Source organism: Phaethon aethereus, assembly GCF_964289735.1.
Source record: "Phaethon aethereus genome assembly, chromosome: 5".
In the NCBI taxonomy this organism is placed as follows: domain Eukaryota; kingdom Metazoa; phylum Chordata; class Aves; order Phaethontiformes; family Phaethontidae; genus Phaethon; species Phaethon aethereus.
This window is the reverse complement of record NC_138579.1, coordinates 5,881,106-5,948,091: the sequence shown is the minus strand read 5'-3', so window position 1 is coordinate 5,948,091 and position 66,986 is coordinate 5,881,106. Positions and strand designations below refer to the sequence as shown.

The window sequence follows — 66,986 nt, the reverse complement described above, 5'->3', positions numbered from 1 at the left end:
TTTTCCCCCACAATAAAATGCTTGTTTCTGCTAGTCTTCCCTCAGAACGGTGCAGTCCATCCAGAGCAGTTGAAGATGAGACTAACCTACCTCCAACACTTCAATAAATAAAATGTAAATGTTTGTCATAATAATGCCTCCATTGTCAGCACCAACCCGGGATTTTTCAACCTCTGACTCCCAGCAATGACTGGCTCAGTAGCAACAGCCGAGTGCTGAAAGAATTTTTCAACAGCAATTTGCTTGTTCCAATTTGCTTTTCAGGGCTGCTGATCAGGATTGCTGGCCAGCCTGTAAAAGGATCTCATCGTATTAAGTTGGCCCAGCCTCTCCTCTTGTTCTCGTCATATTTAGTTTCTCCGGTAGTTCCAGTGAGTAAGTTAATTGAATTAGAAGTGCCACCAGGAGCTTGCCTGCGGATCTACGGTTTCATGTAGAAAAGCAGCTCCCTTCGGCTGCAGAAAGAGATATGTGCACAGATATGTGCACCTGTTGAGAAGGTGAAGAAATATCTAGAGATGACTTATTCCCCCAGTGATAGCCCCTGATTCTCTTCTCAAATTGGTCGGACAATAAAACTCCCTTCATCTGGCACTGGTTATTCTCCAGCCTGGACAAACAGAAGTGAGATTGAGAAGCATAATTGATGCATTAGAGCAAGGATTGGGAGTGCAGAAATTCGAAAAGTGATGTTGTGGCAATGGATTCATGTCATTTCATGCTGCTTGTTCTCTCTGCAGCTTGAGGCCAAGTGTGTCTGTTTTAGCAACGCGAAGCATTATTTTTCTAATTGCTTAGTCTGCAATCTCAGCTCACCCACTGGTATCAATAAATACAATGGTACCAGCTGGAGTCTGACCTTGTTTCTACTGGCTTTCAGTTAAGCTCAGGGTTAAGGATGGACACGCTTTTTCTGCCAGTAAGTAGATAAATGGAAACAAAATCATAGTTCATGGTTGCTGTTGTATTTTTAATGAGGTTTAGGGGTGAAAGGTGCCTAATATTGTGCTCCCAAGTCTTGCAGGTGTGGCACCTGAAAATTGGAAGAAACCTTGGAGAAGTCCTGCAAGTGGCAAAGTGATTTCATAGTCATTTGTGAATATAATCCCGAGTCCATTTCAGAGCTTTGCACAGATTGTCGTAGTCATCAGAGTTTTTCCCAGCATGATGTACGTCTGCTCGCCTGGACCATCCCGGAGAGCTGCGGTGGCCCGGGCTGAAGATGTGTCTGCTCTGCGCTCAGAGGGGTGGGGAGCTACTGCAGCATTAAGCTGAGAATGAGCCAAAATACTTGCAAAGGCCAAGCTTTGGTAACAAAGTCATTCCTGACTTTCTTCAAGCCTCAAAATTAAGCTACCCCTACCCAGACTCTGAGGAAACATCTACCTAGAGGAGCAACAAATGAAAGGATAAAATAAAAAGGGTGAAGACTGGGATGGCTGAATCCAAGGCAGCAGCACAAAGGAGTTGGCAATGCTCACACGATATAAAGAGTGCAGCAAACCAGTTGCACCAGTGAACCGGCGACCTGCTGCATAAACCCACATGATGTATATAAGCAACATAAATAAACGAGTAAGAAGTCATCCCTTCCTTCAAGGCTGGTTTTTGCAGCTGAAGCGCTGGTTTAGTGTCACCACCGGAGGGCAGAAAAGGCCTTTGAAGAATATCAGCCTTGCCCGTGAAAACTTCAGCGTTGCTGAAGTAAATAAAGTTCTTCCTTTATTAATATATCCCTGCCCTTTACTGAAGTTGGGTGCTTGACCTATTGTACATTACATTTGAAACGGAGCTCTGTGCAGTGGTTTAAGGTGTTTGTCCTTTAGAAACACTGCTGAGGGCTGAAAAGAGAAATTATCTGCACACTAGGGATGTTGAAGATGCCTTCTGTTTTGTGGACAAATGCTTATTTATTAAGAAATTAAGCAACAGATTACTATGATTAATTAGGAAATAGCTTCTAATTTAATTAGAATAGAATATCGTCCTATATTATATATTTGATGAAAGGTTATTAGCACTCAATTTGGGAAAGACAGCCAATGAAACTGATAAATGCCATTCAGATATTTTGTCTTAAGATATTCCTCATCTTATTTATACTCTATATATACATATATGTTGTATATAGATGAACACAGACTCACACAACCACTTCAAAGGAGGAACACCCCCTCCACGTTTTCCTTTGTGCTTAAAACGCAAGTGATGCGGTTGAGACATTTTCTATCTCTCTCATAAATACAACCCAATCTTCCTCAATAATTGAATGTAGTCATTAGCTAAATCGAGTCATCAATTATCTATCACCAATGAGGCAGTACAGAGATCAGCATGGGGCTTTGCTTTGATTGCTTGTGGTCACTGTGTCGCATTTGTTATGCTATAACGTTAGGCAGAGAACAGTTTTGGCTTATTTTCAAAGCTTCATTTCTTTCCTTCGCTGGCTCGTTGTGGAATTCGTATAGTCAATATAGTAAATATAGATAATATTTTAAAATCCTCCCTTTTTATTTTTACCGAATCATGAATCCATGTAACATTATATTTACCATAAAGACCCTAAAGCTTTACAGACTATCACCTTACTCCAGATTTTGGCATTTCTTAAAAGGGATTTCTTTCTCTAAACCCACTACACTGTAATGGCTCTTAAGAAGCTGTTACTGTCTCGAGTGCAAATCCTTCTTAGTTTGTGTATTATTGACCTGATCAAGTGTGATGGGGGCCTTCGATGAGCCCTTGGGGGGATTTTACGGCTGTTGCAGGCAAGGAGTCCCTCAAGAAAATGCTTCAGAAATTTTCATTGAAAATGGGAGTAAATGAGGAGGGGACGCAGCCAGGGTGGGGGGACAGGCTACAGCCCCTTCACATGCAAGTACTCACCCTGCGGAGCAGCTGTTTAAAAACTCAAGGTATTTAATATAAGGGAATAAACCCACCAACAATGTGTCTGAAGGATGGTTTAAAGGTTGCCTGTGGAAAACAGAAATGCCCAAATAGCCCTGATTCTGCAAAGACCTATGTACACGGTTTAGCTTTAGGAGGTTGATTTTAACAGATCCTACGGACAAGGAATTTGTTTAAGCAACTGCCTAATATCTCAGGATGGGTAAAGCCCTAAAAGTGGAATGAAATAATTTTTCTCCCCTCTCTCAGGCATATTTAAATACAAACAACCCCCCTAAAATCAGAGCGTTTAGAGTGAAAATCCTGGAGGCTACTTTAACCAAAATAAAAATAAAAAATCCCGCAGATGATATTGTTCCGCCTTTCTACTTGCAATAAGAAAATACAGCTTTACGCCCAATCCGGTAATCAGCTTCTCACGGGTTGACCCAGCTAAGCCCCGGATCAGGACCGTGCTCCCATGGTGCTGTCTGGGTCGCTGCAGCGTTTTTGCAGTTTACACTTCTACAAAATGATGTCATAATTCAGTAAAAAGACAACATCTTGTCGAATGAATAAGCAAAGAAAAAAACACATTACTTCAGATGTCAGGCGGCCACAGGTCAGTTGCCTTAAGTCTTTTAGTTTAGTGAACGACCTCTGTAATCTGTCGTGATGTATTTTCCTTCGTAAACAGGTTTTGGCACAAAATATTGCACCACGCCTGTACTCGCTGGAGAAGTAGAAAAGGGATTTTTTAGCAAAAAGCAAGGTGAATCCCAAGGAATAATATTGCACAGACTAAGACTGGAAAATGTTGTGCCTTATCTGCTTTTTCAAAAGCAGAGATCTTCTACACGGGGCAGGTGCTAATCTGAAATAAAGCAGCAGCTTTGTAAGAGCGAGGGAAAATCTGGCTGCAAAACAAGGTCTGGGGGTAGATCGTAGCAAAAATCACAGTTAGCGGGAATATCTTTGTTTTGAAGATGATGTCTCAGCCGTTCGTCCCATTCCGTCAAGACCAAACACCATTTGGTATTCAATTGACTTTCTAACTTAGGAGACAGGACTTTCCATCTTCAAATACTGAAAATAGATTGCATTCTTGGCCCTTCGCTTTGAACGGTTGGGGAGAATAAACGCACACCCTGGTCGTGTTCTAGTGATCTCCCTAATCTCGGTTGCACTTTGTCAGGACGAGGTAACTGGTAGTTAAGTGAAATACCTTAGATCAAAGGGGGATTAATCGCCAACTGAATCCTTGCTGAATAAACCTGTCATTCAAGAAAATTATTTCCACTGAACTTAGCAGAGGATTGAAGGTATTTGCATAAGAGGGACCAACGTACTTCAGCCAGGTTAAAAGGTTCAGAATTCAGGCAGTGTTTAGCTTTTTGGCTCCTTTTCCTTTCAGCGGCCCTGTACAATGGTTTTTAATCTGATAATACAGCTAACTATCTAAATGATGTCAGAACAGGAAAGTATTGCAAAGTTTGGCTGAGGGATGGATCAATTTCACTTTCAGTAACTCCTAAATCTGATTTGTTGGAATTTAAGATGTAATCCTTAAAAAAAAGTCCCTTTAAACCGGAGGGCTGTTTATTAACATCCTTTTTTATTTGACCTTTGTCTTAGAAACACCGGGTCTTGCCTGCTGCCTTACCCGGGGCTCTTTGGGATCGGTTCGTACAGGTTTATCCCGGCGGCTGCAAGTGATGCCCGCGGATCGGTGTGCCCACCGCGCGCGTGGATCTGTGCAAACACACGCACGCAAACAGATTTTCAGGCTTTTTTTTTTTTTTTTTTTCCTTTTTCAGCCTGTCTTTCGGAGGTCACGCTGAATTCGAATGTAAGTGAGATGGAGATAATTAAATAACGGGACCCAACAGGCTGCCATCATTTTCTAGGATCAGCCCTCGGAAGAGATTTAAGCACCGCAGCCTTGTTCAGTGTTTGTGTGCGGTTGTGGCAATGATTTTAAACCATACGAATTAACCTTGTTTTATGGCAGTTGCTTTTTGCTGTGACTTTTCACAGAGAATTCATTTCTCGAAGAGAGAAGAAGGGCTCTTCCAGGGCTGGAAGGCAACTGCTTTTTAATCTGTGCTACAAAAATTGGGAAAAACAGTGTAAAAAATGTAGATTTCTGGAGAATGCTTTATGCTGTCTCCCTCCCCAGCCTTCCTGGGGTTCGTTTGGAAGCCCTTCCACCTCTCCTACCTTTCGGGCGTATGGAAGGACGTCAAGCTACGTGGCGGACGTCAGGGTTCATAATCAGATTCTGACAATAAATGGAATTTAGCCACTTCTGCACCTAGCCTGCGCCTGACACCGTTCATTCTTTCCGAGGGTGCAGTTCATATTCATCGCAAACTCAAAGCATCTTTCAAGTTAAAAAAATGGCAAAGAATGGTTATCAAAGAAAATGAATAAAATCCATATTGAGATAATTTTTTAGAAAATGATTGAAGTTTTAACCCAAGAAAGGACTCTTAGAGTTTCTTATAGCTTAGAATAAGAACATGTCAATCACGATTAAGCTTCTGGAATTGGAATCCCTTTGAAATGCAGCTGTTTCTTCTTTAATTGTGGCAGCGGACTCAAAAGAAAAGAAAGGTCCAGCCTTAAAGATGAGTAAGGAATACAAAATAGCTCAGGATTAGTTGTGGAGTTCAAAGGTCGCTAATTACACTAAGGAGTTCCCAGACACAGGGAAAACATTAAACAGGTCACCTACCAAATGGGAAACAGACTTTGACTTCCAAAAAAAAAAAAAAAAAAAAAGAATAAGAAAAATAAAAAGATCCTGAAGAGATAGGTTTCTAGAGAAAATCAAAAGCGACCAGCTGATCTCATTGGGAAGAAAATGGGTTGGGTTGGGTTCTTTGCTCTTATGTGTTGCTACAGATGGCATCAGGCTTTCAAAATATTATCTAGAGTTCAACCAGGTTTCTAGGAGGCTCCATGAAAGCAAGGAAGGGAAAGTGGGCAGGTCTTTCCCTTAAAATAGCTGATTTTTAGTTGCACTGTGAGTTGTGAGTCCTTGACAAATAACTCCATGAGGGTTCAGACCTCCCTATCAGTATTTAGTTTGATTTGTTGAGGATGAGCCATCTAGGCGAATGGGTGCATCTTGGATGGGAAGCCTTTTGGGAGAGCCCTGCAGCCCCTTTGTGGGCAGTGAGGTGAGGTTTGGGGCACGGTGGGCCATCCGCTCCCCTGGAAGCTCGGCTCCTCTGTTTTCCAGCTCTTCTCTGGCCCCATTGACTTGGGATGGACTGGTGGGACTACTGTCCTTCCAGATATCCTGCACATGAAGCAGCTCCTTATAGACTAGTACTCAAGTTCCAAGGATGCTGTTTTTTTCTGAAAGCCTCTTGGGAACACGCTGCTAGTTGTCCTGTCTTCTGGAGGGCTGCGGTAAGCAATGACCCTCTGGTCCTTTGGATCTGGGTGTGGGTGGAGAGAGCCAGTGGCATTATTGCCAGTCTCCTTGCAAGAGAGATAATTTTTAGGATAACAGTTTTAGGAGAACTGAACCTGTTTTCTCTCAGATCCTGCTATGCTGCGTGAATCACCATCTTAATCCTGCAAAAATTGGCAGATTGGTGCATTGAACGGCAAAATGAGATTTGTGGAGGTAATGAAGGAAAATTTTAGATAATTGAGAAGATGCACCTATCCAAGTGGCCTATGCTGGGCCCATACCGGGTCCTACTTGTGCCGAAGGAATTTTTAGGGTTGAAGTCAGTGGGAGTCAGACTGAGAGTTAAAATTCTATTCTCTGTTCCCTGCACCTGAATGACTTGGGGTGGCATGAAGGGAAGGGAGTTTAGAAACAACCCCAGGGTGCCCCTGTGGGATTCCCACTAAGAGCCATATGGTGCTATGGCAGCTCTTCCAAGCAAGCTTGCACTTCCCAAACTGTGATCCACAAAATTCTCCTCTAACGGCTCCTTCAGGATTGAGGGCTGCAGGGATTTCCTGCCATGGTGCTCTCAGGATGGACACGGCTTCAGGTGGCCTTGGTTTCTCCACCCTAAAAGGTGTTGTTGGTAATAATACCGTGTATTTTGTCCATGATGACTATTCGGTAAATTCTTGCTGCAGATAGATACAAGGTGGTCCGGGTTCAGATACCAGTCTGAGGATTAAAGACCCAACAGGTGATGGGACGGCAGAAGGCAATGTGGGAGACAATGACAGTAAAACAAAGCTTGGAGAACTCCAGCCATGGGAGAGAGGGGGAACAGGACCAAATTTCAGGGTGTTCAGAAAGTTGGAAAGCAGGGGCCTATGGGCAATAAGACAAAGGGACAAGGCTGCCCATGAGAGCGGGTATTTTCTAAAGCGTTGCCATCCTCTAAAGGATGAGAGAACAAGGTGGTAGTGAAGGAGACAGCAGAAGCAGCAAAGGACAAACATGGGCTTACTCACAATCTCTGTTATGGCTTAAAACTCAGCAGGGCTTGTACAAATAAGACAAAGTGTGGCAAATTTCTAGGATAGCGTGAATAAATAGAGGACAATTGCCGTTAAATGCTTAATGCCTTGTTGTTTCAATGTTTACTTGTTAACAAATGGCCAAAGTAGTTAACACTGGTAAAAACAGGACAACAATGCAGAGGAGGGAAGTGCTAAATTATGTAGAAAAAGTAGCTGCTTACAAATTATCTCAAGTAACAGGATGTACCTCAAAGTACTTGAGGAACTGGCATATACCATCTTGGTGCTGTCACCAAATGCTTTGGGACCCTGGTGGGAGGAAAGGGCTTCCAGAAAACCGGAAAAGCACCAGATTACTGAGCAGTGGTAAGTAACAGCCAGCACAGATTTGTCAACATCCAACTGCGGTAGGTGGACTAATCCCCTTCTGCGGTGAGAGGAACAGGCCCTGTGAATTTGGCAGGGGGGACACTTGCCATCTCACGCATGGACACTGGTGGTGCTTTTGACTCTGGCTGCCACCACGACTGGCAAGCTCAGCAGTATGGTCGAGGTGTCCGTGGTGGGAGGGTGTTCCCAGGCGCCTGGGAAGCTGTTCTCTAGCAGTGGTTACCAGTGAAGGGAAGGTGGGCTTCCCGGTCCCGTCCTGCTTCTGGCACAGTTCAGGATTTGGGAGGAATGGATGTAAGACACCTGATGAGATCCCTCTCCTCACCATGGCACCTCGGTACAACCCTTTGGACACACTTTGAGGGAGAAGCAGGCTATGCCGTGGGTAGCAAGGGGGTAGGAGTGGAGAACAAGGGACATTTTGGCAAGAAGCTCAGGAGCTCTCAGAAACTTCAAGATCCGGACATTTTTCTAGAACTGGGGGCCATGTGGGTTGGTAAGAGCCGCAGCAGGGCCAGGTACTCCTGCATTTTTGCCCCTTGTGCATTCAGTGATTACACGGGTCCTTCTGGGCACAGCAATGCACTAAGCCACATACAGGGTCTTTTTGACACTTCCTGTCCCCCTTTTCCTCTTACCCTGTATCGATGGCATCTGTTCTCAGATCCACACCTTTGCACCTGCTTGTGCTGGAACATCTACTTCATTTTTTTTACTTTTTTTTTAACCTGAGACATTAAAACCATCAGGGTTTACATGAAGGCTTCAGCACCTTCAGTAATTACTGCTTCTCAGCCATTGCACCCTCTGCAAACTTCATCGATGCAAATTCCCTATTTCCTTCCACATCTTCCACAAAATGTTAAATAACACGTTCGGGCTCCAAATAGTTTGATGATGGTTCCCCATTGCCACTGCATTTGGAAATGTCAGCCATGTTTTACTGTTTAATGGACTTTGGATTATTTTAATTTCTTAGAGGTCTGTTACATCAATTCTCTTTTCCAACCACAATTAAATGTGCAGTCTCATCTAAAAAGTTTGACAGTATATATTTGCTTTAAATTCATGTTAATTGGCATTGATTACATTACTGTAGAATTTTAGTGAAATGAAGCAAGTTCATTTTATAAATGAAGTGAGGCCTATATTAACTTCTTATTTATACCCATTATTTTATTTGGGAAAAATGTCAGGTCGACAAGCCAGTATTTATTTAAGTTCTTCTCTTTATTCTTTTCAAGGGTTTGCATGTCAGTTTTCTAGCCTTCCGAAATGCAATGCTAAGTCTGGAGAACTCTTTGGCCACCTCTTTTGAAAGTCTCTGTGCAAAGCTATCTGCATAGATCTCATACAGTTGATACTTGGGACAAAATTACAATTATAAGCACTTCAAGCAGCAAGCGTTCTTGGGCCAAAAGACTACTCTTATTTTTTCCATTTAACACAAAGTATTTTTAAGCAGTTGATGTTTTATCTTCAAAAAACTTGTTGATATTTGAAGAGCTAAAGGAATTCCACTGACACAGGGCTTAATCACCTCTAGAGCCCACCAGAACTACTTTAGATACCACCTCTGCCATGGAGTCCTCAGGCTCATGCGAGCTCTCAATCGTATCTTCCTGATTTAGTTTTTGAAGTGTTTTTTCTTCCTCTTAAAACATTTTAAATGTTGGAGCATGTAGAGAAACAGTCAAATTGTCTGGGGAACTACCAGGAAACAGAGAGACGCACAGAAGGATTTAGTCATTTATGCCTCCTTGAACTCTGGCTTCCATTGTCGTCTTCCCAGTGTCCCTGTTTGCTGCCCAGCCCTGGAGGCACCTGAAACCTCTACACACATCACTCCTTTCTCTCCACGCCTTGCGTTCTACAGGTCATGCCTACAGGTGCCTCAGCTGTGATGGACCTGAGCTGCTAGCTAGTTTACTAAGCTTACTACGTTTACTACTAAGCTCACTTCACTAGTTTACCAGCTTACTAAGATTTATGAAGCATCCATGAGAATGGGCCCTTCCCCTTCTCAAAAGGCAAGCATAGCCACCAGGCCAGGAGAAGAGCTTCATCTGACTCTTTCTCCACCAGCGTGGATGTCTCTCAGTTGTTGCACCAGACTGGTGGATTAAGGGCTGTGCCAAGTTAATCAGATCTGTTTGAATGTCCAACTCGTTCATGGATTCTTTCCGAAGAACAGTGCATGCTGCATACTCAAGCCTGCAAGAGACTTCAGCCACACTTTGTATAAAAGGCAGACACAGCCTCCTTTCCCCACTTCTCTTGTCCCCGAGCAGGGGCAGAGCACTGCAGAAAGAGCATGCTAGAGTTGTAATCCAGAGGTTTACGGAGCAAACCCTTGTTATAAATCAAAACAGGTGATAGCTTGCATGAAGTTGTAGAAAACTGCTCAGGACTAGAAGAGAAACATCACCCCCCCACTCCCTCCGTCCAAACCTGCACTTTCACAACCCTCCACTCCTCAGTACTGCAGGTCTAACCTCGGGAGAGAGAGACACAGGAACAAGAGGAAAACAAAAAGGAACATGCTTTGGGAAGCCCCCCGCCCGCTCTTAAACGCAAGGAGATGCTGTGCTGTGAGTTTTGACAGTCCCACTGTTTCATAGCGTTTCTTGGGGAAAGGCTGTGAAGAAGAAAAGATATTCCTCCACAGTGCTGCTGTGCAGAATAGACAGCTCCCATCTTTCTCACGGGTAGGTGGAAGGCAAACACTGCTCACTAAAATCCTGCAGTGGGTGCTCAACATACAGAACATGATTTAAACCCTTCCAACTGAGAGACCCCCTCTCCCCATCACCTTGTGGCATCCAGGCACACAGACATCTCTAAAAGGTAGGGGCCGGATTCTGGAGAAAATCTGAAAGGAGGTTGTAGCAAGGTGGATGTTGGCCTCTTCTCCCAAGTAACCAGTGATAGGATGAGAGGAAATGGCCTCAAGTTGTGCCAGGGGAAGTTTTGGATAGGATAGATTGGATTGGAAGATTGGGTATTAGGAAAAATTTCTTTACAGAGAGAGTGGTCAAGCATTGGAACAGGCTGCCCAGGGAGGTGGTGGAGTCACCATCACTGGAAGTGTTCAAAAAAACGTGTAGACATGGCACTGCAGGATGTGGTTTAGTGGGCATGGTGGTGTTGGGTTGACGGTTGGACTTGATGACCTTAGATGTCTTTTCCAACCTTAATGATTCTATGATCCTATGATTAATTCACCTTTTGCCTGCTAATCAAAAAGGAGACATGACCTGACTGAAAAGGGTCATAGCATAGCTCTGTTTCCCAAGTTTGTAGCAGTTTCAGCTGAACGGCATGTGTCACATGAATTAAGCCACCCTTCATAACATTCAACTGACCAATTAGATTACTATCTCAATCTAAGCATTTTTTAAGTTGTAGCTTAAAATTTTTCTCCTTATGTAACCACTGTTCTTGTTCTGCACACAGCGTACAGTTAAAGAGGAGTACGGCAGGAGCAGCCGGCATGCTCGCTTATTAAACACCATTCTTCTCTTCTTTTGTGCTACTCTCCAGGTCCTCTCAGTTTTTCACCAGCCTTTCAGAATTTGCTCATTTCCTGACAACTCTCTTAAGGTCCATTTCCTGTGTTCCTGCACAATTTCTTTCTCAAACTTAGAGGTTTGCCTCTGTAAACTGAGTCCTTTTCCACCTATTTTTCCAAGAAAAACGGCTCAGTGATGTTTTTTGGAACCTCTAGCAAAGTTAGCTGGTTTTGCCTGCTCAGAGGTAGTCTTGTGATTTGAAAAACAGGTTCACACCTCTGGATCCTCACTAATGCAAGCCTTCAGAGCAACACAGTTCACAGGCATGTATGAAAGGGAACTCACCGCTTCTGCTGACAGGGGGCAATGAAGACCCCTGTATCGTCTCCACTTTTAGAAGTGCCACTCATGCCATACTGCCTCTCTTAAAATTCTTGGAAATTATTGACTCATATGTATTCTATAAGCATCTCATGAAAATAACAGAACTCTTGCTTTTAACTGTCCTGTTCATCTGGGGTCTAATCAGATTCTGGTGACTTTATGACAGGAACAAGACACTGAAAGCTTTCACATCCCATGAGCTCTTTTGTTTACAAAACCAGTGAAGTAACTGTGAGTCCTCCCAGAAGGCATGCCCAATTGTACCAGTCTGTATCTGTATCACTAGGTACTAATTTTGTACCTCTTAATGCTAGAAGGGCAAGTAAAAATGGCCACGGCAAGTACATTTCAAATTATCCTCTCTAAGCTGTTATCCAGGACTAAAGAATTTAAAACCAACTTATGTTTTTAAGAGAAATGACTTCTTTTGTTTTTCCTCAACAGAAATTTTTAAGCAAACATACAAAGTACAAGTGCTGGAGAATATTTATTTTCACTGTATCACAACATTGCTCTCATTAGCTGTCTGTTTTGTTTAAATACAAAAATAATTCGCAGGCAAATTAGTCAAATACGGTGTTGTACACCATAGGTGCTGGTGCTTTGGAATTCCAGATGTAGTAATCAGAAGAAATCAGTTCCCGGGCTAAAAAAAAAAACAAGGCAAGAAAAATAAGCATTACAGGGTGCCTTACAATCAGACATTCCTTCATCCAAGTTAAGAGACTACTAATCCATCCTTACTAGTTTACAGAAAACGTATAATGGCTTCTTTAAATTGTAAGACTCTTATTATTATTTGAAAATTGTTTCTGATAATAAGACATTTGAAGTCTCAGCTTCAATTACCGTTACTAATGTATCAGTCATGAGCTTAAAATTCAAACAGAGGTTAAGTCAAAAGCAGGTGGAAGGCTTAGATTTTGTTCAATGAATATAAATTGCACACTCGATATAAAACATACAGTATGAAAATGTTGCTTTTTTTGTATTACAATATAGGACTGAATGTGACCTGTGACAAAATTAACAGTGTAGATCACAGTTTTCGAAAGACATTTACAGACTTCTGCTAACATGACTGACAGAAGTTGCAACAGATAGACAGCAACAAATAAAAATGCTTCCATTACACGGTACTGCTCAGATTCAATGAGTGCCTACTGTGCTCTCAATTAGTATATTTTTGGTGCAGACTTAGAAATAGTCATGTGTTAACTCAAGAATAAGCAGATTTGGTTTCTGCTTCACAGATTCAGTGTAGAGCCACATCCACCAAAGGATGTTGGTGTGATGCCACTGACAGCAACCGTCTCACCTTGCATGCAGGAGCTGTGTTCTGTGCCTGGGTATGGCTGATCCACATACTGCGTCTCTGATGCAAGTGTCCTAAACAAGGGGCCGGACTACGGAAAGGCATTCTCTGCCCCCCAGTAAAAGTTCTGTCATTATGCAGAGCATAGTAAAACGTCACAGGGTGAAGGGGAGAGAGCCCTCGAGAGATTGACTTTGTAACTGAGTAATAAGAGCTTTCATCCAAAAGGGAGATGCCAGTCCCTACTTCAGGGATGCTTTAAGCATCACAAAAAAATAAAAATACAAAGCAGAGAATTTCTGGGATGTCCCAAGCAAATTACATTTTTAGCAACTCACACGCAGTAATTTTGGGTTTTCCTGGTACAAAGATCTGAATAGAATGCTGGTCCACGTAACATCCAGTAAGTGTAAAGTCTGGGATCCTAAAATACAGCTATAGAAAGAGAGGGAAAACACGATCAGATGCGTAGTCATGCTTGCTGCGCCAACACTGGCAATCTGTGTTACATGCTCTTGGTATGCAAGTGTACTCTCAAATGACAGGATGTCAAATCCTGTAAGCAAGAAAAATGAAAATTCCATGCTGAGAACAAAGAGGCTAATAATTATGTCTGATTTAAAATCAACGTATTTTCATAGCCAATTTAAGATAATAAAAAAATGACTACTAAGGCCTCTTTTCACAGAGCTTGTGACTTACTTTTACATAAGCAGTGTTCCCAGTGCAAACATAATCAGTTGGGTGCTCTTTGCCTGCAGTGCCAAAAGACACGGTTCCACTCAGAGAAACTTCCAAAGATTTAGGGAACTTCTGTCCTAAAGCCAGAAACAGCATCTGTAAGAAATTATACAGCTGTGCCTACACTATACAAAACTGACTGGGGGAGGAAGCAGGAGTGCACATCTGCTTACCGATGACCCAAACCAGTAGACTCTTCTCTCGTGACAAATCCAGTTGGCCATAACTAACTTTGTACTCTAATTGAGTGATTGGGCCCCTACAGTATGACAGGGGAGAAGTAAAACCACTGGAATTAGTATAATTCAGTATTTGTCAACACCTATTTTGTTAAAGAAAGCAACAAAATGCTGAAAGACATTATTTATGTGCATACAGACAAATCATACCTATCTGAGCACACCACTAATTTATGAAAAGAAATTACAGAGCAGGAAGAAATCACCATGGTCTCAGCCTAGCAATCATAAAAGAGTTGTCGATATTTTATCTTTATTTCACTGAGAGTGTTTTACTAACACTATGATCAGCATCAGCAACTTTGTATCGTTTCATCTTTGAATTTTCATTATAATTATAATGTGACAGTCTAGTCACGGCAGCTGTCAGAGAGGCTTAAATGAAAACTATCGTTTTAATTTTAAATAACTATATTCCTGATAAGCTGATCTGTAGCTAGGATTAGCAGTCTTAAGGAACAGGTAACCCTGGGTTGGAAGCGATCTCAAGACTTAGTCCACCTGGAGAATTGTGGCAGAATCTCACATGAAAAAACACCACAGTGAAACAGGATGCGCAACAGAAATATTCAGAATGTTACCAAGTATTCTGGTAGGACTCTGTATTCTGGAAATTACAAGAATTACAACGGGACTTCCCGACATTTCCAAGGTCAGTGTCCACTGGTAGTACTCTGATGGAGGATGATCTGTTATATTGACCCCTGACAGGTTATTTTCAGGAAGATCAGAGAGAAATGAAAGAAATTTAGTTAGGATTTCTTTATTCTTACCTGTTGAAAAAAGGTATACGAGCTTCACAGTACTCAAAAGAATTCTTTATGCTTTCATGAAGCTTTAAATTAACTGTTATTTTTAATTGTGATCCCTCTTCAACGAGTTGATAACCTCCCAAAATTGGTGGAACAGGAACCTGGAAAAAACTATATTCATTCTCAAGATAAATTAACACCATCATCATAAGGACAGTTATAAACTGTTTTAATTGCTGAAGTACTTTAAAAAATAAAAATCCATTAATTGCTGACTGGTTTTGAACAGCATATGCCAAACTCTTCAGGCTGCTTGTGTTCGGTAGATTTGTGGTATATGGACTTGACATCTCAGCCTGGATTGATTTTGTCTAATTCAGGTATCTAAGTGGTTTTAAATGAACTGTTTAGCCATGCCAAGCAGTCAAAGGTACTGGCACTTCCTGAACTCCTGACTCAGATGATTCAAGTCCTGAAGTGCCTTTCAAGCAGCTTATTACATAAAAAGCATTTTATCCACCTGAAGGTTCGATGGAGCTCTGAGCAACCTGATCGAGTTGAAGATGTCCCTGCTCACTGCAAGGGGCTTGGACTAGAGGACCTTTAAAGGTCGCTTCCAACCCAAACTATTCTATGATTCGATTCTACGAATTGGACTGAAATTCATTCAGACACACTCAACAACAAAGGTATTTTTATTGCTGTTTGAGGACCGGAAAATAACGAGGGTCAGGGATGTTATTACCTGGGAAGTGTAGTAACACAAGTTGAAGGAATCTGAAGGAGGAATGAAAGGAAATTTGTAAGGTCCATTATACACAGAATCATCCAGTGGCTCGGCACTGCTGGACTGTAGCATGGCAGGGTCAATGGAAGTCACGCAATGATGGACCACAATATCTTGGAGCGGAGGACCATTAGTCGGGAGATTCAAACTGAGGGTTACGTTTGGTGCGGATCCCTCTATGTCACACTTGAAAAAATGAAGTCAAGAAGTTATTCTAAAATTTGTCCCTCAAGTCAGAATTTGATGTTAAAAGAGCGAATACAAGCCTTAAAAAACCCCAAAACCCACAACCCACACTAAAAATTTTTGGCTGGCTTCAAACACTATACTTTCAAAACAAAGTCCCTTTCTCATTTCTGTAGCCTTTCCCACACCAGGGCTACTGATGCAGTCTTAGCTAAATGTCTCTTAATTGACAAGTAGTCTTTAGCAAGAAAACAGCAGATAAGCAAGCCAAGGACTTACTGTATAGCTACATCGTTATGAATGTTACATAAATACACTTGGTGATAGTCTAATTAATTCAGTTACTTTTACAACATCCGCTTAATGGATTCAAGCATGGTATTAATGGCCACTGTGGTCCCACGTCAGCTTTCTCACAGCAACCATGTGCAGCACATCCATTGTCTCGCCCCTGTGTGCCAGCTCAGCAGTGCACGATTACACCAGGGCCTTCTTTTTATGTAAGGCCATCCACTCTGCAAGATGACCTAGAAACTTGTCCCTCTGAGAGCAGGAAGCTGTTCACCCACATAATCCCTACTAGCATGGCTGGTGGGAAATAACCTAGTCTTCGGAAGCACAGTACTTAGGTTGGCTTCCTTTGGAGATGAGCATCCACCTCTTGCAAATAATTAAATTACCATGATCCTCTTTATTAGGTCTTTCTCCTCTTAAAACACTGGCAGTTACAAATACAGTGTACTGTGATAATAATAAAGTGTGCTTCCTAAGCATAATTCAGGACAAAGAATGTTAAATACATCAACTACAGAAAGCACAAATTTTGATGTATTATTATTGATCTATTTAGTCAGTATTCCCCAATTTTTAGTATTAAACAATTAAAACCATCGTCACATACAAAACCATTCAAAGTAATTGTACAACCAGTTTCTTTCACCAGATTCTGTATCAACAGTTCTTACGTCAGGCAAAGAAACAGCACTTGTGGATTGAAAATTGTTGTAAAGTAGGATAGAAGATTAAACTTTCATTTGGTAGGAAAATTAAATAAAAATGCTCACGTAAAGACACTTGTAGAAGACTCATTCAGAAATTCTGTTTCTAATCATTGTCTAACACATTGCTTATTGGCGATCTGGAAATAAACTTGGTGTTAGAACTACCATTTCTTAGTCTCTATACGCAAAGACTGTATGCAATTATTTCTCCCTATTTCATGTAAAATAAGAAAAATTTGGGAAAATACATACAACATAGCGGCTGCTGGAAATTTAAGTCCCATAAATAGTTACTGAAAAAATGCATGAAGGATGCAGGAAAAACACAATAAAGATCAAAGTAAAAACCACAGCTAACGCATCAGTCCAATATGTAATAGTTTGCTACACTTTGAAATATTACAGTATTAGAAATTCCCTGATCACAGGCCAAAGTAAAATGACATGAGTATTTAGTTTCCCAGTGTGCTTGCATGAAAAATACATTGGCCAGACTTTCACATAAAGACTTTTAACGGTCTTTTCCAACCCAAACTATTCTACGATAAAATGCTCTCACCTTGCAATTTACAGCTCCGTAAACTTGCCACATGTCCGCCACATCTCTTTTGTCATACTGCATGCACTTCACTTTTTCAGCGATACAGACATTAACCTGAGGTTTGCCTTTGTATGTGTTGGATCTCCAAGCTGGTTGATTCTCATCTGTAGGCATTTCCTGAATGTCATCAAATGAGCTGTTTAAGCTGCGTATGTTTGTGTTTAAGGGGGTGCCAAGCGGACAGGCCTGGATAAGCAAATTTCGAAGCTGACCTATTTTCGCACTCATCTCAGCTTCATTTTTCCGACTTGGAGAGATGTAGTCCACAATGCCTAACAGAAGAGCCAGTCCTTGCGAGAGCCCACTAACGGTAAGGAGGGGTGGCCGTGGCTCCAAGGTTTCCTCAACTAGTGGGAGACACGCATATATCAGACCGCTCTTTTGAAAAGCGAGCACGGGCCAGAGATCCCCTCCTTCGGTGCGAACTGAATATACTGATGAATGATTGATTCGAGTACAAGTATCTCGATGCTCCACAAAAATATGGTCATCTATGAGTCTCAGCTCAAAAAGCAAGGCTTTAAGAAAAGCACTGTCAGATGGTACAGGCACATGCGTTGATCCGTTGAAGGTCTCGGCGCGTATTTCAACAGTGGGATAACGTCTGTGACAATAGAAATAAGAGCGTCTTAGTGCTACTCATCTTTTCCCACCCAAAATATCATACCAACGGAGTCCCTAAAGGCAGAACCATGCAATCCCTTTCTTTTCTGGCTGTCACAGAACGCAAAAGCATTACAAGAATCTTTGGGATATTGATATAATCAAGGATGGGTTTCTCTTAGGTATTCGAGGAACTCCCAAAGGCTGCCCCGGTCCTAAAAGTACCCTTGTGCGAGTGGAAACCAGCAGTGTCTCGATGGAAAGCGCGACAGGATCAGCATCTAAATCACTGTCAATAAAACTATTTCACATGTAATTAGGATCCATCCTAGCCTGTGGATTTTTACTGGAAACTTTGAGCAAATACATTCACTCAATTTTTTAATAAAATGTGAATTTGTCTGTCTAGCCTTCCTGCTGGAAGGTACAGGATGTTTAAATGACACTAATGAACCCAGCATGACTCGCACGAGGGCAGTGAAACTTCAACAGCAAAATACCTCTAAGCAGCAAGATACTACTCTCTTTTATTTATGAGACAGTATAATGGAAGTAACTTATATACAGGTTTTTTGTTGCTGTTCTGAGCCTACACAACAGATCTGTAGCAGTTGCTTTAATTGATTAACAAGATTAACTAAAAATCTTCTCAGTATTATAAATATTTCACTGTACATAAGTCAAATTTTTCCAGCAAGAGCTGCATGGTTTTGGGGGTGAGAGAAATGCATTCCACACTGCAAGTGCAATATATGTGACTTAAAGCTTTTATGACTGTTTAATAATTTCTTTTTCTTCTCTTTTTTTACATTTAAGGTGTAATCGTAATGTCACAGAGACACAAGGTTTTGTAAACTTTAAAATTGCTATGTTGCATCAACATATATATTTAGTTCCAAATTTCCTAGAGATGAAGTCTAAGAAAAATCATACTAGCTGTTTAATGCTACATCTGGGATTTTTTTCTTCTGAAGCAGTATTATTTTTTAAAGGAGAGAGGGATGAATTTCTTCTCAAGCTAACCTAAACCTATCAAGAGGAACTGAAGACTTGTCTTTTAATAAATAGCCAAGAAAAGAAAAAATTATTACCTCCACTAATGCATTGCTTTTCATCTTTTTTGGAACTACAGACTCCCCTGAGTCTTCCTTACATTAAGTTTGATAACAGGCTAGCTTCTACATTGCCTTTTGTGCATTCCCTTAGTCGTTATCCACAGACCCTCAAAGTGCATGTCACAGGTTACACACCAGGCAACTGGTTAAATCACTTTCTGAATTACCTTGTAGCAGATCTGTTCTCAGGCTGCATGTTTGTTTGCACTAAGAGCCATGCTTACACAGAAACATGGGAGAAAAAATGCACAGATATATAAATGTCTTCATTTATTCTCCTATTTAGGCCATTTTTTAAGGACACATTGACAGGCTGTTTCTTAAATTGCCATGGAACTTGTAATCCCAGCGATGTGGTACTTTGTTTTATCTATGACCTCCATATGTAACACTCCCCCTCCTGCTCCTGAACGCTTGCATGGTTCTTATCCTGTTGCCTATAAGTCCCACCTACACCATCTTTTCTTAACTGAGTAGCAAAGTCTTTTGCTGGAGGCAGCTACACTTCCTCAAGCTTATTTTCAGTGACTGCACTTTTTTGTTTGATTCTTAATTAGGCATCTAGAGCTTTTTTTTTTCAGTAAGGAAAAAGCAAGCATAGACAGAGAGAAGCCAGAGCTACAAGATCCGTAAACAGGATAGAGATGACAGTAAAACACCTCCCTGCAGTCTTGCATCTATTTTGAAGAGCAAAGAAACAGAGGGGGTTTGCAGCTCAAAAATTTACGAGGACCTCCAGAGCAAGGTTGCCGCTAAGAGGCTACATGTAACCTTGGTAAGCATTTCTTATTTTTGGTCAATGTTTCCAAAACAAAGAGGCAGTATTTCAGTCTAGTTTTGTCTTACTTATGTCCCAATTTGTCTGTTCCATTTGCTGAAGCTGTTCCAACACCACAGCAATCTTCTCCTCCCACTGAATCTTCCCAGATTTAGGCGAGTCATTAGACGATTAGTTACCCCTTCAGATCTCAGTTTTTCAGTATTCCCTTCTGGAAAGTGATGAAAACTTACAAAGATGAAAGTTTCCAGGGATGAATGAGCTTTGGTGATTCAAGAGAGAGACCATACTAGTTGCCTGAATTAAGTTATGATCAGCTCAAAAAAAGTGGAATGCTTTGATGTCCCAGATGTCTTCTCTGAGGTTAAAGATCAGGGCTCACGTATCTCCAGCTGAGTGCATAAGTCCCGAAACCAACAGTTTCCATGTGATCCGGCATTCTTTATATTGTCTGTGTGCTTTGTTGAATTTAAGGTCAGTTAGGAGGATAAACTTGGGGTTTCCATAGCCCTATTATTTCCTCTGGGAACTTGAAAGATCTAAGTCTGGAAATCACTTGAAGTATCAAGTATAGTTTGCCCTTTTCAAAGGAGCGCTATTTCTTGTCTCTGACGCTTACGGTGTGACAAGTTACTTCACATCTCCCTGTCACCAGCCCCCCCCCCCTTCCTCCGTGGTGATTACACTCTCAGATTTTTTGGGACAAGGCTTTCTTTTTCTCTGTGTTTGTAGAGGGGAGGCCTCACCTCTAGTCTTGTAGGTAATACAAGGACCATAATACTAATCCTAAAACAATCAGAGGAATGTCCAATGTAGAGATCTGTCTGCACCTGAAGATGGAAGATAGTTTACTTGCTCCCCCCCAGGTTCTCTCTTCAGTTTTACTGAATTCTGCCTAGGACTGTAGGTCACATCTCTTTATCCAGGTCTCAGTATTTTTCCTCTCATTCTTTGGAATTGAGTCCTCTGAAAACACAGAGACTACATAGAAATGGCAACAAAATTTGCCAGATCAACAAAAGCAGCCTGCCTAGCTCGAAGTCTTTCTTGAAACTCTGTAAGTCTTCTGAATAAAAAGTCCTCCTTTGGTTCACTAACTTAAAAAAACTTGTCTTTGTATGCAAAAATGAAAATGAAATGGAAAGTTAAGTTTCTGCCTGAAAATACTGTACTTTTTATACAGTTACAGAAAAATATGAAGAGAATATAAGCAAAATATAAGTAAAATACATGTTTTCTACTTTGCCCGTTTTGTTCATCTGACAGTATTTCATCATTTGTCCTTTTCCACGCAAGGACAGAGAAGAGCTAGGTAAAATCTCTACAGCAACAGAAAGAGGAACAGAGTCAAAAAAGAAGTCGTGCGAAATGCAGAAGCAGTAGAAAAAACAGATCTAAGCGGTTGTGAAAAGCACAGTATCTGAACCTATATATTTTCCAAATCGGGTTCAGAAACGTACAGTGGCCAGCGGCGCTCTGACGAGCGAAGGGATTTACGAGGCATCGGACAATTCTGGTATTTCTGCATCTTGCTCCGGGCCCCCGGCGCCCCCCCCGCGAGCGCCCGCGCCCTCGCTCCCCCCTCGCCGAGGCCAGACGCCCCACAAGACGCTCAGCCCGAGCACAGGCGGCCGAACACCCCAGCCGCGGGCCGCCCCGCCGAGCCCCGGCCCCCGAGGGCTACTCGGCCCGGCCCGGTTCGACCCGCGGGCCTGCCCCGCCGCCGGGCCCGCGCCCACCCCCGCCTCCGCCTCCCCGGTCTCCGCAGGCAGCCGACCCGGCGCGCCGCCGTTACCTGGAGAAGAGCACGGTGCCGCCGGCCGCGGGGTCGTGCCTCAGCAGCCACAGAGCCCGCAGGGCCATGGCGCTGATGGCGGCGGCGCGGCACTGAGCGGCCGGGGCGCTGCAGAGAGGCGGCCGCTGCCGGGGAGGGGCCGGGAGCTGCGCGCGGCGGCGGCCGCCCCGGCGCAGGCCCATTTCCGGCGGGCGGAGGCGGCGCCGCGGCGGCCGCTGCTGCTGCCGGGGCGGCGGGACACAATGGGCGGCAGCGGCGGGGCGGCGGAGGGCCGCTGAGGAGCCCTGCAGCCATGGCTACCACGGCCGAGCTCTTCGAGGTGGGTGCGGGCATGCGCCGGGGCTCCCTGCGGGCTTCCCCGGGAGGAGGGGGCTGCGCTGGGCCCGGGCGCGGGAGGCGGTGGCGGGGCCGGCCGGCTCTCTGAGGGGATGCGGCGGCCTTCCCTCCCGCCGTGGCGGGGGCAAGTTCCCGCTCGGGCGGCCAGGCCGCTGGGAGGTCAACGGGCCCTCCCGCCCGGGGCCCGGGGTGAGGGCGTGTGCGGGGGGCGAGCGGCGCAATGCCGGAACCGGAGGATACGGGGTGGGGGCCTAAGGAAATGGGGGGGTCCTCGGGAGGATGCAGTCCTTCCCCTTAGGCCAGGGCTTGCGGTGCCCCTGACGCCTGAGTCTCCTTCCCCTGGGGCTCCCAGGTCTTGGCAGCAGACGAGGTGCTGCTTTCGGCGGGGTCGCAGGCCATGCCAGGCCCGACAACCGAGCAGGCAACGGACTTCTTCGCCCGAAGGCACATACTCAGTTGACCCCAGCACCATGGTATCTCAGCGCAGCTTCTACTTTTCTGAAATAAGGAAATAACTTTGCCCTCCTTTGAGCTGCCGTGGAACTGAGGCACAAGAAGCCAAATAGCTCGCCCAAGGCCGTACACGAGCAGGGCAGGAATATAGCAAGAGTTGGCAAATTCTTACTCTCCTGACCTGGACCACAGGCTCTCCTGGTGTGACCTGTGATTGACAGAAAGTGTCTGTCCGCACTTGCTAGTGCATGAGGATGTGGTATCGTTACCAGGTACCCTGTATTTGTTCTCTGAGTCACTCGAGAGCCAGTTGTTCGTTTGGTGTCTTAACATGGGGACACGCTTTGCCCAACCGTCAGGAAAGGTTCTTCCTGTTTCTCTGGAAGATCCTTTATCTGTGTTTTATATAAATGCATTGTGTGCACTTGTATTTATGAATCACTGTTATGACACGAGTGTTATGACTCACATCTTTTGGCTTGTATGGTTTAAAAAAAAAATCAAGACTAATATACCATGTTCTAAGTAACTAGATGCCAGGTTTTATACCCTCTCCACACCTCTCTAGCTGTCCTAGGAGTCTGCTGATTTCTCAATATGATGACAAAGTGGTTCTGTTCTTTGTGGGATGTTGAATATAACTTGGATGTGGGAAGAAAACTGTATGTTTTGGCTGCTTTGGATCATGCAACAATTTGTTCCATTTTGCAATAGCAATAAAGATGAAATTGCAAAGTAGGTGAGACCTTTGCCTACAGATAGGGCTTGAGATTATGTTTTCCAATATGGAAACCGGTGTTGGTTTCTCTCCTGCTCTCACTTCTCTTTCAGTCCAAAGGCAAGAGAGGTTTTATTGACACTCACTAAATTAATGTTGCCTGCTATGTTAGTTTGAAGTCACTGCTGTGAAGGTTAGAACATGAAAACGTGCTTATTATGGAAGTAACCTTGAGCTGCATACTGAGGGTAGTAGTTGCCTGTGATGCTCGCATGAAAGTGTGTTTGAAAGTCATTTCCAACATAGATATGTGACATTGTGTAGAAGGATCTGTGCTTGAAAATGGAAACAACGTGGACTCAATTCTCCCTCACATAACTCAAAGCGTAATTTAACAAAGATTACTTCCAAACTGTATTTTAATGTGGCTAGTTTCATTTATACAGGCCAGATCAAACCAGGTTATCACCCACTTCAGGCATATCTCTTATTAAATCAGTAGTATTGGCTGAATGGCTAGGATCATGTTAATTCATCTGGAGCTAGAGGGAAGTTCAAAGCTGTGAAGACATTGACTGTTGGGGCTCATCTGATAACAGGCAAAGGACTTACAAATGACATTTGTAATAGCTGATTTTCAGCAATTTCTGCAGAACTGGATAGGAGACTTAAAATAGGAATTAGTCTGTCAGATAGCTATAGGTAACTCTATTATCAAGATAGCATTATAAACAGCAAATGTGTATGGAAGATATGATATACAAACAAAACTAAAAAGTTTTGGATTTGCGGTGCAACCTGTGACATCATGCCTTAAAATGACACTGTTGAACTTCATTTATTCTCTGTAAATCAAAAGGTTATTTTTAGCACACTCTTCCTGAAAATTTGGAAGAAAAAGCTCAGTTTGTTTCTCTGTTGGTCAATATTCTGCACATAATAATATCCCCTGTGGTTACTATTTCTTAAGTAATACAGAACAGGATTTATATGATGAAAAATGAAGGACAGGTCTCCTATGTAAGTGTTCTTGAAATACAGGTATTTTCCAGGTTATGACCCTTTAAAATATTACTACATCTGCATATAGCAGTGATTCTGCCATCAGTTAGGTCTAACTAAACTACTTAACACTCCTTGCTGCTGTGTCACAATTGTTAAAACAAAAAGCAGGTTTATAATTTTTGCAGGATAGCAGATGTTGCAGAAGGAGAGAGGCAGACTGGGAGGCTAATTGAGCATTGCAGAAGAGGGGGACCCACGTGAGTGCCTGTGCTGTGGGAAGGGCAGCAGGGAGACTGGGCTGTTGCTGGTTCAGTTTGGCCTCTTGGCTGGTTGGGTGGCACCAAGTTGGGGTCAAGCACAGCATTTGCTGCCATGTGCCCAGATAGTTTCTGGGATGCAGGGGAGGGAGTTGCAGGTACTCTGTCTACACATGTGCTCAAGGGAGCTTTAGAGGAGTGTAGAGGCATGATGGATAAAGCAAGATTGGCATTATAAAATTTTTTTATAAATTTTTTTTTTTTTTTTTGAGGGCCTAGGCCATGTGTATCAGGTTTCCTTAGGAGAGGAGGCTTTTGATAGGCTTGCAGAAAAACTCTGTGGTTTTGCAAAAAAAAAAAAAAATCAAGGTCACTATGTGCATGTATGTGAATTATCTTTTAGTGCGAACATCTGAAGGAAGGGAGAAATGTAGGAAATGTTATATACACACACACAGCATCGGTTAAACACTGCACCCGTTATATAGGGTTCTTCCATAGCGCTGTGCTAGGCATTGGTATCCTTGTAACTAGGGTGGTACTCCAGCTGAATTACGAGATCTTCAGAAGAAAGATTGTGGTTGTGACTTTCATATAAAGGAGAAGTCCTGAGAAGAGCCATAAGATAATTAGGAAGCTGGAGGACTCCCCTGAAGGGCATGTTACTGTATTGAATGGCTCGTTTCACCTATAATTAAAATTGCAGAAATGTTCCCAAACATTTAGGTCCAGCAAATATTATGGAAGAAATTTGAGTAACCTTGTGTTTTTAGCATCACTCATGCCCTGTTTTTCTTTCTTGGGAAAGTCAAGTCCATCATCTGTTTTTATGCTTGCTTTGTGTTTTGGATTTTTTTCGTTTTATCTGCTTTGCTTCTGCAGCTGCAGTTTGATGTTGCGTAGTGTTCAGTGGCAATCTCACACTGTTTTTGCCCCAGGGCAGTGCCTTGGTCAGTTCTGCTTGTGGTACCACGTTGTGAACTGCATCGGAGAGTTGAGCAACTGCAAAGAAAACTTATTTTGACGTGTAGTTTTTTTATACAGATCAATTCTCCTATGTGATTTGCTGCACAGCTGATGGCTGGGTCTCATGATGTAATATCTCAAATCAGTGTAGCTGCTGCATGGTTCAGACACTTTGTAATGACAAGCCCTAAGTTCACGTGGAAATAAGGACAGGTAATTTAGAGCCAACTCTTCACACACCTGCAGCAAATTCTTTGCTAGTAGTCTGGCAATCTCTAGACTAGATGTTCAAACCCACCATATTAAGAACTGTGTTCCTCTATATTAAATATATAAACATAAGAGGTGACTGGGTAATTGTCAACGCTGTACTTGCTCTTGATTGTAGTAAAGCTTCCAAATGCTTACAAAATGATGTGTAAGCAGCTGCTTAAGGAACAACCTGCTGTGGCACATTGTAAGGAGTTTTTATTCTGTGACTAGGAGCCCTTTGTGGCAGATGAATACATTGAACGCCTGGCATGGAGAACACCTGGAGGAGGTTCCAGAGGTGGAGAAGCTTTTGATCCGAAAAGGTAAAATAAAATTGCATAATGGTCAAAGTGAATGTATCTCTAATTGTACTGTTTTATTACACATATAACAAAAAGCCTGTATGTAGTGTTGGTGTGTGTCCAAGACAGTTTTGATTTGTGAGAATTGCTAGAATTTGTGACCATGAGCCAATTATTCGGAACCAATTATTCAGTAACAGGAGTAGGGAAAGTCACTTTCTGATTTAGACCTTTTGAATAAAGGAGAATTGATGTTGTTTGTCCTTGTTGGATGTGAATGCTCCAAAGCACTAGAGTTGCCGGATTAAAGCATAATATGAGGCTTCACTGCTATGATAGTTAAGTCAATTTAATGACTTTCTTGCTAGTTTAGCTCCCTGAGCTGGCTTGTTGTAAGACCCAGTAGTTTACAGTCCTGGTACAAGTAAAGGGCACAAACAGGTAGGATGGGAGGAAAGCAGGAACATGGCAACGTTTACTTAGATTGTTCTAAACTGAATTAGTGTGAATCAAATGAATAGCTTGCTGCTGTTGAATGGAGATGGGCTTGTGCCCCTCCTCCTTGCTTTTAAAAGCTGCACACTGTGATGGCTCATCTTGAGCTAGCCCTAGGCACGTGATCTCATGATAAGCTAATCTAACTCACTAAAATGTCAGAAAACTAGCCTAACAAGAAAAAGAAATCAAACTAGTTGGATTAGCAATTTTTGTGGGACTGGAAGAGCCTGGGAGCAGGTGCAAAGGGAGGAGGTTGTTTGTGAGTGGGTGGTGAGAAGGGATGTGGGTGTGGAAGGGAGCAAGGCTAGGGTAAGGGAAGTGGGGAAGGAGGAGGTAGTGTTCTTCTCTTGGTCATGGTGAGCTGGTGTGGCTCTGTTAAGAAACTTCACCCTATGAAGCCAGCTGTCTGGTTTCGGGGCCAGCATTGGGCGGTGCACTGGTCACTCAGATGCACAATTTTACACAGCAGTGTTCCACATCTAAGTTTCTGTACTCCAAACCTCTGGATCTTTTGTTTTGAAATTCCAAATATGCTGCTACTTAGCTTTTGCACCTGTATTGGTATTCTTTCTGGAGATGTAGTTAACTTAAGTGTTTTCATTTTTCACATGCTGATAACTTCGGAGACGAGCCTGACCTTCTTCCTGTTATGGTTATTGGAACGCTGTTGAGCTAGCAGGCTCAACAAAAAATTTAGCTACCTGAATGTTAATTTAGATTGTGCTGATATGAATTCAAAAGTGCAATAGCTGTTTCTTAGTGAATTCTCACCTACAGGTTCTTATTCCAGATTGAGATTGTAGTAACCTGAGCTAGAACTCTTAAGAAGTTTAGGAATTACTAACTTCATAGGTAAGCTGTTGTTATTCAAAAGCAGATACATAAAGCTTCATTAGCATGGTCAAAGGACATTCCTTCTGGAGCAGTCTGGCTCTTCAGAGGGTATGAGAGGAGGAAGGATATTGTTGGAGTTCTAGCAAGATGCTTGAACCCTTGACATTCAATCTGGGGCCTGTATCCTATGCAGAGCTTTATGTGTGAGTGAAGCAGGAAGAAGCCTGGTAATATGTAACATTACTTCCTGTAGCTCTCTGCCCACAGTTGTGTCTAGTATATACTTTAAGGTAGATAATGATTTGTACCAATACCAACTCAGTTTAACCCATCTTCGATATTTCTCCTGGTTTGCTTGTGTTAACTTCTGTGAAGTGCTTTCATATTTTTCAAGACAAGTGGGAGAATCCTGCAATGGTAAATATTTTTCTTGTGGGATCTTCTAGTATTGGGCAGGGAGCCAAAATTAGTATCAAAAAGAAGCAGACCTTTTGATGTATGTTTTTTCTTTTCTGTTTTTAGAAGATGATGCTTTTTTTGGTAAAAAGAACATTGTATTCTTTATTTCTATTCTGAGAAACCTGATCAGCAGCTACCTCTTCTACTCGAGCATTCTTTCCTCTTTACTATATTGAATACTTCTGCTGAATAAATGCTGAGTTGGTACAATACCTGCTTAAAAAAAAACTAAACAGAACCAAATCAGCTTGAAAATGAATAGAAACTATCTGCATTTCTCTAGGCTTTTGTTTGAAAGTATGCTTTATGCCACTTCCTAATGTTTAAATTTTTTTTTTAAAATACTTTTGTAATCTTAAGTCTGTTCCTTGTGGTTTTCTGTGGAATCTAATGCAACATGCTTACTCTTGGGCTTCTGGCAAGCAGGAAGTAGAGGAAGAAAGTCCTAAACATCTGTCCCAATCCATTTTTCTTTAATAATTTGTGCCTTTAAGTCACTTACTGTTGTGAAGATATTACTTGAAATAGGTTTTTAGACCAAAAAGGCAATTCATATGCTTGAAGCAGCAGAGTAAAAGCCAGTCATTTTAGCAGCAGCAGTTAAAACTGAAAATTTGGTCACTCGCCGTGCAACTAAAGAGAATCTCATTAGTATCATTTAGGTGTTGCTCAGAGAAGGCTCTAGTCTAGGTGTTGGCTTGTAGTTGTAGTTGTGTACTGTAGTTGTGACTGGGAAGGAGTTGTGTGAGGGTAGAATAATACATTCTACTTTTGCCTTCTGGTTGCCGAGGGTCATGGTTGCCTGTGCATGGGGAGCCAGGAGAGGAACTGCGTGCTCGTTCTGCCTTTCACCTGCAGTGCAGGTTGGAAGGGCTTCACATTCACAGTGTACCTTCTGAACAGAGTGTATGTGAAAACGCAGAGTCCCGAGTGGTCTAGAAATAGCTCCCTGGAAGGGATTCCTGTTTCCTCTGCTCTTCTGCTTTGACATTAAACTTGGACAGAAGAGTTCTCAAATATTTCATATGTTTTCAGTTATTAGCATGGGTTTTATGGCTATGGGGGATCTGGGAATAATCCATTCCCTGAGCATCAGTGACTGGGATGTTTAGAAAAGTATGAGCCGAAAAGATGACTCAAATGGGACGGAACAGACAAAAACAGGAATGAGAAGGAGAGAGACATTGAGGATGGATGAAAACGAATAGAGGAAATTTAAAAATGCATTCAGGTGTACTGTGTTTGGGAAGAGTAAAATGTGAGTCAAAGAAAAATCAAAGTGATGGGAAAGGGCAGAACAAAAACCTTAAAATGATACATGCTATAGGAAGAAACGAAGTGAGGTCAGGAAGCAACATGGTTATAACCATGTTATAATCATTGCCTAATAATAGGATGCGGATTTACAAGTTTACAGTAACATGTACAGTACAGTATAAAATATTTTCCTGTGATAGCCCTTACATTGAAGGGATGTAGTGGCCTAAGCTCTCTTTGTCCTTATGAGACTTATTTAGGGAAGATGGGGATATAGGGATTTTTGTACCTGTGGCAGAGCTGTGTTCTTGAGTTATTGGTATTTAGGTATTCCCCTCTCCCCTGGCCTACCTTTTATGTGATCACATAGTTTCTATGTAGGCATAGAGTTCCACACAACTAGGGTGATGCAGTTTAAAACAAAATAGCATTTGTAAGTTAGGCATGATTGTATCACCCTTGTAGGCAAGTTCTTTTCTTTGAGGTTTTTTAAGGTCTCTGCAGAAGACAATGTCTTTCAGACTGAAGCTTGCTTTCCTGTATTTTCTTTTAAATCAGATTATTGGAAGAGTTTGTAAATCATATCCAAGAATTACAGGTAATGGATGAAAGGATTCAGAGAAAGGTGGAGAAACTAGAACAGCAATGCCAGAAGGAAGCAAAGGAATTTGCCAAGAAAGTACAAGAGCTGCAGAAAAGCAACCAGGTAAAATCTAAAGAGTACAGTCAGTGCTAAGCTGTGCAAGTTCTAAAAGCACCACATGCTCTATTAACATTTCTTGGTACAGCGTGCTACTGTTTGAGATAAGAATAAAGAGGGTTTGATGGAAAACAATTTCCCCTGTCAAAGGGGGCTTACCTGCATGTTCTGTTAATGAGTGTTAGCTATTCTGAAAGTAGCAAGTCTTCACAACAGTTTAAAGGAAGACACTAAACTTTAAGCAGTTGTGTGTACTTAATTGGTGGTTCTGAGTAGTTCTGAGATACAACACCTGGAAAGCTGATGCCTGCATTCAACATGCTTCTTACTGAAGTAACTCTAATGTTTCCTAAAGCACAGTAAATGGAAATCATGAGTTTTATGTCCGTGTCTATGTTCTCCCAGATTGCCTTCCAACATTTCCAAGAACTAGATGAGCACATCAGCTATGTAGCAACTAAGGTCTGTCACCTTGGCGACCAACTGGAGGGGGTAAACACGCCACGGCAACGGGCTGTGGAGGCTCAGAAGCTGATGAAATACTTTAATGAGTTTCTGGATGGAGAGCTGAAGTCTGATGTTTTTACAAACTCTGAAAAGGTAAGAGCTGTCAGCGGGATGAAAGCAGTTCAAAGCAATAAGCAGTACTGCCCTAATTACAAGCTGCTACCATGACTTACCATGGTCAGACTTTAAACCAGTGAGTGACTGACTTGTTAAAGTTTCATTGTTCTGAAATGTAAATTAACAACACTAGGCTGCAGATTGCTGATAAAGCATTTGTATTCAGTGATGCTTAATGTGGCAATGTTGGCATTTTTCATCTTATGAAATTATTAGAGATTTGAGAAATGCTGGGAGGGCAACTTTAGAGTGCATACAATATCTGCCTTTTTCCTTTGAACCCCTTGCCTCAGATCCACCCTGTAATGCAGAACGTTTCTGAATACAACTTCTTTGTGAAACTTTACTCTGTTGGGTCAGTCCACTGGCCTTGGATACCTTTTTGTCACAGCATGCCTTTGGGCTTTGTATAGTCCTGTGGTTATGTCTCCACCCTCTGAATTTAGAGGAACTGGGCAGGAAAACTTCAAAGAAATGTTAAAGCATTTTGTTTTTCTTGTGCTTCAAGAGTATGTTCATGAAGCAAATATAATCTGAATGGTGTGGCTAATAGAAATAAACTGAAGGAAAAGTATCCAGCTGTTAGCAGACAGGCACATATTAGATTTCCCTATACAGTTTGAAAGATAAGTAAAGTTGTTGGTTTGGGTTTTTCTTTTTTTCAGGTGTGTCCTGAAGAATCTTCCCAGTCTCCTTAGTGCAGTGGTATGACTGTAGTCAGGAAAAAATTGCAGTGTGTGGGAATAGCAAAAACTTGGTTCGCACATTCATCAAAAAGTATGTGCTGGTAATGCAGCTCGTAAAGGACCTGAGAATAGGTTAATAGTCATCCCCTCTCTACTGAACTGAAGATCTCTCTCAGGGAAGTGAAAAACTAATCATTTCCTATAGTTGTATTCCCAAGAAGTCAGTTGCATGGTAACTTTTGATTCATGGTCTGTGGATATATGGTAATTGCTAGTTGATAGTTGCCCTAATCAAACAGGGAGCACATAAAAACTTCTCTGACTTCCAAGGAAAACAGGAAGGTTTCAATATAACAAAAGTTCTTCTATGGACAGCCTTTCCCAGATCTGCATAAGTTTTGGTTTGTTTTTTTTTCCTAAGTAGAAATAAAAGACGCATTTTAAAAATATTTAATGGCAACATGGTAAATAACCATGTATAAGGTAAAAGAACTATGTGTTGTCTGCTGAAGAGTCTCATATAGAATTCAATTTTCACTGTACTTATAACTCAGTTTCGTAATACTTTCTGTTGGGGGATCTGAAATATCTGGTAGATAAATAGGGTAAACTTGGAAATTGGCAAACAAATTAATCTTTACACACCCTGAAGAATAATAAGATACTGAACAAATCTGGAGGAAGAGAAATGTAGTAAAGGCCAGAAGTCTTGTGCCAGTTTGCAGAGGAAGTGTGTGGGAACACAAACAAGATTTTCTGGATACAAGTTATCTTACAGAGATTAATTTCAGTCAAGGTGGGTTAGTACTGTTCTGTAACTTTTTGCCTCCTAGTTTAAATAGTAAGTAGAAGTAGTGCTTATAAAAGAACCTGCCTAGATATGTGCTGTCACATCTTAAGGCATCTTTGAACTAAAAATAGTTCTGAAGTATGAGATAGTAACAAATATTCTTGAATGTAAAACCTTAATGCTTTGTCAGTGTCTTCTGATCTTCAAACTGATGTGGGTTTTAGATAGTGTTTGGAGGATGATACTATTTTTTTTTTTTGTACTAAGCCATCCCTCACAAGTGTGTTTTTTAAATTGAGACATTGAAGGCTGGGGATACTGTGAAAGGAGGAGGAAAGGAATTAATGCAGTTATTTCTTAGGGAATTCATATTTTTCTCAGTAATGGCAGTTCTTAAAATCTGTTGGATTCCTTTTTTTTTTTTCCTACACTCAAGTTGTTGCTTCCCGCATTACTTTCTCCTAGCTGTACTAAGCAATTTCTAACTTATCATGTCTGTGAAGGCTTTTTCTTGCTGTCTTGTCCCATGCTATGTATTGTGTGTCTTCAATCTCTGACTCTTTATAATTTCCCTTGTACTGCAACTAACAAGACTCTCTCCTGTACTGAAGAGTCTGGAAGTGAGCAAATCACTCCAGTTAAAACAATTAAACTATCAAGATGTTATAGCAGCTCACTTGTTTATTATGCAATAGCGTTGTCTTGTGTTTACTGTTATTCTTACATGCTTTTCTCCATTTATGTTGTGTACTCAACTTTATTCCATTATGCTTTTTAACTTGGTCATAAAAATATTTTGTGTTAAAATTCTGTCTTTCCATTATTTGTTCACGTTTTTCCTGATTTCTTTTTTCCAGATATGTTATAGCCTTCAAGTTGTATTTTATAGAATCTGTTTATTTTAATAGTTTACAGAAGCCTGATTTAATTGAAAATGAAATATGTCCAGATTTAAGCAGAAACCATGGAGAATTGATTTGTCATGGCTTCTGTTGTGCATTAAAAAAAGCCCTGAATTCAGTAAAATCTAAGTTAGTTAACAGCTATTGTGTGAAGAGGAGACAAAGAAAATGTTGCGTTTGTGGGGTGTTTTGTTCTTTTTTTTTTTTTGGTAACACTGGTGAATAACTGCTAATATATAGACTGTTCTAATGACATCAGTATTGATCACAATTGTTAGTTAGGTATTAAGGTTGCTGTAAGCTAATAGAAATAACTTCTGTTTCATTGGATTTATTTGAGGAGTGTAGCTGCTTTTGACTGAAGAGGCTATTGTAAGCTGACAGTTCAAAACATTAACTGCTCTTAATAAACAGGATGGATATACTTTGAGAGCCCCTGTTTTTGCTGATACAACTACCCTAGTGTGATGGCTGTGCTCTGTATTCTTACCCATGTGTCTTGTCCTATTCTTGAAAAGTTGTAATCCCAACTTGCTCAAAGTGGTGGGAGAATAGGATTTCGTTACTTACTTTCCTCTCAATCCAGTTCCCTAGTACACGACTAACAGGAACAACAAGATAAACTGCATATTCTCCATGTTCTCCATTGTGTCAACTTATAAAGGTTTTGCTTGAAGGTAGTAGCTAGAGCTTTCATCACCTCCTTCGAGGTGCCTTCCAGTCACCAAGACAGCGTAAAGCCTGTAAAACCATCCCAGAGCTGTGTCTGGTTTGGGCCAGACAACACTGTGTGCTTAAATCCACTGAACTTCAGTTGCAACCAGCTGCATTCCCCACGTTTTCAGAAGTGGCGATTGGTGTTCTCTGTATTTTGTCAGCCTAGTGAAACAGTCACTAAGTGCTAACTAGGTGCACTTCCCATGCTGACTGTTGTGGAAGAATAAATGATAAAAGGTTTAGCTGTCCAGGACAGAGCAGGAATGTGTATGCTCAGTTAACTTTATTTGTTAGCTTTCGTATTCATGCAACTATTCCTATTTTGTAGATGCATGATTAACTTTCATCTTGATCTTTGCTTTGGGCCTCAGAGTTTGATTTCTAATACAGCTTCCATTCCTCCTTCTTTGGGGGAATGTGAGGTACCCCAACTAAGCTCTGCTTTGATGCCCTTTTTCCCCTTACTCCCCTCTCCATGCTGAGCATTGTCATGACTTTTTTGGATACAGCTAATTTCACCAATTGCAAAGAATTCCCCATGCTTTTCCTGACATGTCTGAAAGGGTTGCTAGCCATTTCAGTTCTGAGTTCAGCAGAGATCTCTTCTGGTTGGATGTGAGTCAGTAAGACTTTTATCCTGATCCCAAATATAATGCAGTTCATCTAGCTCTGTGTTACAGTTATATATTTTATTCACAAATGGAAGGGCGCAAATTTTCATGAGATTGCTCTAGCCACATTCTGTTTTAATAAGCCTTGAAGAATCTTTGGTTTGCAGGCTGTATAGCTATGCTGGCATAGTGCAGTGATGAGCTATTTGTCCAGGTAGCTTGGACACCTACACAGACACACCCAATGTGAACATGTAACAAAAGACATTTTATCATGTTTTGACCTATATAATTTTATGTTTAAAAAAATACCTTAAGCATCATAAAAGTATATACAGAAACTTAAAAGAGGATGATTTCTTCCACAATCTATCAACTCAGCCAGCTTTAGAAATAGGAAATACATGTATGAAAATTGGACAGTGGAGGGGGAGGAAAGGAATAACCCACAATCAGACCTTGAATAATTCTGTCATGTTTTACTCTTAACAGATTAAAGAGGCAGCTGATATTATTCAGAAACTGCATTTGATTGCACAGGAATTGCCTTTTGACAGGTAAAATTCTATCTGAACATCTTTTTTAAAAAATCTTCACATAGCTATAATTCTCTGATACTTCCCATGTCTACTTTTTTGGTGCTTTACTTCGTGATTCATGTAGCTTTTGAGATGGATTGTGTGCTTATTTCTCTGTCCTCTATTCTTAAATTTGTGTTCACACACTCATGTTGTAGGATCATCTTTACATACACATCCTAAACTGCTTAACAGACTTTTAATGGGATAATTTTTCTGTGCTGACTTAATGCTTGATTTGAATTAGATGCTTGTAGGTTTTTTTTATGGATATAAAGTGTGTAACTTTTCTGTTGTCTTTTACATGTTTTCATTTTTAAGTAGAGTGCCTGTTACTCATGATGTAGGATGTCTGTGATTTCTCGTGATGTGGATTTGAATTTAATCATGGTATTTTTTGTTAACAGGTTTTCTGAAGTAAAATCAAAGATAGCAAGTAAGTTATCTATCCAGTTCAATCCATATTCCTATATTTGCATTCTTAAAGCTGATTAAAGAAGTGTGCAATACTGTCAGTATTACAGTTTTTGTCAGTGCTTGTATTATGTAGCCTGATGGATATTTGTTGTTATCTCTTTTTCTTCTCCAGGTAAGTACCATGATTTAGAGTGCCAGCTAATTCAAGAGTTTACCAGTGCACAAAGAAGAGGTGAAATCTCCAGAATGAGAGAAGTGGCAGCAGTTTTGCTTCATTTTAAGGTAAAAACTGAGGGTTTTAATTTAAATACATAAATAAAAGAAGCCACGATACACTAAGTGCCTATTTTAAGTTAACATATTTGCAGGGCAAAACCACCATACTGGATAATACGTGTAACTAAAAATACTGTGATGTTCCATCTGAAATCAAATTCAGGGGAATAAAGGAGTCAGATGATGCAGGATTGGAGACAGTGTCAGTAGAGACCATTCTAACATAATCTTTTCTTACAAGTGTGTGAATTGACCTCCATGCTTGAGAAAGAGTGTTGAAAACTGTAATGTATATGCATGTGGAGTGGTGATAAGTGAAGTTACGTTAGGTTTGTGACAAAATGGGTTTGAAAGAGTTTACGCTTCTGCTGAATCTGGGTTATTTGCAATAACTTTTTCACAGAGTTTGTATTTCCTTGATTTCAGTCTATACTGAAAGCATGGAGAACCTGTTTTAACATTGAGTTGTTTTTCTCCTTCCGTAGGGCTATTCCCATTGTGTCGATGTGTACATAAAACAGTGTCAAGAGGTAATGCATTTTGTTTTACATGTATCTCTTTGGGTGTTGATTTATTTACTTGTGTAGGTGGTTGTAAATATATTACGAAATGTCCTCCTAAATGTCCTAGGGTGCATTCCTGAGGAATGATGTCTTTGAAGATGCAGCCATTCTCTGCCAGCGAGTGAATAAGCAAGTTGGAGAAGTCTTTAGCAATCCAGAAACTGTGCTAGCCAAACTCATTCAAAATATCTTTGAAGTTAAACTTCAGGTATTTCAAATTTTAAGATGTTGAAGTTTATTGAGGAAACTTTTCATCCAGAAATATCATATCTAGTAATAACCATTAATGAGAAATTACAATATTTGTTATCTTGTGTAAGGATGTAGAATCACAGCTGATTGCTCTCTAACGATTCAGACAAATAATCAAGCATCTATCGAGTAAAGCCGCATGTACCCTGAATACAGTGCGACTGAAAATACTCAAGTTCAATATGTAAAATTATAAGGGAATCAGTATGTTCTTTGGGTAATTTGTAAGATGTCATATGCATATTTGATTTCTTCTGTATGCCCCCTACGAAGAATATGTCAGGAAAAGGAAGTTTCACGTTTAATAAGTGTCTTTAATCTGTTTATTCTTGGAATTGGGTTTCATGCATGAAGTTAGCGTTGAATAAGTGGAAGTAACTTCTGTTGTGAATACGGTCAGACAGCTAATGCAATATTTCTATAGAAGTCTGGAATAGGTTCAAATACTAAGTTTTCCATCACTCACGTAAGTGTGTAAAGTCAACAACATGACTATTTGTTGCAAAAAGCAATTTCCCTGTAGATGATATTCTCCTTATAGTGTAGAGATTGAGTTTGTCTTTCAACCCCAAATTTGTGTGTCAGTTTAGACTTACTATTTTATGGTAAATAATATTTTTATCCAAATATTCAGTGACAAGGAGGCTCTAAGCTTGTATCTGCTTTGTGTATGTATTAGGATAAGCAAATATGTAAGCATCTCCCTTGCTTGCTGTCAGCTGCAGAAATACCCCTAGGCCTCTAGTGCTTTTGATTCTTAAAAAGAGGAGATTTGGTGTTTGTTGGTCAAGTATGTTTTCAAAGCAATCTGTCTTTTGTCTTTGCTTCACACACTACTTCTTTGTATTATTAAATAATTTTCTGCTGAAAGATGCATTTAACTGTATCTGTAGATAATGCAGGATCTGTAAATTAGGGATTTAAAAACAAAGAATATGGAATTACCTTAAGAAAGATACACATTTTGCAGTGAACTACATATAATCTAGCAAGTAGTGAGTAGGACATGTGGCTGACAGTTAATCTTCTAACAGATGTACCCAAATTTGTTACAGAGTTACGTAAAGGACCAGCTAGAAGAACATAGGAAATCAGATGCAGAACAGTATCTTAAGAATCTTTATGATCTATATACAAGGTATTTATATATAGATGATTAAATCATTGTTGCAGATACTGTCTTGTAATAGATTGATATTATCATCAAGATGTAGGAAGAGAAGCCAAAAATATAAATGTCTCATAATGGCCATAAATTTTTTTCAATTTTTAACGTTTACAATGATTGCTTTCCTAAAGAAAATTTAAAATTGCTATTATTTTTACTGGGAAGTATTTACTATAGTGATCTTTGAGAGTAATTTTAAAACCGTGCAAAAGCCAGTCCTCCGCATCTCAGTGGTGATGTATTTGATTGCAGTTGTACTGTATGTAATTAAACATGAATTATGCAAGATTCTTTACTTAAATGTAAAGCTGCTAGAAGTCTTAATCTCAATCAGGATTCTGTTGTGCTATGTACTTTACAAACATGTAATGCTGTAATTCATACAAATTCAACGTTTTCGTCCTCTCCCCTTCTTTGTTTCTTCTGCATAAAGAACTACTAATCTGTCAAGCAAATTGATGGAATTTAACTTGGGTACTGATAAGCAGACTTTCTTGTCTAAGCTTATCAAATCCATTTTCATTTCCTACTTGGAGAATTACATTGAGGTGGAAATTGGTTATTTGAAAAGTAGGAGTGCTATGATTCTGCAGCGCTATTACGATTCCAAAAACCACCAGAAGAGGTCCATTGGCACTGGAGGGTAAGTTTCTTCTGTGAAGTTTTGTACTTTTAAAATGGAAGGGAGGTGGTAAGGGGAAAAACATAGTGTTTGCCATGTCAGATGTACAGTGATGAACAACAAAAGAGCAGGCTTCTAAAATGACCTACAGCTTTTTATAATTTGCTATCACTTTATGTTAACTTCTGCTAAATAGTGTATTGCTCTTGGTACATGTGAAAGGTGATGCATGGTATTTATACACTCATGGGAAATGAAAAATACCAGTTAAACCTATGTTTCAACTTAGGATCCAGATCCACAAAAGGACTGAAGCAAAATTAAGGTACCTAAAGCATGTATATGTGTGTATCTAAAAGCATACATTTTTTTTCACCTGCCCAGGTCTTGTGGTCCCCTCCCAAGACCTAGGAAGGGGAAAAGACCATAGCAATGTCAGTGAGAAAGCTCTTAATGAGCCCAGAAGATGCAATGGACTTAGAGAAAGGTAAAACAAGACTTCATTATCCTCAGGGTAGAGAAACTCTAATAAAGGAGTAGTGAGAAGTGGGAAAGGAAGAATTAAAACTTGTGTGAAACAGGTGATAAGACTGCCTTTCAAAGGGCTACTGGGTTCAGTGTGTCAGGAATGAGAAGTTATTTGGAGAGAACAGCAGCAGCAAAGTAATTAAATGTATTAAAAAACAAAGATGAAAATTTAATTTTCTTGGGGAAAATTAAATTGATTGTAGTGACTGACCTTATGGGTTGTTTTATGCATGGAAATGTATTGAAGCATGCTTGACTAAATCAGGACTGTTGAGATAGTGGATGAGGATGAGAGGATTTGTGGGCGTGGATGAGAGAGAGAGCTCTCATTAGTGTTTTGAAAGTACAATGTGACAGAATGTACGGAGGATACACTTTGTCCACAAAGCATAAGTCCCGTAAGATTCAGTTGAAATGACTCTTATTCCACAATGGGCAATAGCTGGTCCCATGATGTGTGGATGTGCCATGGTAGAACACAGTTGACCATGGGATCAGAGGTGGTAGTTTTGCATTTGCTGGCATTTCTTTAAGCTTGCAAGACTGTCTTAATGCTTGCATATCCTAAACTGTGTCTTGGGTTCTGTTTTTTTTAAGTTAACAACTAAAATATCCTAAATCATTGTTGAATTTGAGCATCAAAATTTCCATCCAGTGAAATCTTCTTCTTTTGGTATGTCTTTGTTCTAGTATTCAAGACCTCAAAGAGAGAATAAGGCAACGTACAAACTTACCATTGGGGCCAAGTATTGACACACATGGAGAAACTTTTCTGTCACAAGAAGTGGTGGTTAACCTTTTGCAAGAAACTAAACAAGCTTTTGAAAGATGTCACAGGGTAAGTTTGCTTCCTGTGATCTCCATTAATGATATAATTTTGTGCTTTAAATTAAATCTTGAGATTCATTTTTCAGTTTAAGTGTGATAGGAAGAAAGGAAGGACATTATTAAACAAATTAATTCTTGTTTGTATTTTTCACTGAATCGGGGTCATGGTGGAGGCTAAGGGTTTGCTTTTTAAATGTGGATCTAGTTGTATTTTCTGGTTTTTAATATTGCCTATTTTTGGAAGAAGCAGGGAGGGTTAAACCTATTGTCTGCATTTCTTTTCTTCCTAAATTAAACCTAAGACTTCAGAAGCCTTCAGTGTAATTTTTTTTCCTGCTTTAAAAATAATAGAGAATAATTCAACAGTTGTTTTCCTGTGTCAAGTGCCATTTCTTCAGGCATTAGAGAATATCACAATAAAATGCTGAGAGGAATAATCTTTAACATGGTTTACCTTGGTAACCTCTACTGTTCTTTAAATGTTTTAGTTTAACAAAAAAAAAGTGTTTTCCTTCTGATTAAATCACTGGTTTTACTGCCTGTCAATTATTTAGTGTAAATGAAACCCCTAGAGATTTAATTGCAAACTTAAATGCTAGGGATTTCTTATTAGCTAACTACACTGATTTCTAACATATTTTAATGCCTCTAACATTCTAAATTAGCTCAGTGCAGAACAACTTAACATTTTAGATATTTAGAAGTTTTAATATTTTTTTATACTTAGAGGGGCCAAAGATATAACAAAATACAGATACACCATTGTTACCTGTACACACTGGGATGACCACCTTCCTAGTGATGAAAGTCAGAGGCTGCAAGGCAAGCAAGCAGATCATAATTTTTCTCAGTATGGTAGTTGCTAGAAATGGTTCCTAAATTCATGATATAAACTAACTTCTTCCGACTCCACACAACATTTTTTTTTTTCTTTCCTGTGGGGATCAGAATTTTTCATACTTGGTTCTGAAAACAATTATATGTATTGGGGTAGAAACCAGTGCTTAACTGGCTGTCAGCTTATAGGGAGATTTTTAGAATTACAGATGTATAACTTCTCCATTGTCATACATGCTGCTACGGTTTTGTTTGTGGTCAGGGCAACTCACTATGCAAAAGAGAACTTAAACCTGGCTAACTGACTGTAATATTTATATCACATGATAGATGCATGCAAATACTCTGTGTCCCCCAGCTGTGACTGCTGTAGGAAAAAGAAGTTGGTAACCCTGAATGTAACTGTATATTGCAACATTTCAGTGTTTGGAAATCTCTGTAACAGTGTGGTGGTGTTGGGGTTTTTGTTTTGGTGCTTTTGGAAATACAGCAGAAATCTTTGGGAGTCTTGTTATGTAAATTAACTTAAATTGCAACAGTAATCTTTCTTACTCCTAGCTTCATAAAGTCTTCACATAATTCCTGAAAAACCAAAGCCGTATTTCTTATGTGCAAAAGCCCTGCCACGTTTTTCTTTAGAAAAGGGATTTACTGACAGGTTGCTGTACAAAATCCCATGTTGCTTACAGCTCATGAAGGTACACATGCTCGGTGTATTTGTGGGCATTACTTTACTTAATAAAAATTCTCATGCTCCGTTGACTCCAGCTGAACTGTGATAAATGTAGCTGAGGTTCAGTCTGTATTATTTTTTCTGCAGTACTGTGGCAGTGCTAAGAGCACAGCTGTGCTGGGGGAAACTGCAGGTCCATCTAACCCAGTGTCCTGTCTCTGTCTGTGGCCAGTGGCAGAAGCTTAGTAAAAGAGAAGAAAGGCAGGGCAGGGATAGAGTCATCTTTTCTGTATACATTTTCCCAGCATCCAGCGTTACGCAGTTTAGGTAATTCCTGAGATTACATCTGGACAATTGTGTGTAAAGGAGTATTAATTAATATCTGCCTTTATTATTACTACTATTATTAGAGACTGTTTATACTTTTGCTGTCTGTAGCATCCTGTGGTATGTTGGCTTCAGTTTACTTCTTAATGCTGACGGGTTTATTGATACTGAAGGCTGTTCCTGAGTCATTCTCTATATGGGTACTTTTAATTTAGAATAAAATTCCAATTATTCTGGAATACGCGTTACATTTTAAGCTTATCCCCTACGCAATATCAGATAAACTTTCAAATGTATGTGGGACTGACCTTTTGGATAATTTTTTTTCTTTTTCTTTAAAGCTCTCTGATCCATCTGACTTACCGAAGAATGCTTTCAGAATTTTTTCTATGCTTGTAGAGTTCTTATGTACTGAACACATCGATTATGCATTAGAAACAGGCCTTGCTGGTGAGTATATTTTCTGTGCATTTCATCTCATTGGCCTTCTTGTGCAGATGATCTTTGCAGGTCCTTGCTGCGCCTTATTGATTGGCCTTGTTCAGAATGTATTGGTTAAATGAAATTCGATTTGTGTATTTGATAGTCAGCATTTAATGTCTTCTAAAGTGTAACTTCCATTTGGGGAATTGATGCACAGATGACAACATGCTACTGTCTTCAAAAACACTTGTATTGCAGAAATTGGGACATCAGCACTCCCTACCTCATTAATTGTTCTCTGTGCCATAGCAAGAGAATATTTTTATATTAAGGCTTAGTGTCTTACATTTTATAAGAATTCCATGCTTGTTTGTATACCTGTGCATTTTAAAGAGTGACAGTAAATAAGAAAACAGGTTGTATTAAAGAAGTTAAAGTCTTTGCAGTGCGAACCTATCTTTCCTACATGAGGGCATAAAACTCATGTTCTGAAGAAATATTTAAATTGGCTGTCTCATTTTTCTTTTAGAAATTTTAAAGGCAAAATATTTCTATGCTTGTGGTTATTACCTGATATAGCTGTGAGAAGTATTCTATATATGGCACCATGGTAAATTTTTGTAACTCTAAGCCTGCGATTTAAGCATTCATGGAAAAATTCTGCATATTTAAAAAATCATCATACTAATTATAAGAACTGTGTATCATTACAATCCTAATGAAACCTTCTTTGCTTTAGGCATTCCCTCTTCTGATTCAAAGAACGCAAATCTTTATTTCTTGGATGTTGTCCACCAGGCCAATACTATTTTCCATTTATTTGACAAGCAGTTCAATGATCATCTGATGCCATTGATCAGGTACCTTATTTTGATTAGCATTTCCTTTGTGAATGGCCACTTTTGGTGAAGAAAGCAATTTTTTTCATTTTTCATCTCTGTTAAGAGGTGTTTATTCTTGGAGTGGTTCAGCTTGATGTTGTGGGAAGATAAAATGCTTGTAATGAGAGGGAGAAGAAAGTTAAACAAATTGGTATCTTGGAGAACTAATGAGAGAGAGGGGGCTCCAAGAGTATTGATAGGAAGGAGAAGCAAGTTGCTCCTTGGAGACCTCACTGTTGCGTTACAGGCCAGGACTAGAGGGGTCTGTGGCTGCACCTGGTTTGAGCTGGCAATATCAGGGCTGCTGGGATTCCTGGGGTACCTCACAGGCTCTGCAGAGGGAGCAGCTGGCCATGTCTTGGGAGCCACATATGAATTACATAAAAGCTGCATGTTGTTGGGAGCCATGGGATGGATACGTTCAAGGTAGAGCACACTGATGCGCTGCAAATTTGTGCATGAAAAGCTGGGTTTGCTTGCTCACCGTGCTTGCAGCAGCCGAGAGGCACTGCTCGGTAGGCACAGTACTGCCTGAAGTGTATGACAGTACTGCCCATCAGCACTTGGCAAATCCTGCTCAGGGTCAGGTGGCCGTTGGGGCTGTTGATTTGTTGTTCTGAAGCCAGCTAATTCTATCTACACCAGTCCTTTCTGGGAAATGTTCACAAAATCCTGTTGTAAGTAGGAGACCCAGCAGACAATTTTTTTTTTATATTTTAACACTCCCAATCCTTTATACTGTTGCAGTTCTTCTCCTAAATTATCTGAATGCCTTCAGAAGAAAAAGGATATAATTGAACAAATGGAAGTGAAGCTGGATATGGGCATTGATAGGCAAGTGGAGATTTAAACTTTCTGTTAATCCTTAATTCTTGTAAAACTCCTTTGTGATGTCTGTGAGCTTTCCTTTTAAGGATGAGTTATTTCTGAACACAAAATTGATGATGATATTATTATTGTTATCCGTAAGTATGCATTATTGTGCGTAGGTAATTTAGACTTTGTTTGGGAGGGTCATGTTTTCCATGGCAGATTTCTGACCCGTTAATACTTCTGTAAGGACATTAAAGGGTTTTGGTTATGTTGAGAGCGTGCAATAATTCAGTTTTACCATACTGTCTCAAACTACTTTTTGCTACTTTAGAGGAGGGAGGAATGATGATTTAAATAGGTTAAAGATTTGCAGGATTTCCATTAGGAGCAAAGTTTGACAAAAATAGGTTAGATGATTTGCTTGAATCTGTGCAGTGCTATGGATTAGATGTAGTCATAGAAGTCTGTAGGCCTGTAATAATTTTGATTCTGACATTGACTTGCTTTGAGGTTGTGAGTGACTCAATCTTTTTTTTTCCATTTCCCCAAATAAAAATGAGGGGATAGCTCTAGAAATTGTAAATTAAAACCATAGGTATTTTGCAACAGAGGAAAATAACTAACAATGTTAATATTTGGAAATGGGCATGTTGTGCGATGCCCTACTTTGGTCGGGGGAGCATGTAGTGTTCCCATATTTCAAGGTGGCATTAGTCAATCTAGAGCATGTTACCTAAGCTTTCTGTGCCTGTTTTCTCTCTGCAGTAATGGAAATAAGCCATCAACAAGGGCTACTCTGGGAATTATTATAGAGAATTTTGTAAGGGTCGCACCATACTGGAGAGGGATGAGAACAGCATTGTATAGGAGAAACAGGCATTGCATTTGTGATCTAGTGGGTACTTCCTGCAGAGACATGAGGAAGACATTTGATATGTTATTGCACCTGTGTTTTCTGCAGGTGCAGAAGGAGAGGTGGAGATACAGGATGTGCAAGTGGCAATTGAAATTTTAGCTGCTTCTGCTAGAAGTGACCTTAAAGGTTTAAACACGAAGTTTGAAATACTTGAACCGCTGAGGCCATAAGCTTAGATCTAAACACATGGATGTCAGTCATCGGCATTAGAATAGTTTGTAACCGTTTGTGTGAAATAATCAATCTCTTAAAAGTGATAGTAAGACTTGGGAGAACAAGTGCCTGTTGGAAAAACGGTACATTCAAAGGTTTGTGGATGGAGACTTCAAAAATGTTTCTGCTCTGGCACATATAAAAGGGAGATTAGTTTTGAGAAGTGTTATGTGTAAAACGTGTTTGGGTGCCTGCTTACATGCTGTGTTGTGGTGCCACTGATGCTGTTGAGAATTTATCGTCTTGCTTAAAGGAGTGATCTAATTTAAAAAATAAAAGCAAATTTCTAAACGTTGATGGTTTCAATGTTGTCCAATCCAATAAAGTCCAATAGCAGCTTCTTGAATGATATTTATAGCAATTGTCTACCTCTGTAGAAGTGATTTGTCAGCCGAACAAAATTAGTTCATCTGGTTTTCTTACAGTCTTCTGGCAGTATTTATTGAAAATGGAAACTGAGGAGAATGCAGGATATAATTTCTTTAAATTTCTATTGGTATGTGGATTGTTGAATGAAGTACACCTGAAATGCAAGTCTGAGCTCTATGTGTAGAAGAGAAGTTCTTTCCCTCTTTGTATACATATATTCTTCTCCCCTTCACCCCAACTTGAATCCTTCAAGTCCTGTAATGGCCTTGACTGTGTTTTCTTCAGGGAGGTGGGGGGCAAGGGGCTAAGGAGAGGTAGAGGGAGGTTCCTGGCAAAGGTAGGCACTGAGAGGAGGTATGCAGCCTCTCTCCACTGCGTTGCTGTTTGGCCTTTGGTTTGGACTTAAAGTAAACCAGGGCCTTGACCTTCGATAATCTTCTGAAAAGAGAAGTCCTGTGAGGGAGAAATAAATGACACTGTAAAACTCTGTTAGATTTCTGAGAACAAGAGGAATACCAAGCTCTGGCAAGAGGTTTTGGGGTTTGTTTCATTTTTTTCCTTTTTCTTTTTTTTCACTCTTTCTTCCCTCCTCCTCCTTCATTTTCCAAGTGTTTCTGATGCTTGCTTCTGAGTAATAGGCTATGTGATCTAGTTTTACTAAACTCTTTGGAATGCTTTCTTCAGCTTTCCGATTCCCTCTGCATTGAAGAATGCTATCCAGTTTCTCTGAAGAGCTGGATTTGAGTGGATTACCTTACAGTTAATGTGTCCCCTTTAAAACCAGCTGGCCAGCATGCTGTGTGCTGTGCTCCATGGCACTGAACTTGAAGGAAAGAATTTTGGGGGTGGTTGGGGTTTTTTGGCCGATTCTTCTTTTTTGAAACGCTTATGTAAAATCAAGCGTATCTTCTCTGTAGAATTGCATTGCAACTTCAGAAGAGTGCGTGTGTGTGTGCGCATGCCTGTTAAGAGATGTATTTCCTTTGACACGTCCTAGCACTGCTTGCTTCATATAATACATGTTTGCTTTTGGTGTATCTTCTGTAGATTACTCAAATGTTAGGTAGTGGCGTGTTTTGCTCATTGCTTTATGCTGCTTAATTTTGTACAGGATCATATTAGTATATGTAAAAACAAAAATCTAGGAAATGTTATTTGTAACAATCTGTATTTGTAACTTTAAAGGACACTGAATTGTATGATTGGACAGATGAAGCACATCTTGGCTGCAGAGCAAAAGAAGACAGATTTTAAACCAGAAGATGAAAACAATGTTTTGATTCAATATACTAATGTAAGTAAACTAAGTCCCAGCTCATCAGTATAGCTTCAAATGCTCATGCATGTTACCAGGTACGAGATGTTCCTTACTAAACACGCATTAGACAATATGTACATTTGATTAATTTACTTAGCTATTCCATTTTGCACTAAGCACCTTCAAACTCCGTTGTGGACTATTTCCTCAAGCTGAAAAGGAACATTAACAGTTTTGCATCTAGTGTCAAGACACAAATCAGTAGATGCTGGACGAACTGTCACATTCTTTCCCCGTCAAAGAGGCCTGGATTTGGAACAAGGATTTTAGCTAATAATTAGCCTTAAGCTATCAGTTTCAGAAAATCAATTACCAGGTACTCTCTAGTTGCTGGGTTCTTTTTCCCCTTAGAATGGCAGGAGTATGACAAAGCATTGCGGGTATGGCATGAACATTCTCTGCTGCATTGTCTCTAGCACCAAATCTGTCTGAATCCCAGCTTACGGGCTGCTGAGAAGCTGTAGTGCTGGGTTGCATTAGGCTCTTTTTAGGGAACAATGCAGAGAGGAATAGAGAACAAACTGCAGTCAATGGGAAGAAGTGAGAGCGTTGCCTGAATGCCTGCAGCCAGGTGGGGTGGGAGAAGTGGAGCAGTAAGATGTAGAGTCTGGCACTGTATGGGAAGGGGGAAGATGCCTGCACGGCTGTTAATTTGGGTTTATAATTGCAGCAGATGAGGTTTTTAATCACTTCACTCTGCCACCTTCTCCCCACCTCTTGGTTGATCATTGTTTGAATTAAAAGCACAAATTAAACTGTTCTATTCTGAACTGATACTGAACTATAACTTAATTCATATACTGAACTGATTCTGAACTATAACTTAATTTAATATTGTCTTGCATCCATCTTTCTACTTGCATTTTTGCATCTTTATGTGGGAAGTAAAAAACTGTTGGAAAACTATTGGAAAATGACTAATTTCAGTGATGTGTTGTGGGAAGTTTAAAGACCTAGTGACTGATGTTCAGCTTATGATGTGGAAGCCACTTTGAGAAGAACAGGTTTCTAGAAAGTAAGTTACCCAATTCTTTTTCTTTTCTTTTTCTTTTTTTTTATTTAGGCTTGTGTTAAAGTCTGTGGCTATGTTAGAAAGCAGGTGGAAAAGATTAGAAATTCTATGGATGGTAAGAATGTGGACACAGTTTTGATGGAGCTTGGAGTTCGTTTTCATCGACTTATCTATGAACACCTACAACAATATTCCTACAGTTGCATGGGAGGCATGTTAGCAATTTGTGACGTGGCTGAATATAGGAAGTGTGCCAAAGACTTCAAGGTAAGCATGTACAGGTTGGTGATGTACAGCCACGTCAAAATTAGGAGAAGGACTCGTATTTTTAATCAGATGTTTTTTCTTCATAAAAATCGTTTGTTTCTGTTTGAAGATCACCATTTTGTATAGTGATGTTATATATTCTGTTACTATATCCGCAGTTCTTTATCATGTCCTAAAGAGCAGTTTCCTGATAGCATTTTATTGCTTGCAGGCTATGTGTGGATATTGAACTATTGAGTTTGCAGTATTATGCGTTCTATGTATAACTTTGCGTGTGTGCGTATCTCCCTACAGATGTGTGTGTCTGTCTATGCACAGGAGGAGAGAATGATGGATGTAAATCCTCTGACGGGAGGAAGTATTTTGAAGGTCTAGATGGACACTGTGTTATAAGACTTCAAGCAACTCTAATATCTGTTTTTTTCTTTCTTTTCTTTTAACCACAGATTGCGCTGGTGTTACAACTCTTTGATACCTTGCATGCACTTTGCAATCTTCTGGTTGTAGCCCCGGATAATTTAAAGCAAGTTTGCTCAGGAGAACAACTTGCTAATCTGGACAAGAACATCCTTCACTCCTTTGTTCAGCTGCGTGTTGATTATAGGTCTGCTCGTCTTGCTCGTCACTTCAGCTGAGAGCATGGAAAGAAATGTTGTACCTTTGGGCAGGCCTCACTTGTTAGAAAGCACAGGGAATGATTTCTTACCAAACCATGGTTGTAATTTTTGTGGGATAATGACTGTTCAGAATAAAGCAGCAGCCATATTTAAACATGACTATGTAGAAGGCGAGCGGGTAAAAATCTGAATAGTATTTCATGTAAGCTAAAGTTCTCCCCTACTTACTACTGATTTTTCTTCTTTATTGGAAACATGTTGGTGTAGGAAAGCAAGTGGTGCGTTGAAAGTATTTTAGTCTTCAATATTGAATTATCAGATACCATTTGTTAGACTTGAACTACAGAGCATAGCGTAGGTAATGGATTACATAGAATAGACCAGTGTAAAAACATTCTTCATCAATTTTAATGACTTAGACTTCAGCACAGCTAATCATAATCAAATTATCTTTGATTGGTGTTTCTAAGTCATTTCTTTCATTTAAAACGTTATCCTGCTCAATGTAATTTCTTGCTCTAATTAATTAGCTTGGAATTTCTTTGAGATGTAGGAGTAAAAGCAACACTATCCCAGAAAGATGTAATGTATTCATTGTGTAGTATTCTAAACGGAACTAAAGTGGTGAAACGTTTTGGGTTTTTTTGGTTTCTTTGGCTTTGGGTTTTTTTATACCTAATAGTCAAGGGCCCTCCGGAACCTATTGGCATTGTATAATCTGACGTTATTGTTTCTGTTTGATACCAGCACCCTGAATTTTATATAGGCTCCTAAAGTAACTGCAGCTGCCTTGCCTAAGGCATTCTTATTACAAGGTAAAGGTGCCCATTGTTGGGTTAATATAAGAGAACTTTCTCCTGCCTCTTGTTTTGTATGTAAATAATTTCAAATTATAACAAAGTAAAAGGATGAAATGTAGCCCGGTTTTTCATGTGTGGGAGGAATGGACAGGGGCTCCAGCAAAAACCTAGAGTTGAAAATTCCTGTGCTGAAGATAATTGATCCTCAGTGCCTGAGCAATATAAAATGTTGAAGTGTGCAAAAGCTTCTCTTCCACTGATCATAATTTTAATGTCGGAGACAGGCTACTTTTGTGTCTGTTACGCTCTAGCATTTATTCAAGGTGCTTCTGAGATGGACCTGTAGTGTGCATATAGTGAATTGAAGCTAGAGTGATGCTTGAAACACCTGGGGTAGCTTTTCCACAAGCAGTTAAAAATAGACCTTCGTTCAGAGCAAGCTCATGTGGAAAACAAGTTGGAACTGCTGTGGTTTGTCTTCAATCTGACTTACATCATCTGTAACACTTTATTTCTACTGTGGGCTCAGCTTACATCACAGAAACTTTCTCTTCCATCTTCAGAGCAGCATTTCTATGAATTTACTTTATGGGTTGGTCAACTAAAATTATTTTCATCTCTTGTTAATGAATTCCTAGGTGTAGTCAATATTGACAGACTTGTGTGGAACTTCTCTTGCTTAGTTGAGGTTCTTCTTCATTTTATATTTAGCAGAGCATTATATCAGTAAACAAGGGAACGGATGCCAGACTGTCTCAAAGTATTCGGGGAGACTGGCTGCTTTGAGCTGCGTAGCTCTATTCCTTGGTCATGGCAAAGCCACAAAGAGTTTTGGACACTGGGGGAGGCACATGCTTGTACTGCTGCCATTTTTTTTCAAAAGCTCTGATGTGAATTCAGATGATACCTCTCTGTTACCTCTCTAACTGAAAGCCAACAATTTTAAGGCTGTGGTTTTATTAACCAATACAAAATCTTTCTACAAAAAAGTGTCAATTTGTAAAAACTTCAGAATGGTGACATCATCTTAAGATTGCAGATCACAGAAGTGCTTCAGAATTTGTTGTATGATTGTTTGAATTATTTTAAGGTTGTATGAAATGTATTTACCATATTTCTCGCTTTATTAGCAGTGTTTTCCATGCATATGCTCAGTGCAATATTTTCATTATGCCTGTTAACAGGAGGCAGCAAAAACTAGGTGAATACTTAAACTTAGGTATGTAAACTCTTCCTCAATAAAAAGAATTCCCTCCAGACACTTTTTTCATTTCATTTCCATGTTCTGCAAATATCTTTATACTCAATTGTATAAGCCCTTCTATTTAAAAAAAAAAAAAGAATAAAAATAATTTTACTGACCAAATTTATCACTGGTGTGAGCTTTCCCTTTCCCCTTCCTTTAAAAAACCTCCCCATGCACACACTGAAATAGTTTCTATTTTAGAGAAGACTACATTGATCGGTAAGTTTACTTCACAATCCAAGTTGAATTGGGATGGGGTGGGGAACAATAATTTTCACACATTTTTAAGTTTAGAGCTCTTACAGCATGTAACTTGGGAAAATATTTCCAGTGGCTTCTGAATACAATAAAGTACTATCCAAAATACAAATATGCCTTTTAATGTTCATGTAGTGAGTTAAAGTATTGCCTTTGTAATGTTCACTCCTAGAACATAGGCATTTAACAGGCTGGCAGCCAAATGAATGCCTGAGAGGAGGTGTGTATATGTGTGTGTAATTATGTTGTCTACAGTTGGTGAAAATGGCTTTGCAGTAAACTGTTGTAGGCTGGAAAATAAGCTGGGTTTTTACAAGTCCTATAATTTATTAACATGATTTGGTATTGTATTCTGTTTGCGTATGCACAGAGGGCAGGAAGGAGCTCGTGTTCTGGAAGAATACTTCTCAACACAAATAAAAATATTGCAAAAATGGGAAATGGAAGTGCTTGGAAAAATAAGATCTCAATATTTAGATACAGAGGATAAGAAGTGAAAAAGACGTGAACTAAAAGGATATGGAGAGCAAGAAGTTTTAAATGAAGTAGCATAGCACATTGAAAGAGGAGGTTAAAATGTGATAAATAGAAACCTGATCTAGGTTCAACCTAGGAGAATGAGCAGGATTGGAATTAAAATCTCCACAGCTACATCCCATCCTGAAATGAAATGAGCCTGAAGTGGTGTTTTTTCCTGTATGAAGGAAGCAGATACCTAAATAATTGCTTGTCTAATTTTAGATGCAGGTAGCAGCTCTTCTCTTTGCACTTCTCCCAGGAGCAGTAGGGAGGATAAGGCAGTCATCAGCACCAAAAGCTGCTCTTCTAGAGGACAACTGAAAGGTAGGAGCACCTCTCCTGTCCTCATGTTCTGCTGGATATTGGCTTCTAGGCCTTATTTCCCCACCACCTCTGTGCTAGTTGGAAGTGGAGATAGATTTCCGTTTTGCTATCTGCATTGGAATATTTTCTGTCTGGATATCAGTGCTGGCACGTTGTTTGTTTTTTCTTTCCCAGTGTTTCTACACCTGTTTTAAGGAAGGGAGGGAGCTAGACCTGTTCACTACTTTGCCTTTCCACGCACCCCCCCCCCGCCCCATTCTAATTTCTTTTGGTGGTAGGAGATTTCCATACCATGTCTTCCTGCTTATCTTGGAGGCAGTTGTGTTTGCCTGTCATCTTTTTCTCTTGTATGGGGCACTGCTTACTCTGTGTCAATACAGCCCTTAGTCCATGGGGAAGCCTTGGTTTCTACTTTTATTCTATTAGCTTTCTGTCCCTATGCCCTGTTTTCCAGATCTCAGGATTGCACTGTCCCTTCCCCTCTGTTACCACACTACCGGAGAGAGAAAGTTTTAACTTTGCAGCAGGGCTTCTAGGAGACCTTTGCATGTTATCCAGTGGTTCTTCATCCACATGCAACCTGGTAGGAGGAGGAGTGTAGCTCCCTTCCCCTTTATTCCTCTACCTTCCCCATATTCTCTCATCTCTGCAGGTCTCTGTTTCCACATGCTCTCCCCTGACCTGGCTGTACAGTGCATTATATTGAAACTTCATGTAAGGGACCAGCCATGGGGGGAAAAGCATCAGGTATCTCAGCTTCAGCATCCGTTGGGTGATGTGCCAGGAAAGTAACACGAAGTGTAAAGTTGAGCCATCTCTGAACAGTATCTTTGAGAACAGCTTAATAAACCAGAATTAATTGTTTTGATACTTGAGGGTCAAGATATCTTGAAATTTTATTTGCAACTTATTTGTAATTTAAGTTCAGCCTGACATGGGATGAAAATAAATTTGAGACTTCCTTATAGCAGTCCCCAAATCCTGCTCATCCGCACTGCTCTTTCCCCTCTGTGAAGTGAGGAGACCTTGGAGCTGAGGCTGCAACGCTGGCTGAGCTGCAGTTCCTACCCTTGCCATGCTAAAGCCTGTCCTGGTCCCAGCCCAGTAGCTCACCCTTGCTGTGAGGGGTCAAACACGCATGTTCTCTGCCTGCCCTTGCCCTCTCCTGGATGCGTAGCCTCGGCGTAGCCAGCATGGGGCTTTTGTGTCACCTTTCTGCTACAGAAGAGATCTTTGCTTGTCCTGCACAGGCTGCCCAAAAGGGTCCAGTAACTTTGAGCTACAGGTAGTCATCCTTGGAGGGTCAGAATTGTTCCACCCCAGTAATGTAATTTTAGAGCATGTGGGACCATCTCATGAGACCCATAGCTATAAGTGCTGGCTTGTACATTAGAAGATCGGCTGAACAATGTTCTTTGAAAGTTGGTGTTTTAGATTTTTTTTTTTTTCCCCCTGAAGCGTTAAAGCTGCTCGCCTTTCACTGAAACCCAAAATTGTCCATGAGACTGCTGGAGCCAGAGCATGAAGAAACAAATGCTGTTTCGGGAGATGGGCATCACGGCAGCAGTGGCTGCTGCTGAAAGCTTCCTCATGCTGTGTTCTGTTGTTCTCAAACCTGGATTTAGCAAGGATAGAGGAGAGAACAAACTAAGAGATGTTGGTCCTTTTCGTTCCTCCCCTTTGCGTGCACAATGGGGCTCTGTAAGTTTTTGGGGCTGTTTCTTCTCCCCACCTCTTTGTCAACTGGCTGCTCACACCACAGTCTTCCCTTGCAATTTATTCAACCCCATCTCATCTGTTCTCAGGGCTGCCCGTGTCCTTCTCAGCCCTGTCCCAGCTTTGCTTCTAGCCAAGGATATATCCTGGCACAAACGAGCCCTTGCAGTGTCTTGATTGTACATCTGCTTTTCCCATTTTGATCATCAGTCCGTTGGGGACAGGAGCTGTTGTGCTACCAAGTGTCTGGTCTCATCAAGGCCATCTCTTTGCTTGAAAAGAAAGGTGAGACTGTGGAGAGAAGATGTCCCCAGAATCGATTCATAGGTAAACTGCATGGTATCAGGGTAAATAGCTCCTGCTGAAAGACACGGTTAAGGTTCACCTCAGTTGATGCTGCCAGTGAAGATGGTCATTTTGAACTCTACGCTGTTTTGACGTGGTATTTGAGTGCTGTAGAGAAGCCAGCTAACATGAGCTTGTGTTTGAAACATTTTTATAACATTCATTTTACTGTAAACAATTCATTAAAATGACTTGCTAAGTCTTAGACAAGTGGATTTTTGCAGGTTGCTCATTTTACTTATCCACCCAAAGTCAATTTGAGTATGAATATATAACATTTTACTCATAATAGCAAACAACTTCAGAGAAGAGACATTTATTCTGGAGGCAGAGAAACAAACTAGACAGCAATGATGCATTACAAATATATAATTATTTGCACTAATATTTGAGCAGGTGGAATGGATTAGTACATGGTCAACATTGCACTGCTGATAACATGTATTTTTCTATATTAATATGTACTGTGCAACATGTATTAAAATTGTCAATAATTCATTTTAACAGAGATAGCAATATTTATATTGCTGTGTTCTACAGACAGTAGAGTGAATTGTTAAAATGTGTAAAGCTGGGCTAGATTTAACTTAACTTTATTTCCCAGTGTGTGTGTTTTTAATTTCTCATTAAAAAAAAAACAAACCCAAAAAAACACCCTTCAACTTAGAAAGATTTTTTTTTTTCTCTTCTGTGGAATTTCTGATCCAAACCACTTTTAATTCTGCTCTCTGTAGCCTGTTAGGAAACATCTTGAAATGAGACTTCCAAGACTCAGCCCAGCTCCTTGTATTAATACTGGGATACAGCCTCAGGTTAGAATCATAGAATCTTTGGGTTGGAAGGGACCTTTAAAGGTCATCCAGTGGATTCCCTCTGTGGATTTTCCTGAATTAACTGAAGATCACTGTTAAATTTTTTCATTTTAAAAATAGTCTTCTGCTGTTTTGGCTGTTTTTCCTTCTTAATGTCTTTTTCTGGAAGCCTCAGGATAAAGCCAGTCTGTCTGACTAGTGAATGCATCTCCTCTTATAAAGGAGGAGCGAGCGGAGAGACTCGTCTCTGGACCTTGTTGTCATTGGAAAATCCCATGCTAAGCAAGAAGTGCAACATGGGGTGAAGTTTTAGAGGGATATCTTGAATTGTGTTGTCTGCAAGTGTTTCTTGACAGTTGTTTCGTTCCAAGAGGCAGACATGGGGTTGTATTCAGGAAAAAATTGATTTTGTTGCTTTTCCCTCCCAGGGATGTCTGTCTGCATGCAACAGCAGAGTTCAAAGCAGCCAGAATCCATGCATCCATCTGAAGACTTTAAAATTACTTCTCTGTCCAGCCAGGCACAAGTTCAAGTGGACTAGTGAATCTCTCCATTTCTACATCTTTTTTTAGTACATGCTGATATATATTAATCTCAGAAGCAGCTGTGGGGAGGGATTGCTCCTTCCTCTTGTCTAGCTAACTTGTTCATTCTGAAATAGTATATTCTGTTTGAAAAGCTTCTTTAAAAGTATAATGGCATCTTTGGTGGTGGTGGTGTCTGACCATCTGCCATAAATGCCTGCATGAACTGAGCCCCCACTTCAGAGTAAATAAAAGAAAGTCTTGCTTAGCTCTTGAGAATTAACTTGCTGGTTTTTAATATATTTTTTTCTTCCTGCAACAGTGAGAGCCTTAAATAGTAATTTTGAGGCAGGGCTTGAAGTCCAGGTCTTCTGGAGGAGACCAGAAATAGCTGGCTTATGTTCGCTCAACATATAGGACACTGTGCCAAATTCACTGCTGGTGTGAGCAGCTGTAACTTTGCCAGCTTCAAGGAAAATATGAATTTTTAAAAGTCCGTAAGCACGTTAGACACATACCTTTGTCTTTCTACAATTAGTTTTGTTGCTTACATAGCATGAGGCTTTCTGTAGTGCATAATCCAATGCCTAAATATAGTAATTCCAATGCACTTGAGATCAATTAGATTTGTACTTTTAAACTCAGTTTTGTCTATAAAGATAATGTTATATTGCTGAAGGGATTTGGTATTTAAAGTGTCTGAACAAGTCAAAGTGGCTCTTGGGCATTACAATTTTTATTTAGCTGCTTTTAGCCCAATCACTAATCAAATTAAAACCTACCATGACTGGTGTATAACTCGGGGCAGACGGTGGAGCGTGTTTAGCTGATAGCACTTAATTTGTTGGCAAGTTAGGTGCTGAGGTGGTGCTTTTGTTAGCAACAAAGAATGCCTCTCTTCTGAAAATTGAAAAGTAGGTTAAAGTGGCCTTTGGGGGACAAAAAGACCTATGTCCCAGGTGCAGTAGGTGGTGGTAGCCCCTACAAAGATGGGCAGAGATCACTCTGAAGTCTTTACACTACAAAGGCACTTTTCTTTAAAGGAAATTACTTTATTTGGTCTTGATAAGTAACAGTCCTGTAAGAATAATACCGTTGGTTGTGTGTAGGGAGGAGGGGAAGGGTGGGAAAGAGCTGTCAGCTTTCCTCTAGGAAATTATTCCAGAACGTACTCTCAGATCAGACCACCAGCAGGAGAATGCCTTGTGCGGCAGCGACATGATCCAAAACATAGTTTGTTTCCCATTTAAGACACTGTGCACGCTGAGAAAACCAAAACTATTCTTTGTGCAACGCGTAATTCTCTCCATGTTGGTGTTTTCAATTCAGACCCACCATATGAGGTAATGAACAGGAAGGTGGGCAGTTTTCTGTTTTGTTTCATGTAAAAATGGTACATTTGGCAACGTTAGGGGCCTAGCTTAGAAAGAGAAGGCAGAAAATAATGATTCAACAGGAGTGCTTAGTGCTCAACTGTTCAGTCATGTTGCAAGGGCAGAAATCAACAGCAATATCAGTTAAAGAAGGGAATTCATCTTGGTTCTTTGTTTCCAGGACTGAATAAGGTCCTAATCAGGAAATGTCTGCCCTTTACTCTCAGAAAGTTGTAAGAGTCTGTCAACTTGGTTTAAAGAGTTGCATGAGTTATATAGCATGCTGTCAGATACACTCTTACACTTGTCTTGAACTTTGAATTGAAGCGTATTTTCCCTTAATTTTAAGTGCCAGCAAATTGCTTCAGGCCATAAAAGATGAGAAATGGCTCTTATTCTTGAGCAGAACTTGCTCTGTGTAAAATAGACATAGAAAGAACTAGATGTGCTGAGGAAGCTAGGAGAAAGTGATGTAACAGTTTTTAGTTTTTTGTTTTGATTTAGTGGGATGTATTTTTGGATATCAAACTATGCGGATTCCAGAGGGAAGATGGTACGGAGCCAATTCTGTGATGAAACAAGATTGTAGAAGACAGCACAGCTACTCTGCACGCAAGACTCAACTGGAGCCAAGAGAGGCAAAAGTGGAGCAGTTCCCAAGGCATGGTAACGTCATGGGGGACTGATACCACCAAATTCCCATTCTGTCAATTTAAATGTGTACTGTGCTAGTTGTGTAGGCTCCCTATATCATGGACTAAGAGAGAAGGAAGCTATTCCAAAGTCTGATTCATCCTGGCATAGAACTAAAGTAGGACAGATGATTTGCTGCTTAGAAGAGTCTCTCAGTTGCTTCATCTGTTATGAAGGGACACAAGCCACTTGTTCAGACCAGCTAAAACGAGATGCCTGAAGAGTAAGATGGTCTTACCTATTTGTAGAACCCAAGGAAGCCTGTTGTTACTTGTTATTTTGAACCCTGAATACTGTCTCCAGTGAATTCAGCCCTTTCAGCTTGCTTGGCTCATTGGATTTCACTTTCCTTGGCAAATGGAAGAATCTAGAGTTGACTTTGTTTCCTTTGGAGGTCTGGTGGTAGACCAGAGAACAGAGAATTTGACAGCAGGCAAATACTGCCTTTCAGTGCTTAGTGGTTGCCTTTATGAAGGCTGCGCACGGTAGCTCTGGCTGCAATGGCACAGTATTGCTTATGGATTTATCTCCAGTGACAGTGCTGTGTGAAGAAGGATGTTAGTGTACGTGGTGATGCAGGCATGAAAACTATGCTTCCTAAATTGCTTTGATCTTGGTCTCTTTGGTGATCTCAAAGCCAATGGATGAATCTCTTCTGGAGGGGCCATTCTGTTGTGACTGATGAAGAAAACAAGCAAATGGAGGAACAAGAGAAAAGAGGTTAAACTGGACAAAAGGCTTGGACCGAAATCTGAAACATGCTTCCTTTATTTCTCTTTGCTTTACTCTAAACAAGTCTTTGATTTCTTTAATCTGACACTGGCTAACTTCAAACAAAATGAGTTTTCTTCTAGCTTGGTTCCCTTCTGCTTGGCATCTCTCTCCTTCCACACCTGCTGGTCCTTGGCAGAGAAGAACAGGCCCGCTCATTTTGCTCCCCCTTGGATCCCAGCTCTGCTGGCATGAGTGACAGCTGCTGTCTGACCGTTTGGTTGACTGATGATTGCGCATTTGCCTAAGACTGCACAATGAGGTACACACAAGTTAGACAATCTACAGATGCCATCCATCTGTTCCATCACTGGCTTCTTGTAGAAATGAACTTTCTTCTGCTGTCCTCCCTGTCCCGGTTTCAGCCAGGATAGAGCTGGTTTTCTTCACAGAAGTCTCACACTGGCTATGTTTTAGATTTGGGATGAGAAACTGTTGATAATGTGCTGATGTTTTGGGTTGTTGCTGAGCAGTCAAGGACAGTCCAGCTTCTCGTGCTGGCCTGCCAGCGAGGAGGCTGGGGGTACACGGGGAGCTGGGAGGGGACACAGCCGGGACAGCTGACCCAGACTGGCCAAAGAGATATTCCCTACCATCCGACGTCATGCCCAGTACATAAACTGGAGTTGGCCGGGGGGCGGAAATTGCTGCTCGGGGACGGGCTGTCGATCGCCGGGTGGTGAGCAATTGCTGTATTGGGCATCACTTGTTCTTGTACATTCCTTTGTTGGTATTATCATTGTTGTTTCCTTCTCTCTTTCTGTCTTATTAAACTGTGTTTATCTCAACACACGAGGTTTTTTTTCTAATTCTCTCCCCCGTCCCGCTGCGGGGGTGCGAGTGAGTGAGCGGCTGCGTGGTGCTTAGTTGCCGGCTGGGGCTAAACCACGACAGTCCCGAAGTTTCTTTTCTGGATCTTTTCTTCCATACAAAACATAGTGAACTTTCCTTCGCAGGTGGAGTTCTACAGTGCTGGTCCTGGCCTGTGTGACTTCTCAGGCTTTTTGGTATTTTAGAGCTACTCTGGCAGTCTGTTAGGGTGCACCTCATGTCTGTCTGCTTTCTACAGGGCTCTGTGTATGAACTGTCCTCATATCTCCTCGCCACTTTCACCCTCTTGTTTTCCGGGATCCATCTTCTAGCTAATTCTTCTCAGATCATAACAGAAATAATGTCTGCTGTTCTTCCCACGGGAGCTGAAGAATTTGAGAATTTTTTCCCTGGGCAACAATGAGTGGTATTTCTAGCCATCGTATTTGCCCTCCTCTGTGTTATGAACTGTGAACCATGAAGCATCTTTTTGTCCCATCAAAGGACCACTTGCGCTTCCGGATCTTTGGGTTTTTTTAACCAATTTACTCAGGTTAGGACTTTGAGAGTCTCTAAAGTTGAAGGCTACTATCGGCATCAAGGAGAAATTATTTATCTCCTTCTGAAGAAGGTCTTGGATTTGCCTGGACATCCTCTCAGATGCCCAGTCTCTCCTAGGGTGCTTCCATCTGACCTGCCATTCTCTTTTGACTCTGCCTTGGGCCTATCTTACCTGGAGGCAGTTTTGATCCTCAGCACTCCCTTCTCTCTCTTCACCCCTCCTCCCAAGCCACCACACACTCTTCAGCCAAGACGTATTTGGCAGGAGAGACAGGAACTATTCCAAGAATAGGATCTTCATCAGTCAAGCACTTGCTTGTCATCTTGTCCCCTCCTGATTCACAGGTGGCTTTGAGCTTCCCCGTCTGGCAACACAGGAGGCAACTGCTAACAGAGCCTAGTTGATTCAACTCAATAAAACAGAAGAATTTGGAATGACAGGATGAAAGATCACCTTTTTGCACTGTGGTACCCTGAAGGCAGGCTTCTTATTCTGCAAAATCCTGAAAATTGTGGTTGACGTCAATCTTGCTGTAAGAAAACATGGGTCCTGTCCAGCCCAAGACTGCCTTGTTGTGCTTAATGTTTGCGTAGTTGGTTCATGGCATCACTATCTGTCTCCTACACCTGTTGAGAGTATGTCACAGACTCGCTGTGCCAGTTTATCATATGTGAGCTTTATTTTTATTGACTTCGATTTTTCTGTAGTCTAACTTTTGCAATTGGCCAATTCAACTACGGCTTACTTACCTGTATGGCAAGTATGGCTCTTGCTGTTTGTATTCCTAGGTATATGATAAACACGGGGTAATTCAGATTGAAAGGGATCTCAGAAAGTCTTCTGGTCTACCCCCCTACTTTTAAAGCAGGGTCAGCGTTGAATGCAGGCTGTAAAGAACAATGGGTTTAACAGCACTGGAAAGAAGATGCAAAAGGCCAATTTGCTGTTTGTGTGTATCCATGTCCTATTTTGTCATGGGGTTTTTTAAATTACTTTTTTGTGTAAGGGTTGCTCTTTGAACAGTGGGGTAAACAGAAGGCTGGTTTCCTGGGAAATGATGTCCAACAGGTTCCTCCCCCTGAAGACTCCTAGGATTCCCTTAAATCACTCTGGAGTAGCCTCTGTGCTATGATGTGTCCCTCAGCTTCAGGGTGGGTGTCAGACTGTGTTGTGGATCCTTGTGAGATGTACATTAACATTTCACATATCTCACATATATTAATATATGTGCTAACTGGACACCAGTTCACACATTTTGACTGCTCAACATATCGGATAAATGGTAATCCTGCTGAGCTTGCTCTGTTGCCTTTGTTTTAGTGAGGCACTAATTTGTATTTCTGAACTTTGCATTGAAGGTTTTGCATAAAATTTATTGGAGCCTAATTTTTTTGAACCTCCCATGTATCTGCCACATTTGGTTAAAATGGACTAATGGGCTAAAAAAACCCTATCCCTAGAAATTTGGAGAGAAGAGTCAGTTTGTATATACCCATGGACAGACCCTGAGCTTACATGCTGGTTTCAGTTTAGGGAAAAACTGTAGGTAAAGTCCCTGACATGGGAAATTGTGAAGTCTGTAATGGAGGTGGCAAGCAAGGCATCACAAGACCTGTATGTTAAGGGAACATCTAGTCCCTTAGCAGGTAACTACTGAAAAGTGCCTTAACTGTTGCCACTGACTGGTCTTCTAGAAAAAGCACAATCTAAAGGGCTATCTGATTATGAATTGGAATAAATCACAAATCCTCGGGTAACAACCCATCTCCAATTCTCACCAGGTTTTCCACCTGCCAGCTAGCATCGCCTCGGTTGCACCTAGTTCAAAGCTCAGCAGGTCACTCTGCTCGCAAGCGAGGTTCAGTCAGACACTGGCTGAAATAATTGGGTTTTGCTTGGCCAGATAAAGAGACACTGAACTCCCCATGGAAAGTGATACAGGGTTATTTCCGTGCAGCAGTCCAAAGGCATATATCTGAAGTAACTGGTTCCCAATCTTGAGGGCTTAATCTTTATTACAGTGTCTTGCAGCAGCACGGAGCTCGGGGTAGATTTGTTATACAGATATTTATCTGAAATTCTTCATGGGGCCCTCTGCTCTATGGGTACCCTCCAGAATGACATTTATGTTTCTCTTCTCCCAGCAAAAAAAACAAAGGATACTCCCCAAAAGACAGAGGATACTGCGTTGGATACTGTGACTGAGGGATTGGTTTGGTGAACCTGCTCACATGACAGTGTAAGGTGTGTTTTGGGGCCACATCATGTGGAAGGGGAAGTGTTGTTAAGCTGCAGAGTAGGAGTTGTGCCCTCTAGAAAGATTCCTATGGGAGTGGGGCCCTGACGGGAATGTCTCTTCCCTCTTTCTCCTTGCCCAAGTGCGATCCAGTGCTGTGCTTCTCTCCTGCTTTCTCTCCAGATGGTGGGTGAGAGAGACTTTTTTTGTCTGGTTTTCTGGTATTCAGGCTAGCTCAGGCATTAGAATAATAGAATCACAGACTCATTAAGGTCAACCCAACACCACCAGGCCCACTAAACCATGTCCTGAAGTGCCACGTCCACACGTTTTTTGAACACCTCCAGTGATGGTGACTCCACCACCTCCCTGGGCAGCCTGTGCCAATACTTGACCACTCTCTCAGTAAAGAAATTTTTCCTAATATCCAATCTAAACCTCCCCTGGCGTAACTTGAGGCCATTTCCTCTCGTCCTATTGCTGGTTACTTGGGAGAAGAGACCAACACCCACCTCACCACAACCCCCTTTCAGGTAGTTGTAGAGAGTGATAAGGTCTCCCCTCAGCCTCCTCTTCTCCAGACTAAACAACCCCAGTTCCCTCAGCCGCTCCTCATCAGACTTGTGCTCCAGACCCCTCACCAGCTTCGTTGCCCTTTGTTGCTTGTATGAAGGGCAGTCCCCTTTTATACAGGAATAGAAAAATAGCTTTAAAGCATATTTAGAGTAGTAGGTTCTTGGTCCAAGGTGGACACTAGTCATCTTTGAAGTTCCTAGGCAATGAAAGAAAATATGAAACACTTCCCCAAGCATTTTAGTTACTTAAGTTCCTGATTCTCCAAGGAAAGCGTTTTTTCCCCCCTGTACCTCTGTGAAATTCGTTTTTTTGCAATGTGGTTGTCATCTGATGTCGGAGGAGCATGGCTCCTGACAGCTTTCCAATACATAAATGAGGGAAAGTGCCTCACTAATAACCCAAGCAGAGAAACAGTTAAGCATCTTAAGCTGTGTAAGCAAAAAAGAGGGAAAAAAAAAGTTGCCAACATATTTTTTGACAAAAGACAGGAAAATGACAGGCTGTTTGGGGTATGCAAAAAATTTTTCCTTTCATACATATTGACAGCCAGAGGGGGGTTATTATTGAGAATATGGGTAAAGTTACTGCCAGTTTCTGCTGGTACTCATGTTTAAAAAGAAACTATGGAAACCAGGAGTAGGAATATTAATTAAGTTCAAATTTGGAATGCCTTTGCCAGGAGTGGCTGCATGAATTCAATGAAGCAGCCTGTTGGGTTGCAATTCACTACGTTGTTTGCAATTTAATAGAATGCTGAACTTTTCATAAATTAACATGTTGTTTCAATAATCTGATTAAAAGGTTATATGTTGATAAGATTAGCCTTAGCTGAGGTTTTTTCCCCTCTCCTTGCCTAAAGAACCAGTGTATATTTTCTTTAATCATCATGCAGCCGTAAACTGTATCTTAAGGGCAAGATCATTGACTCATTTAGATTGTTGAAGTGCAGATGAAGTCAGTGCAGCTGAGTTTAAACCAGCTGAGGATGTGACCCTTGTCCCCAGATTCTGGTGACACAAGGATGGATGGGAATAATGGAATGTCTTTTGTTGTCTCCATTAGTAGCCAAAGAAATGGAAGCACAGAGCCACGATGGAAATGCCTTCAAACAGAGTGGGCAGGTCCTTGTTCATGAAGACAGCTGCCCTCTTTGCCTGGTTCCTTGTGTACCTGCTCTTCTGCATGGATTTAGCCACCCTTGAGTCCCACAACTGTTCACCTGTGTCCAGCTCTCCATATAACTTGCACATGCAAGTACTTCAGTTGGCATGGCAATTGTTGAGCAGAAATAACCAAATGCCCAAGAATGACCTGAATTTTACATCAAATAAGGATATGTTTGCCTGGAAAATCAGGTACTAAGTGATGAGTTAAGGGCCAAACAGAACAGCCAGTTCTGTTAACTATTCCCACAAACTACTCCCAATTTATTACCCAATCCTGAGCTCAGTTTGCTGACCTGTCATACACATTCAACGTAACATTTGTTGACCAATCTCCCTCTCCCATGGCCTTTTCTGACAGTGAAGGAGAGACTTTCAAAGTGACAACTAGCTTTGCAGAAGCATCTTGCAGCTCAACCAGGGGAACATCGAAGAAGAGGTGGAGGGAGAGGTGGGGGACAGAGTAGGAAAGTTGAGTGTTGACTGTCTTGCGTGCAGGAGGACAGGTGGACTTGTCCATGGGATGATCCTCCATTTTTAAGGAGCACAGTGAAATACATTCCAAGTAATTCTCTCAAAACCCCTCCTGTGAAAGGCAGTGCTTCAGGAAGGCTGCCAGTTCTGTACAAGAATAGAGTAGCTGCTCTGGTTTTTAACTGCCTTACATCTTTGTGGTAAGAATGGTGACTGTGTTCAGAAAGCACTTATTAAGCCAAAAATAACCCCCCATTTTTCCGTGAAAAGCGAGTTATAAATATAATCACAGTCAGCAGTAGATCTCAAATCGAAATTGTATGCTTTGCTAAGACTTTTTTTTTTTCCCCCCCAAGCAGAAGTTGGCCGATGGTGAAGGTGCACTTCCCGGAGATGGTAGAAGGGAGGCAGCCTTGTTTCAAGTAATGCTGTTTCTGGGCGATAATCCAAAATGCACAGTAGGCAGAAGTTAAAAGGAAGTGCTTGCTTTTAGGTTTTTAAACTATATCCCTTAATCCTGGGTGATGATTGACAATCATGATTTAGAGTACGAGGTGCCCCTTTCTAATCCGGCAAGTTTGATGTTATTTGCGTATCTAGTATGGCTTTATTCAACTAAAACTAAATGGGAGCCTGTGCAATTGATGCCACATTTCAGAGATGGGTCCTGGACTGGGAGTCTATTTACAGATTAGTGGATACACAGTATGCGTAGTACTGGCCTTTTTTAATGTGCGCGTGTGTGTAATTTAAAGACTCGGAAAGGCAAATTTACAATTAAAATGTTTCTTCCTGGGTAAGAATACTAGTGGGAGACTTTTTACATAATTTAATTCACCGTCAAGAGTGAACCAATATACAAGTTTATATTAATCCTAGTTTGATAATTATAGTAAAATAAGAATACATGTTTGTATTTAATAATGATTTAAAAGCTATCATTTATTGGCTTTGTGTTTTTTATTATAACATATGTGCTTGATTTTAGTTTCAACAGAAACGCTTCTCTTCTTGCTGAAGTTTACAGCAAGTGAAGGTAAAATGAAGAGGAGAAAACAGTTGATGAGTATTTGCCCGCAGTTTGTTATTTGTAAAGGTGAGGTGACACTTCTTCTCTTCTGTGATTAGCAGCTTTTAAATGAATTTTGCTTAAAGAAAGGAAGTAATAGATAACGATACATTAGAAATGGCAAATAGAGGAAGCACTTCAAAAAAGCTGGATAGGACGTGAGCATGTAAAGCTTTGCAGCATCTTCTGCATTTTATAGGGTTTACTGTTGATTTACCAAATACAGACTAGCTAAGATGCACGCTCTTGCTGATTGAAGCTTGGCATGTATATTTAGCATTAATCACAAGCAGCTGTGGTGGAGGGAAACCTTCTTTCTAGCCAGCCAGATTATATTAGATTAAAATGATCCATACGTAAGGTGTGGCAATACCTACTACTAGGGCAGGAGGGAAATCACATTATACTTGCAACTAGATTAACACAGGGATTGAGCTGACAAATAATTCTCTCCTGCTTTTTATTTTGTCAGGTGGGAGAAATAAAACGTTGCTACACCAGTGAACTGCCTCGACGAGACATGCTTCTCAAATTGCTTTGGACGCACACGATGGCTCCTCGCGTCGATGGAGGATGCCGGCAGAGCCCGATGCAGTAGGGTAGAGGTGTTTGAACCCCAGTTACACAACGCTGTCTGCAGGGAATGGAGCTGCCCATGAGCTGCAACGGGCCACTTGGTGGATGATGTTGGGTGCATCGTTTCACACCTTGGACGCTGGCAAAGCTGACCCTCAGCTGGCTGAGGAGGGAGCCCGTTCTTGGGGCAGCGCCTGGGGTAACATCAGCTGGGGAAACAGGCTGCACTCGATTATAGTCCGGTGTACCACACGTCGTGCGCACCAGAGCGCTACCAGGAACGGGGCGTAAGCACGTGCCGTGCGCTTGCAAAACTCATCCGAGAGGGCAGGAATATTTTCCTTTGTGGCTTGACACTGTCAGTGGAAGACAATACATGATGTTTTCTGTACTGTCCTAGAGAAACAATAGCTTAATAAAATATTGCATAGAGCTGAGGAGTGGGGGGCAAGGGGGCTGAGCTGGATTTGCATGACGCCAGTGTAGGAATTTGGCTGCCAGCGGGGTGGGGGGAAGCAGGGGGCTATAGAATTCACTCTCTTGATGGTGAATAGCACTGGGGGCTTCATGCTGAACTACTGGGATGGAGCCGCGGTGGGCCTGGGCATGCTTCCAGCATGTTCTGTTGCAGAGGAAATTCCTCTCTTCAAGTAGTTTTGTCTGAGCAAAGAGGACAGGGCCAGGTTCCTGATTGTCTGGGACTCTTGAGGAATCCACCATTGTCATCTTGTTACAAGTTTTGCTGTTTGTTTGGGGTTTTTTTTCTCCATAACTGCATCATTCTCTAATGGCATCAGATTTTGGGACACCACTGGACACCCTCTGAACCAGGTCTAAGGCTGTATTCTGGCACCCATTCATTCCTATGGTAAGAATACCTCCTTACTACTTTTCTGCTCTCATGCATTGAATGTGAGGCTCAGAGATGGCTCCTGCTCCCTGAAAATGAAATCTGGTGCCTCACACATGCGCAGCGCTGCCGCCCCGTGCTGCTCTCCTACCTTGTGAGCCAGCTGTGGCTGTCTTGAGAGAAGGGTCTTGGACTGTGAGAAGGGCCATGGTGCTGTACTGCAGCTTAGGTCCTGTGTCCCCACAACGTCTCATGCTCTCCCTGAGAGGGGCATATTGCTGGGTTGCAGCTGAGCGCTCAGCTCTTCCTAGTCCTCTAACGCAGCCGGTGAAATGCCATGTGTTGGGAGAGAGAAGTCCTGAGAGATCTGGTCTGTTACTAGGAAATAAGGTCCAATGGTGAGCACCTGTGGAATGGGTCTTTGCCATCCACACCGAGGTGCTGGAGTAACAATGGGTGGCTGCAGAAGCAAGGGGCTTTGGTCAGAGCGTGCCCCGCCGCAGTGTCGGTGTTTGTAATTAGACCTTGATCCCTGCGCGTGGGGTAGAACAACGAGGATGTATGGTATCTTTACCCCGGCCCTCTCCTGGCTCAAAGGGGAGAGTGTGTGTGAACCACAGTCCAGTCCTTCTGTTTTGTGCCTTGCCTCCATGCTGCTGGTAACAGATTTTCTCTTCTGCTCCTTTTGTCTTCTATTCGTTGGTCTAAAAGTTGACCACTTCTCCTGATAGCAATATGCTTTCCTTTTTCTGCTTTTTGTTTGTACTGTGCCCCCCTCTCTCATTGTCAATCCGCTTCCTTCGTCGATCTGCTTCTCAGCTTATTTATCATTTTCCACCTGGCTTGTGTCACCTAAGACCTGGTGGCATAAGAAGTTTGAGTCCTACCACACTCAAAGAGTTCTACCTGCAGACGTAGTACTGTAGCTTTTCTAACATGAGGTCTGTATTATGTGTTTGAAGAACATAGTAGGGTCTGAGGGTTGTCTTCATGCTTGCAGAGCTGCTATGGTCTCCAACCAAATCCTATGGGTGATAAGCCTCAACTAGCAGTTTATTTAACTTTAGTATTCTATACACTAGTGCATTTCATTGATGTGACAAAAATGTCTGGGTAGGAATTTTTAAACCATGAAGTTTGCAGAGGAGGGCTCACTTGGAAGATAATCAGTGTGTCCTGCAACATAACTCAGAAACATGCTGTCTATCTTCCTGCCCAGTCCTGTTAAACATGACACCAGGGGACCATGTTTGATTCTTCATGCCATTTACATGTGAAAAATACAGGGAATACTTTGGTTTATACCAGGATTGGATGTTGGTCATTTTTCCCAGGCAGTGACTCCATTTTTGATGCGATCTCAGGCTGCATCTGCAGCATATTGCTGCAGTATCATTGTTCAGTAACAATGCTGCAACTGGAGGCAAAGCAGGGCAGGGACTTCGAAGCACCTTCATTATGTCAAGAGTGGAAAGATCTGAAAGGCATGA

The 66,986-nt window shown here is 41.1% G+C and overlaps 2 protein-coding genes across 2 annotated transcripts; one reads left to right on the top strand and one right to left on the bottom strand.

Annotated features, from left to right (window-relative positions):
- Window positions 1-11,929: 11,929 nt before the first annotated feature.
- On the bottom strand, window positions 11,930-21,602 carry AP5M1 (adaptor related protein complex 5 subunit mu 1; the record flags this gene model as incomplete). The annotated part of the gene is made up of 8 exons (XM_081999851.1): window positions 11,930-12,267; window positions 13,275-13,371; window positions 13,639-13,754; window positions 13,851-13,936; window positions 14,690-14,829; window positions 15,414-15,641; window positions 17,202-17,847; window positions 21,535-21,602. 8 exons carry the CDS (start codon window positions 21,600-21,602, stop codon window positions 12,185-12,187), a joined length of 1,464 nt encoding a protein of 487 aa, XP_081855977.1. The 3' UTR covers window positions 11,930-12,184.
- Window positions 21,603-21,826: 224 nt separating this feature from the next.
- EXOC5 (exocyst complex component 5) lies at window positions 21,827-47,923 on the top strand (the record flags this gene model as incomplete). The annotated part of the gene is made up of 18 exons (XM_082001053.1): window positions 21,827-21,853; window positions 25,753-25,844; window positions 29,430-29,577; window positions 29,977-30,171; window positions 34,394-34,458; window positions 34,887-34,915; window positions 35,069-35,178; window positions 35,658-35,702; window positions 35,803-35,943; window positions 37,043-37,125; window positions 37,589-37,798; window positions 38,996-39,143; window positions 41,312-41,420; window positions 42,133-42,253; window positions 43,022-43,108; window positions 45,771-45,879; window positions 46,967-47,182; window positions 47,629-47,923. 18 exons carry the CDS (start codon window positions 21,827-21,829, stop codon window positions 47,815-47,817), a joined length of 2,124 nt encoding a protein of 707 aa, XP_081857179.1. The 3' UTR covers window positions 47,818-47,923.
- Between the last annotated feature and the right edge of the window lie 19,063 nt (window positions 47,924-66,986).